Source organism: Phyllostomus hastatus, unplaced genomic scaffold, assembly GCF_019186645.2.
Source record: "Phyllostomus hastatus isolate PE091 unplaced genomic scaffold, TTU_PhHast_1.1 phas_scaffold_1066, whole genome shotgun sequence".
In the NCBI taxonomy this organism is placed as follows: Eukaryota; Metazoa; Chordata; class Mammalia; order Chiroptera; family Phyllostomidae; genus Phyllostomus; species Phyllostomus hastatus.
The window spans coordinates 12,880,087-12,951,861 of record NW_025334004.1 but is presented as its reverse complement, the minus strand read 5'-3'; the positions used below and the strand labels follow the sequence as shown (position 1 = coordinate 12,951,861).

At 44.2% G+C, this 71,775-nt stretch overlaps 1 protein-coding gene, 1 non-coding gene and 1 pseudogene across 2 annotated transcripts; all 3 read right to left on the bottom strand.

Moving 5' to 3' along the window:
• Positions 1-28,734: 28,734 nt before the first annotated feature.
• Positions 28,735-28,877, bottom strand: LOC123829158 (annotated as a pseudogene).
• A 12,998-nt stretch (positions 28,878-41,875) lies between these two features.
• SCD (stearoyl-CoA desaturase) lies at positions 41,876-57,006 on the bottom strand. The gene is made up of 6 exons (XM_045853999.1): positions 56,606-57,006; positions 55,795-56,077; positions 51,955-52,085; positions 50,075-50,280; positions 48,923-49,155; positions 41,876-46,174 (listed from the first exon to the last, which is right to left on the bottom strand). The coding sequence occupies exons 1-6, from the start codon at positions 56,630-56,632 to the stop codon at positions 45,975-45,977; spliced, it is 1,080 nt and encodes a 359-aa protein (XP_045709955.1). The 5' UTR covers positions 56,633-57,006; the 3' UTR covers positions 41,876-45,974.
• Positions 57,007-68,958: 11,952 nt separating this feature from the next.
• LOC123829189 lies at positions 68,959-69,088 on the bottom strand. Its single transcript, XR_006787575.1, has one exon. It is a non-coding gene; the product is annotated as a small nucleolar RNA SNORA33 (small nucleolar RNA).
• Between the last annotated feature and the right edge of the window lie 2,687 nt (positions 69,089-71,775).

Genomic DNA, 71,775 nt, shown 5'->3' with positions numbered 1-71,775 from the left:
TTTCTTGGGGTAGACTCTAGGAATGTGTGTCTTTAAAGCAGTTCCCCTGGTGATTCTGTGGGTCAATCAGGTTTGGAAACTTTTGGATTAAATGACCCCAAAAGGAACTTCCTAGGCTAAAGGATAACTCTCCTAATTACAATGGGTCTGATGTAAGTTGCTAGGGAAGCCCAATTTGCCCGAAAGAGGCTGCTTTCTTCTGACCTCTCCTTCCTCCTAATTCTTTTGTGCCCCTCTCCTATACACCTCTCCTTGCTACCCTGGGGTCTTACCTGCCGCCCCGCCCCCGCTAGTGAATGACGTTTAGAACAGCAGCGCCACATTGTGGACGGAAACAACAGAGCACGGCAGAAAGCACAGGACCTGTCCTACAGATCGCGGGGGCTGCAATTTCCACATTGTCCTGAAGAGGGCACCATTTCCTCACATTTTTTTAAATGAGGGTTTTTTTTTTTTGTTGTTTTGTTTTTTTTTCCTGCCCTAGTGGATGATCTCAGTCAACATCCCGTGGGAGAAAGCATGGGGTGGAACATCCCTGCCAGATCAGAAATCAAAAACCTTCACGTTGTAAAGCTAGAATAAACTAGGGAAGAAGCCAAGTGCATAGCAGGCACAAGCCTTCTAAAGTTAAAAATCAATCCTGAGCAGGGAGGGGAAATGGGGGACATCTGAAATAGTGTCAACAATTTTTCTTAAAAAAGCCAATCCTGAGACAGTCTTGGTGAAGGTAAGAATATACAGGTGGTCCCCAGGTCAATGTGTGACTTTATAAAGACATGTCTATTCAGGGTAGTACCTGCTTCAGATATGTCTTGAAGAGTTATTTTTTTATATGGTATACAAGAGTCAGGCCTCTTGTCTGTGATATAGCTACCCAGTGACACATTGGCTTATGTTGGTGGAGCAGGTTGGGTCACTATAGTGTTGTGAGTCCCTCCTGGCTGATGCCTCTGTGTGTGTGTGTGTGTGTGTGTCTCTCTCTCTCTCTCTCTCACACACACACACACACACACACATTCACATTTTCTGTTATTTGCACCTGGACACTTTTTCAATGGCCTAACCATGTTTAGGGATCCAGCTAAATTAATACAGTTAGAAAGAGGATCTATTAAAACTTACATGCATCTACCAGTCTACGTAGTTGCATGCTCTTCTTGCTTTCCAATAGCTACTCGTAAGCCTCAAAGTTGAGAGGAAGCAAGGAGAATGCATATCTCTGCAGATTTGCATAAAACTCCCTGAAGATGGCATGGCTTTTGTTTCTCTGTAATCCACTTGGTTTTCTGAAATAGAGTTACACTGGTTGCCAAGATCACATGGTTTAACGCACTGGTTTCCTTGTGGTTTGCTAATATGTGTGCTGTCCCCATCGCTGGGCTGTAAGCCTTCCAACTGCAGGCTCTGTGCCTGGATCTCTTACCTGCCTACACTCACCTCTCACACTTTGGACATGCGCTAGCTGCTCAATCCAAATGTTTGGGTTGGCAGGTCCAGTAATGAGGAAAAGGGTTTTAAAAGAGTGAGGCATAAAGGAGAACCAGGAGAGATAAAACCAGACAGGGATAAAAAATAATGTTTTTGAAAAAGAACCTATGTACCCCAATGTTCATAGCAGTACAATTTACAATAGCCAAGTGTTGGAAGCAACCTAGATGCCCATCAGTAAATGAGTGGATCAGAAAACTATGGTACATGTACACAATGGCATTCTACACAGCAGAAAGGAAGAAGGAGCTCCTACCCTTTGCAACAGCGTGGATGCAACTGGAAAGCATTATACTAAGCGAAATAAGCCAGGCAGTGAAAGACAAATATCATATGATCTAACCTTTAACAGGAACCTAAACAACAAAACAAAGAAATAAGCAAAATATAACCAAAGACACTGAAATAGAGGACAGGCTGACAGTGTTCAGAGGGGAGGGAATTTCAGGGGAGAATGGGAAGGGTTTACAGGAACAAGTATAAAGGACACATGGATAAAAACTAGGGGCAGGTGGAAATAGAAGGGAGGAGGGGAGGCCTGGGTGGGTGGGTTGGGGTGGGAGTGAAAGATAGAAAATTGTACTGCAACAACAATTTTAAAAAATAAAAAATAATAATGCTTTTGAAAGACTGACTTCACTGACAAATGAAAGGAAGTAGTTGAAAAAAGGAAAACGAAAGAGAAGGCCTAATCAAATAGAATACATCTGGAGTATTTTAAAGCAAAACTCAGAATTCCATCACTTCACTTATGTTTATTTATTTTTTATTTTATTAAATTTTTTTTGTAATGAGGGATAACAGGAGGGCATGTTCTTCCTTTGAGGATGATCCTTCCAGTGTCTTCCTAACCAGGCCATTGAGAAGTGCTTCTTCTATCCCTGCCTCTTTGATAAACATGTTCTCGAGCTTCAGTCCATGACTCTAAATGTTTTCTAAGTTTAGTTCTAGTCTCCTTAAAAAGTGCTGCTCCTCTGGGCACCCACCACTTGAAAAGGTTTCAGTCTGCTGAAATCCTCTCCTGAAGTGTCTGCTCAGTCAGTCCTGGGCGTCTGTGCCACTAAATCTTTTCTCTTTGGGGTGACTGTCCCTTTAAACGTCTACCTTATCCTGGGTCTTGGCCCCTTCATTTTAATTTTTTAAAACAAAACTCAGAATTGTATCACTTTACTCATATCTATTTCTTATTTAAATAATTGCTTTTCTGTCTCTGAAGGGACTGTCTTGATGGAAGCATTTCGTATTGTTTGAGGGAGAAATAATCCATTGATTTTAGGAGTGTGAACGTGAAACGGTGGGGGTGTGGATCAGTGATCTGGTCGTGGTTGTAAAGAAGAATACACAAGACTAAAAACCGCAAACTGGTTAATTGAGTTTCTGATTAACTATGGGATAATGAGACAACGCTTTTTGTTTGAAATCTCTCTAAATTGCCTCCATGCATTTTCTTGCTTTAATAAGTAGTCTAATGAACATAATTAAATCTTCTCTTACTGATTCAGCATTCCGCATTGCCTCAGGATTGTTACCCGAAACATAATGTATAATTTTATATTGTACCGTAGCTACAAAATGTATTAGGGGGGACCCCCCAAAAACAGACTTATCTTCTGGACGGTGGGCCCCTTGAAGTCCAGGCTTCCCCCGCTAGGTGAGAATTCGAGGAACCCGTCTGTGTCAGTGTCCCAGCTGGCGTGTTGTGAGAGGCTGCTTTCAGCTCCAGTGAATGTTTTTTGAAGATTCTTTCAAAATGTTTGCCCATTTCATGATGGGTGATTTACGAGTGCACCTGCCCACACCCCACTGAGTGTTCAGCAGTTTTTGACCAAAAAAAGGCATGACCCCTGTGCCCCACCCTCCCTATTCACCTGATCTTGCCCCAAGTGACTTTTTTTGTTTCCCTGGGTAAAAAAAAATCCTCAAAGGGAAAGGTTTTGCCCATGTGGAAGAGGTGAAACAAAAAAAGCAGCAGAAGCACTAAAAGCATCAAAATCAACAAGCTAAAAAACTGTTTTGAGCAGTGGGGAAAAAATCTCAATAGAGGTATTGCATCAAATGGAGAGTACTTTGAAGGTGACTGAAGTTTAAACATGTAAGAATAAATACAGTTTTTAATAAATAAGTTCTTGGGTTTTGGAGGGTCCTCCCTAGTACAGGAGTTTAAGATGACTCCCAAAAACTTCTATACTTTTGGCTGGGGATTGGGGAAGAAGGAGAGAAAAAGAGAGGAACATCGATTTATGGTTCCACTTATTTATGCATTGTTGGTTGATTTTTGTATGTGCCCTAATGGGGGATCAAACCCACAACCTTGGCATTTTGGGTAGACACTCTAACCAACTGAGCTATGTGGCCAGGGTGAACATTTCTATACTTTTAAAAAATAAGTCTCCGTGATCTGTGCATTTCACTCTATGTAAATTTATCTGAATTAAGTAAGTGAGTAAATGCCTATTACACATCATAGAACAATAGACTATTCAATTCAGAAAAGACTTTCGAGATTATAAAATTCAATGCCATGGTTTAACAGACAAGAAAACCAAGACCCAGAAAATAACAAGAAGGACCAGTACAGCGCCAGCACCATCAATGTCTCCTGACCGTGAACCCAGCAGTCCTTTGACCCCTCCAGGCTGCAACTCTCAAACGATTTAATATTCTTGTCATTTGTCTCCCTTCCTCCATGAAAGTGGGGTCCACTCTTAAAAGTGACTGTCTGGAATTTTTGGTTAAATGAATGTAAGCTCCACTAAAATGTAAGCTCCTCGGGGGCAAGAAATGTTGTTTTGTTCACTGATGTATTGTCAATACTGTGCCTGCCTCTTAGAAGACCCTCAGTAAATGTTTGTTGAGTTTAAGAATTGATGAAGTTGAAATATTTATTATATATAATATAACTGGATTTTGAGCTCATGACTCCACATTAATCTACTCAGCAGTCATTAAGCATACAGATTACAGGTTAGAATTATTATGGTAGCCCCAGCTGGTGTGGCTCAGTGGACAGAGTGCCAAGGCTGCAACCACAAGGTCACTGGTTCCATTCCTAGTCAGGGCACACGCCGGGGTTGTGGGCCAGGTCCCCAGTGGGGGGTGTGGTGGGGGCTCAAGAGGCAACCACACACTGATGTTTCACTCCTTCTCTTTCTCTTCCCCTCCCTAAAAATAAATAAACAAAGTCTTAAAAAAAGAAAAGAAATACCTCAGAAACAAACCCAAGAACAAATGAATTGTGGAAACCCTCTAAGGAAAGATCAATTTAAAATCTAACAGTGGAAACATCTGAGGTCACACGTACACACCAGTGTATTCAGACTTGGAGTCCTGGTTTCTGGGAGACAAAAGGAGGAGATGGTACTTATCTGCTAAACGAGAACCAATGTTTTCTTTCTTTTGTACTCCAGAAAATGCTGCAAGTCACCAGAATTCTTGGAGTGCCTTTTTTCTTGAATCACCACTAAACCATTAAGTCCCTTTAAGTTGAGGGTTAGGTCTAATGCACAACTGTATCTGCAGTGCTTGGCACAATGGTGGAAAATAAAGGGAACTTCAGAAGTCCTTGTGGAATGAATGAAATCCAGGGTCAGACTTATGGGCCCTCTTCTAAGTCTAAGGTGGAAGACTTAACTAGAGTTGAAGGGACAGGTAAAAATGAAAGGAAATAGAGACAGCTTCCCGGAGTTCCAACCCTGAGGACTTTGGAGCTTACCTTAAATCTCATTCTCTTGAATGTCCACTGGGAACAGCTTTGTAATAAACACAAACACACGAAAACATTCATTGCTGCCAAAGTACATCGAAAGGACAGCATTCCTGTAACTCCTCTGTTCCTAATTTTTCCCACTTTCTGAACTAATGCTCCCATTAATAGTTTTATGTGCCTTGAGATATTTGACTTCCTGTCATCAGATTTCTATTCAAATCACCTTTAACCTCCTCTGAGCAAGAAATTCCGTGGTAGGAATGATCACAAGGTTGTGAAAATGAGTGGACATGGGGAGCGCAGAGGAGAGGAGACCCTTTCCCATCCCCTTAAATGGGGACCCTACGGCCTCCAGGAAGCAAAGGTGCTGGAACTGAGGGGCTGGCTGCGCAGGGAGGCGGAGTGCACAGCCCCATCACTGAAGTGTCCTTGGAACCCAAGGTCCCTGGGAGGTCAGCGTGAGACCTCAGACGTAGGGCTGTCGTGAGGGTGTTTTTCTGTACTTAGGGCTTGCAGTGGCATTTCTCCAGACATTATAATTCTAGAAATCTCAAGGTTGGGGCGGAATCTATATTTTATCTTTCTGTTTTTCTGGTTAGCAAGGGATATGTATAAGGGAATGTGTAAACCGCCAGTAGTAAATGGCACTTTAGGTTAATGTTTAATTATTAACCCTTAAGAAAGGAAGTGCCACCTTGTATTTTTATCATTGATTTTTAAGGTTTTAAGTGTTTCACACAACGGTTTTATTTGTTCTCCCAACATCCCTATAATGAGATAAGGGGCAAGAATGACCATACACAACAAATCAAATTCCCAAACCAAAAAAAAAAAAAAAAAAAGTTAGCAACTAGTAATCCCAATGTCTCAGCTATGAGAGTTTTTATTGTTCTTTTTAAATATTGTTTGCTCTCTTCATTGGCTAGCTTCTTTGTAGAACAGAGGTTGAGAAACATAAAGTTTCTCAACAAAGCTTTATCTTCTTGTTGTTTGAGTGAGGACCTTAACCAAATTGATGAAAGATGTTCCACTGGTTAACTAAGTCCCTTAGTAAATCCTCTGATCTTTAAAGCTGAGGACTAGGGTCCAGGGGCGAAATGATAAAATACAGTTATCTATGCTAATCTCTTCTCGCTTCTAGGTATTCACCCTGGGACCTCCTCCTTAGCCCTGAACCTTCCGTGATCACCCTTCAACAAGAGCTGGACTGGACTCCCACTCTGTGCTTTCTCTCTCTCTTTTTTTTAAATTCAAATTCTTTGTTTTATCTTCTTTGGATCATCAATTGTTTGTAAGGATGACAGTTACCACACCTGATAAATTAATTAAAGAGCTGCTTACATCTGCTAACTCCATTTTCTTTCCACTTTCACCTCAGTTAACTGGCTCTTGTCCACCACTATGTTAAAACTGACTATTAATTGCCTCTATTATTTCAGTTCCCAGAAGCATGAGACACTGTTGATTTCTTCTTTATTTTTTTTAAAGATTATATTTATTTATTTATAGAGAGAGAAGAAAGGAGGGAGAAAGAGGAGAGAAACATCAATGTGTGGTTGCTTCTCGTGCAGCCCCTACTTGGGACCTAGCCTGCAACCCAGGCACGTGCCCTGACTGGGAATCGAACCAGCGACCCTTTGGTTTGCAGGCCAGCACTCAATCCACTGAGCCACACCAGCCAGGACTGATTTCTTCTTTCTTAAACATTCTTCCCTCAAACTTCCATTTCCCTGAAAATATCCCCCTACTCATAACACTCTGGCCTGTGCCCGTTTCCTTTGTTGGCCGCTATTCCTCTGCACAACCCTTACGTATTACCTCCTTGAAGTGCTCTCCTAGGGTCTTTTTCTCATTCTAAACCTTCCAATTAGGCTGTCTCATATACTCTAGCTTTGCTTTCCCTGTGCTCGTGACTCCCACATCTGTCCAGCCCACTTCTCTCCCTCCTGAGGTTCAGACTTGTACTTCCAGTCGCTTCCAGGACATTTCCCCTTGGATGCTTCACAGGTACCTGCAACTCAGCATTGTCAAAACTCATCCCACAAACTTCTTTCTCCTCCACGTTTCCAACTCCATGAACGATATCACCACAAACCCATTTGCTTACAACCCAAAATATAATTTAACCCACAAATAGTTTTTAGGCACCATTATGTGCCATACATCATACTAGAGCATGTACACAACGGAGGTGTTGAGTAATACTGGCCCTGCCCTTGGGTTGCATATAATCTAGTGGGGAAAGCAGATGTTAAATAAATAAATTGCACAGATAATTAATTGGTCATAGTTGTCATAAGCGCCACCAAGGAAAAGACAAGGAATTATATTTGACTCTTCCTCTTTCCTACATTGTATCATCTATCAATTCTAACTCCTAAATATCTTTCAGCAAAAGAAGAGTTTTTCGATGTTGAATTAACATTAATTCAGATTATTCCCTTAATCTCCATAATGAAAATAAGTCAGAATTGTTTCTCTTTCCCTTCCTCTACCTTTTTTCTTCCTCTCCCCTCCCCTCCCCTCCCTTTCCCTCCCCTCCCTTCCCTTTTATGAACAATTCCAATTCAAAAGCTATTAGGTAAGCTAAGCTGCTCTCTTTTTGGTGAGCGTGTGTGCGTGGGGTGGCAGTGACTCCTAGAGCAGGGTGTTGGAGTCCAAGGAGGTGAGGCGGCTGTCCACGCAAGGTGCTGCCTGAAAACTGGATGTCAGACCTCAAAGGCGGTGAAGAAGGGGTTTGTTTGCTGAGGAACGGGATATCTCAACAGTCTGGCAGTATTTCCCCACAGAAAAATTGTTAAGTACTCCCCTTCCTTCACCACCTCAATCAAGTGAACAAAATCAGTCTCCCTAACAATGGGAGATACCACCTGCAGGCGTGCAGCGAGGACAGGGCATCAGCACCTTTGCATCACTCCTGCCGAAGGCACATCACCTGAATTTAATCATGCAGAAACATTAGACAAGCCCAAATTGAGGGACATTCCAAAACATCTGTGACCTTTCACTTTCAAATGTCTCGAGATCACAGAAGTCAAGAAAAGCCTGTTCTAGACTGAGAGACACTGAAGAGACACGGCAGCCCTGCGCTGTGTGGCCCAGCGGCTTGGGCGCTGTCCCGCAAACCGAAGGTGGCTGGTTTGATTCTCGGCGGGGCTCACGACTGGGTTGCCGGCCAGGTTCCCGGCACACGGGGGCGTGTGAGAGGCAATCGATCCATGCACACGGATGTTTCTCTCCCGCACCGTCTCCTTCCCTTCCCCTGTAATGGGGACACACGACCCCTCAGAAATGAGGGAGAGGTTTGAGCTGCAAGAGTGTGACTGGAGACTTTGGCCCCTCTCTAAACACGGCGACCGGAAGAGAGGCAAAGGCAAACGCGGCCGGCACTGGCTCTCATTGGTTGGAAGGCTGGACACACCCACTGGCTTTCAGCGTGCATGGGATTCTGGGAGAGAACTTTTGAAACTGAGCAGGCTGAAAACAAGAAATCAGTTGGTTCTTTCCCCTCCCCTGGTGTGAGGAGCGTGTCAGTGGTGGCCAGCAGGCCTGCCAACAGTGGCCAGCGTGGGCCTGGGAGTGGAGGCCTGGGGGCACAGGCTCCGAAGATGCCTGGAGCTGGACAGTGACTGGAGAACAGCCACCTTGGGGTGGGGGTTCACCCCGTGGAGGCCTCGGGCCTCATGTTCTTTACCTATCTCTTCAGCAGCTAAGTCTGAGGTACCAACCTTGGCTGTTCGTTGTGTCAAAACCTTGTCTTCATCATATGTGTCATTGTGGTGTGGCTTCCGTTCCACATTTCTTGTGTGCACAGCATTGAGAGGCCAGTACACATCCCAACACCAAAGCGGCTACCTTTCCAGAATCCACCCTCCTCCAGGTCATGTTCCTACAACACTGGATGCTGAGCATCACCTGAATCTAGAGGCAAGACTGTCCAGTCATGACTTACAGAAAAACTTGGAGGCCTAGCTAGACCCTTCTGCTAGACTGGAGGTTCTAGACCAGCAAGAGGAACCTGCAGCAGAGCTGAGCTTTTCTGCTGGATTGAAGAGGAAACATTTTCAGAGGAGGTTGAATGCTGATCTAAAATTCCACAATAAACAAGCAGAGATTTAAAAAATTCAGGAGACAGTGCAGACTGAGCTGAGATTCTTCTACCTCAGGGTCTTCTGGTTGAAGAGCTGGGGCCTCCTAAGGGGTTGGGAAAGGTTCCATTTCCTCGGGCTTCTGTAGGCAGAGCTGAGGCTTCCTATTCGAATGATGAAAATACAAAGTCCTTAGAAATATATGAAGGCTTGAGTGGAGGGGTTTGCTGATCAAAAGCCCAGGGCTCAGTGGGCCCCAGGGGAGCAGAGTTCAGAGGACAGAGTCCAAGGCTGGAGGCTGAGCTGAAGCTGCCTGGAGCAGCAGCCACGACAGCTGCCCAGTGAAAAGGAGCCCTGGGCCCAGAGGTGCAGCTGGGACATGGCAGGGACAGGTCCGAGATACAACAAGGGACAAAGGCAAGCAGGCACAGCGAGTGACCCAGATAAGTGGGGTACCAGCACCGCATACTGAGCAAGAACCAACAATTAGCAGCCGGGTGGCAATTGGCAGCTGTGTCATGTCCCCTTAACAATGAATCACCCCTACTGTGCCTCAGGTTCCAACCTTTATTTAGGCAACCTTTATTAGTCTGGGGTTGAGAGTGACTGCAGAAGAGCAAGGCTTTTCCTCAGAATCACCAGGGACCAAGCTATCCCTTCTCCCTACTTCTCTCTGGACTTCCCTTCCCCACTCATGGGGAGGCAGGATTTGGGCTGCACACCTGGGTGGCCCAAGATCCAACAGCCCAGGGATATGGAGAAGGGGGTGGGGTGTCAAAGGAGGTGGGGAGTTAGGGGGTGCTGCAGAGCTTCCCAAGGAAGATCCAGGGCCTGGCACCCCAGGAAATTCAGAAGTGCTAGTCCAGTTCTGGCAATGTGAACTCCTCGAAGCTGAAATCCAAGAGACATTCTTCCTCTTCTTGGCCATACTGCTTCCATGAAAAGTAGCTGACCTTTCTTAAGAATCTTCTTTCCTTTTACATAGTTCTCTTGACATACACGTGAAGCTGAGCTTCCAAAGAGTCACCTTATAATAGAGTAGAAATTTTATACTACTCTGACTTACCACGAATTGGAATTAGAATAAAATGTACTAACAAATTCATAGAAGATTCATGTATTAAAAGTTTCCTTACAGGTATTTTCAGACATCAGCAGTTATAGCTCCTGCTTAACCAAGGAATGACCCTGACCATAAGAAATTGGACAAGTGTCAGCAACTCATATTGTAACAGGGGACACCACCCCCAGAAATGGGGAGGGTTGAGCTGTGGCAGGGAGACACATGCTAGGTCATGCAAGGGATTCTGGGGGAGATCATTTACAAAGGAGCTCATGGAAATGCCACTTCCTTTTTTAATTCTCCCCTTTTTCCTGGCCACCCAGGGCTGGAAGTCCTGGGCCCTGGACATTAGGGATGTCAGAGGGGAGGGGAGGAGGGGAGGGCCTGTCAGCCGCAGGCCCCAAATGCCCCCCCCCCACAATGGCCACTGCCTGCCCCCTTGCACGGGTCTGTCAGACTAAAATATTAGTTTCCTGGGTTCAGTGGGAGAAAATAGGGGGAAAAAAATAAACAAACCAAAGTTTAAGTGCCTTCTTCAGTAGTACAGATTTTTGTTCGTTATTTTCAGTTCTTGAATCTATGCAGTTGTTGTAGTGACAAATAGTTAAATAGCTATTTTGCAAATTATATAATTGCTAAGTGAAAGATTCCTTTCTTTTCCCCCTAACTCCATCTTTGAAAACTTGCCTGGTAGGTGGCCAATGGTAGGACCCCCCACCCCACTGGTTGGGTTCGGTAACACCCCTCTCTCTAAAAATAACATCTTTAAAAAAAATAAATGAAGAGACCGGATGACACTATGCAATGCATGGGTCTGGGTTGGATTCTTGTGCTAAGAAGGATGTGATGGGGGCAACTGGATGGGGTCTGGGGGTGACGGTTGCCATGCAGTGTCATGTGCATGTTGGGAATACACACGGAAAATACAGGGGTGACGGGGCATCGCACTGTCAACTTGGTTTCAAATGTTTCAGAGAAAAGTTCCCTTGTGCTACACTTGCAACTTATGTCGAGTTTATGATAGTGTGTATAAAGAAGATAATGTCTAAAGTGGATACACTGCTGAGCTGAGGTGAAAACCTGATCTAGGGTCTTGAGGGAACTGCTGGAAAGCGTGTGCCTCTGAAGATGGCTGCACAGAGGGGAGGGGGAGTTGGCTTCCCATTAGACACTAGTCTTTACTGTTTGATCTGCTTTATGTACATGTATTAATTCTTTTTTTAATATATATTTTAAAAGGAAAGGGAGGGAGAAAGAGAGGGAGGGAGACATCACTGTGAGAGAGAAAACTGACTGGCTTGATCTCATACACGCCCCAACCAGGGACCAAATCCTCAACCTGGGCCTTGACTGGAATTGAACTGGTGACGGAAAGAGGATCAGTTGGTGGGAGGATGCCCAACCAACACAGCCACACTGGCTGGGGCTGTGCATGTATTACCCTAATAAAAATAAGTGAAAAAAATATTGAGAGTTAGTATACACTTGGACACAGGCCAGAGGACCACCTGCACTGAGCCCCAGGATTTAGGGCCCCTTTGACCCTTTCGACATGTGGAGGCATCTCTGGGACCAAGGAGATATGTCCACCCTAATCTATGTTCACCCCCACCTAGGCAAGGCTCTGGGGACCTGGAACCCAAGCATTTTTTGCCCAATGGCCCCTGAGCCCACATCCAGAACCCATTTGGGCCTCTTCCCTGGGTCTGTTCTCCGAGGACAGGACAGAGCCACCTGTGCACAGGCAGCCAGACCCCAGGAGTGCCTGTGGGAAGGGTGTGTGACTGGAGCTGAAACATGTGAGTTAGAAAATTCAAATGGATGAGCCTGAAGACCCTCCCAGCGTGGAACTGAGCTGGGGAGGGGAGAGGCAGGTGCTAGAGGCTAGGGGCTGGGAGCCAGCTTCCCCCCCGCTCCCTGCCCCCACTCTCTGGTGTGGGTCTGAGCCATTTGGATTCTAAATCCAAATCTAACCTTCTGCAATATGAAGGCATATGTGTCAAGGCAAAAGGAAAGGCTACATCTTCATCTTATTTTATTTAACAGTCTGTGAGCTTGGTTTTGTAAATTTTAGGTATTTAAACACTGCGTGGGCCTCCGTTTGTGCTCTGGTCACAGCTTGGCAAAGGCGAGGGGTGAGCCTGTGGAAAGCCTCCCGGTGACCTTTGTTTCTACCTTAGTTTTTAAAAAAATGCATGAGGAAGATATGGTTTCAAAGGCCTCTGACCCTGCCTGTACCTTTCATCACAGTGTTCTAAGCTGCTTGTAAACACTCTGTAAGCCATTAGCACAGGGATGATGCAGCTATGTAAAGTAAAAAGCACGTGCTGAGCAGCTGCTTCTCAGACAGCCCAGAGGTCTGTGACCGGAGATGGACTGACCCGGTTAGATGAGCAGCAGACTCCCTCTAACGTTTCAGGATGAGCGTGTGGCTCTCTGAACTATACTCAGATTGAACCTAACTGCTCTTGTAAGTGGCCTCCCGGATGATTTACCTCCTCGTGCTACAAAAACAAAGCTGAGTTCACTCCACTGATGGCTTGTATTCTCAAACCGGCCCACGGCTGTATTTTTCTAAAATGTCCGAAACTATCTCTCTCTCTCTCTCTCCTGTCCTTCTCTCCTGTCCCTGCACCCCCCCCCGCCCCGCACCTGGAGACAGGGTATGTAGACATTTATTCCCAGAAAAAGAAAGGTTATTGGGAATTTCTTTCATCCCGAAAAGAAAACAAGCTTTTTATAGGAAGAAAACAGGCTCAGTTATGGACCCAGAGTCCAGGACTTTCGCTTCGCTGTCATCCAGTTTCTGAGAGGGCCCCATCGTGCACTCTTAAGGCAAATTCTGTAGCTCTTTCTTGATCTCTCACTGCACAGAGCTGACCCTTCTCTCCTGCTGCCCGAAGGAAGTGGCTATCTGCATAAACTGAATAAGGATAGAAAAGTACAGAATGTCATGTGAATATGTTTTATTCATGAGAAACAGTATGAAAGCAGAGTACAGTGAAGAAAGAACTATTAGTCACAGAGGGTACTTTTTTCCAGCCACACCCACACACTGACCACAATCTCAGCCAGTTGTGTTTTCTCCAATTACAAAGTGGTAAAAAGACAAAAAATTCTGGCTGCACCCGAGTCCCACTTCACATAAAAGGGACATTTTTTTGGAGGCAAGACTCATGGGGAGCAAGACTGAGAGTCACAAAGACAAGGTCCCTTCCTGTTCTAAAATTCTAGAATTTACATTTTTGGAGCATTTGGGAGCAGGGATGCTCAGCTGAACAGAACTTTTCTATGTTGGTGTCAAAATTCTGGCAGAGCCCAGTTGATCTGAGGTCGAATTTGACACTTTATCTTAATCTGGGTTTACGTCAGTTGTGGCTTTACAGTATTACAAAAATAGATAGGATTTTAAAAAATTTATTACCTTTGTTGGTTGAATACAAGAGCTAGGAAGAGATATCTTTTACTGGCATTGAAAAACTTGACCAATACTTTTTCTTTCTATTCGAATTACTCATTTAATTACCAGGGTTAGGAGAAAGAAGTGTAGATTTCCAAAACTAAAGATAATTGAAGGTAAGTCTTTCAGTGTTACATGAAGAACACAGGCTATGTGGGGTCTGGCTGGTGTCTGTTTCTTCCCAGACAGAAAGCGGAATGGGGTAAGCATGCTGAGCACTGACAGAGAAGGTCGTGTCCCACAAAATGGAAAGGAAGACCGGCCGACAGAAGGAGCAGAGGCTGTTCCGTTCGCTCCTGCCCTAAGTAATCACTCCGCCCTCCAGCTGGCACCAGCCTCTCACCAATCTGAGAACCTGTACCTGGCTAGAGAGACTTACCTGTACCCTCTTTACCCCACACTACATCCTCATAAATCCCTTTATTGAATAAAATATTGTAAAGAAGCTCACTTTCTTCATACCAGTCCAGCAGCTGATGGAAGTGTTACACTCATCTTGAAGTCTGGAATAATATTCATAGATGGTGTATACGGACCCTTCATCACCAGAAATGAAATGAAATGAAATAAATGAAATGAAATGAAATGAAATTAATTCCTGTGTATTTCCTGCTGATTCTTGTGGTAACTAAATCAATGCAGAAGTAATTTTCTCTGTGAAATGCTTTTAAAAATAAGAAATATGCCCTGGCCAGATAGCTCAGTTGGTTAGAGTATCATCCCAATATGCCAAGGTTGCAGGTTCAATCCCTGGTCAGGGCACATACAAGAATGAACCAATGAATGCATAAATAAGTGGGAAAACAAATCAATCTCTCTCTCTCTCTCTCTTCCAATAAACAAACAAACAAACAAATAGAATTGCGGTTGTTATTGCAAATGTCTCCATGAAAAGAATCTTTTTTCTTAGAAGCTCCAATTTTGGTCCTATGACTAGCTGCAAATGGATTTCTCTCATAAAGAAAACCTAGAGTTTTACTATGATATGCAAAATATATTGTGCTTCTTCATAAGGGCTCCTGAGGGTAGACCTGTTAGCACATTTTGATTCCAAACCCAGCTCCCACGGATATATCCACATGACCAGTGTGGCTCAGGTGACACCAAAGAATTTAAGGGGTATCTTTGCTCTCTGCTCTCTCTGTCAACCTAAAATCTGGGAAGGTTGCAGGTTAATTTTTAATAAGCCAACATGAAAATATTTTCACCTAAGTTTACATACCTTCCTGATTTCATCTATATAGATAGTATCACTAAGTGGATATATAAAAAATGCTATGAATAAAAAAATATTTCATACAGATCTGTACATTAATAGCTAGTATGTATTTCTCACAAAAATCCTGGAGCAGAATCAAACTTCCTATTTCAATATGGAGTGGGAGCTCAGTTTGAAAAATAAAGAGGAAGGCTCATTATAGAAAGTATAAATGCCACTAGCTTCCAAGCCCTGAATTGCTTCTGACCTCATTTCCCCATCACTATACCAAAAAGATATGCAAATATTTTTTCACTGTGCTGATGGGTACAGTGATAATGTAAAAGATCTTGGCAAGATCTTTTGAAATGACAATGGAGAGTTTATTAAAGAAGCAAGAAACAGCCCTCTTGATTGGCCAGATTTTATAAATTACATAACATGTTTTTTTTACATCGAAAAAATAGGGCAGACAACTTTAAAGATTTTTTAAAAGTCTTCCTGCTACTTTGACAATAGCAAAAAGCAGTCTGTGTTAGCAATTTCTTAAAATATTTGAAGGGTCAGGCATCTGGGAGAATGGAAGTCAAATGATGTAGCCCCCACCTCTTTGTTTTAATCTTTCATTCAGCAAGCATTTACTGAAGACAGAGTGTGGCAGTGACATTCTGCACTGTGTGGGGGATATAAGGATGCCTAACAGGGCAACACCCTTCACTAGTGAGTTTGTAAGTCCTAGAGGAGGTAAGATCATATATATATAATCTATAACATAAGACAATGTAATACAGGTTATAAGAAAAGTGCACAGCACAGTACTTTCCTGGGGTGAACGGGAGATTTTGTAGGGAGTTGGCTTTGGAGCTGACCATGAATAGAATGAGACCTTCCAGACAGAGGTCGCTGCTTGAGTGACGTGATCAAACTCCACCCTCTGTGAAGCTTTCCCTGACCCTCTCCTCACTCTCTTTTTCTTCCTGCCCCAAACGGACATAATGTGTGTGTTCCTTGTGCCTTACTGCACACTGTAATTTGTACAGATTTTCATTCTGGCAAATATATTCTGTTGTTTGTCTCTCCAGGAAACTACGAAGTCCCTTAGGGTAGCAGCCATATTTTTTCGTGTTTGTTTTCCTAACACTTTAGCAGTGTTTCTGACATGTATTCCTACTCAGTAAACGCATGAGAGACAAGGGAAATTAATCACAGGATACATTCAGGGATCAGTGAGTACTACAGTTTAATTGCAATCAAAGATTTGTGGACAGCAGTGGGAATTAAAGTTGGAAAGTAGGCCCAATACTATCAAGTGTTGGTGAGTAAGGGGAGAGGTAAAAGTTCTTCTATGTTGCTGGGGAGACTGTAAGTTGGTGCAAGTGTTTTGGAGGACAGTTTATCAATGTCTAATAAAGTTAAACATGCTTGTATCTTGTGACCCAGATATTCTAATTCTAGAGAAACTCTCTCATGTATATAAGGAGACAGATATAGAATATTTAAAGCAAAAAGTTGGACACAAACTCGATATCTGTCAGCAGGAGAATGGATGGATAGCTATAGATATATTAATAATGAATAATGAACAACCATATATTAGGTATATATGTTATATATATTAATATTATATATAATGAATAATAAATGACTATTAGTATCTCAATAGGGTAAATATTATAAATGTAATATTGAGTAGAAAAGAAAAACCAAGTCTGCAGGAGAATGCCTATATTATCTTTTATATAAAGACTAAAATGCTGTACAATAGTATTATGCATTATTTAGGGATATATATGCATATATTATTGCTTGCACAGAATGAATACAAATTCAGAAGTGTAGGGAATGAGATGTGGTCAAGGAAGTTTATATAAGGGCCTTGGCTCAGCTGCTCATGTTCTGTTTCTTAAATTTAATGCAGGGTAAATGGGTATTTTGTTGTGGTATTTTTAATATAGTCTGCATATCTTAAATATTGTATAAAACATTTTTTAAAGTTAGTTGGACCCATTTTATAGTAGGGCTGGAATACCATGCTTAAGAGTTTAAATATTGTTTGGTAGTTAACAGAGAACTCTTTTTTTTTCAGATTTAACCATTTTTATTTTTCAATTACAGTTAACATATAGTATTGTATTAGTACCAGGTGTGTCCCCAGTGATTAGACATTTCATAACTTACTAAGTGATCATCCCAATAAATCTCACATTCATCTGACACTATACATAGCTATTAGAATATTAGTGACTACATTCCCTAGGCTGTACTTTACATCTCTGTGACTATTCTATAACAACCAATGTGTGCTTCTTAATCTCTTAACCTCTCTCACTCCTCCCCCAACCCCCCTCCCATCTGGCAACCATCAGAGGACTCTGGCAGGCTCAAGCAAGTATGACTCCAGTCAGCTTGGACCAGCTCTATGTAAGATACTGGGCGAAATCACAGAGGTGTTCACGCTGTGTCACTAAATATGAGGTGGATTCCTTTCCTCCCCTCTACTTCTCTGACTGTACATTGTTCCTTTAAATCTTCAATAGCCAACTTTCCTTTCTTGAAAGTCTAAGTTTTTTTAATTAGCTGATTCCAGGTTCTTCTGTCAACTCTTGATATTCTTTTCTATTTCATCTGTTTTTATAAAATCCCCTGAATACTCACTGTGTCCAGTTTTCTTATTCTTACCTCCTGGCCATTTATTCATTATGTTAGCCCTTATTTTGGGATATCTCATTTCCGGTCTATAAAGTTCTCCTAAATTTACCTTTGCTACAAAGATTTCTTCGATTAAATCAAAAGCTTCCATAAAAAAATTTCCAGATAAATATGTTTGCAACACAGTCTAAAGCAAAGAACAACATTTGTACTACAATACAGTAACAGCTAGCTAATTACTAATATGTGCCAGACATTTGTCTAAACACTTTAGACGTAAAGTATTTACATGTAAACACTCATTTAATCCTCACAATGAACCTAGGATATGTGTGTTGTTATCATCATCCTCATTTAACAGATAACTTGAACCAAAGAGAATTTAAATAACTTGCTCAAGAGTACTGTGCCAGAAGTAAATGCTAGAACGTGGAGTCAAACCCAGGCGTCTAGCTCTGAAGACCAGGCAGTTAACCCCACCTTATCAAGCTGCTTCTCTAGGTCAGCATGGACACCCCCAAAGGGGGAATAAATGTAGGCCGTCCTGTGGGATCTTGATGAGAAGGTCTACTCTCATAAAAAGCGTCAATAACTAACAAAATAAAAAAGGAGGGGGAGGTGTTAATAACTATAAGAAAGGAGTAATTATTCCTCTCACTTCCTCAGATTTCTGACTTTATTTTTTTTAATATTTTATTTATTATTTTTAGAGAGGGAAGAGAAGGAGAAAGAGAGAGAGAAACATCAATGTGCAGTTGCTGGGGGTCATAGCCTACACCCCAGGCATGTACCCTGACTGGGAATCGAACCTGTGACACTTTGGTTTGCAGCCTGCGCTCAATCCACTGAGCTATGCCAACCAGGGCAGATTTCTGACTTTCTAACAAGACTTTTGTTCATTGAGGACAAGACCCACGTCTAAAGCCCTGGCTGGCATAGCTCAGTGGATTGAGCGCGGGCTGAGAACCAAAGTGTCCCAGGTTCGATTCCCAGCCAGGGTACATTCCTGGGTTGCAGGCCATAACCCCCAGCAACCACACATTGATGTTTCTCTCTCTCTCTCTCTCTCTCTCTCTCTCTCTCTCTATCTCCCTCCCTTCCCTCTCTAAAATAAATGAATAAAATCTTAAAAAAAAAAAAGACCCACGTCTAATTTATCTTTGCATTTCCCATGCATGGCACAATGTCACACAGATTGGAGGTATTTTGTCAATGCGAATCAAATACATCAATTCCATGTGATTAAGTAAACATAAGTAATAGCTATAATTCGATTCTTCAGAAAGTTCTCTTTAGCTGAAAACACATCAACCCTATAATTGTCATGACCAAGTAACTACTACAAACATGGAATATATACTTCCCTTTCAGAAATAAATGTGTTTGGAAATATTGTATGTATTAAGTTATATTTTCCTTATGTCTTACATGATTATATTTGAGATTCTAGATCAAAATTTCCAATAGGATTATTAAACTACTAACTACTAAACTAATAAAACTACCTTTATTAGCTGTCTTTGTTTCTATCTGCCCATGTACCTCTTAGGCACTGGCTAATAATTTATCTATATGAAACTTCACATTATTTTAAGAAGAAAATAGAATATATTATAAATAATGTTTAAAAATAAAATATGTTTCCCAGTCAGGGTACATGTGTGGGTTGCAGGCCATGACCCCCAGCAACCGCACATTGATGTTTCTCTCTCTCTCTCTTTCTCCCTCCCTTCCCTCTCTAAAAAAATAAAATAAATAAAATCTTTAAAAATAAAATAAAATAAAATAAAATAAAATATGTGTGTGTGTATACACACACATAAAAGCATGGATGTCCCAGAGATGCTTCCATTTAAAGGACTAATTTTTTTATATTAGGTATGTTATAGACAAAAAATAAGATTATTAACATGGAAGAGTTCTAGGCACTTTCCGCAACCTTCTCACCCGAATTTGAGTGATGATGATGAGGCAAAGAGGGGCTCATTGTATCCATCCTGCTGTCCACAGCAATTGTACAAAGGGCTCATTGGTCTGGCCCTTTTAACCTATGAAGTTAAAGGCAGATTCTATATATTCATAATTTCATGATACATGTTATACCACTGGGAAAGATAAATTTAATTGAAATCTAGTAATAAAAAGTAAATGTAAGGAACCTGGACTTGGCAGTTTTAAGTTAGAATTATATTACCTATTTTAGTGTGTCAATAATTTAATGTAGCAGTAGGTAAAATAAAAATTATTGTAGTTAAAAATACTATTTGTTGCCCTGGCTGGTGTGGCTCAGTGAATTGAGTGGTGACCTGCAAACCTAAGGGTCACTGGTTCGGTTCCCGGTCAGGGCACATGCCTGGTCCAGGCATGGATTGCAGGCCAGGTCCCCAACTGGGGGTGTGTGAGAGGCAACCACACTTTGATGTTTCTCTTCCTCTCTTTCTCCTTCCCTTCCCCTCTCTCTAAAAATAAAGTCTTTTTTTTACATATATATATATATATATATATTTAGAATAAACTTTTTAAAAAGATTTTATTTATTTATTTTTAGAGAGGGAAGGGAGGGAGAGAGAGAGAGAGAGAAATATCAAGGTGCGGTTGCTGGGGGCCATGGCCTGCAACCCAGGCATGTGCCCTGATGGGAATCGAACCTGTGACACTTTGGTTCGCAGCCTACGCTCATTCCACTGAGCTACACCAGCCAGGTAAAGTCTTTAAAAAATTTTAAAAAATACTAGTTTTTTAAATATTTTTATTGTATTTTTCCATTACTTTTTAACCCCCTTATAACCCCTTCCCCCTGCAATCACCACACTGTTGTCCATGTCCATGAGTCCTTGCTCCCTTTTGCTCAATGCCTCACCCCTTAACCCCCCCACCCCCACCCCATAGCTGTCACCCTGCTCCCCATCTATAGTCTGTCTCTATTTTGTTTGTTAGTTCAGTTTGTTCATTAGATTCTAGATATGAGTGGAATCATATGGTATTTGTCTTTCTCTGACTGGCTCATTTTACTTAACATCAAGTTCTCCAGGATGATCCATGCTGTTGCAAAGGGTAAATTTTTCTTTCTTTCTTTTCTTTTTCTTCCTTCCTTCCTTCCTTCCTTCCTTCCTTCCTTCCTTCCTTCCTTCCTTCCTTCCTTCCTTCTCTCTCTTTCTCTTTCTTTCTTTTCTTTCTTCCTTTCTTTCTTTCTTTCTTTCTTTCTTTCTTTCTTTCTTTCTTTCTTTCTTTCTTTCCAGCCGAGTAGTATTCCATTGTGTAAATGTCCCATAGTTGTTTTATCCACTCATCTAATGATGGATACTTGGGCTGCTTCCATATCTTTGCAATTGTAAATAATGCTGCAATGAACACTGGGGTGCTTATGTTTTTTTGAATTAGTGTTTTGGGTTTCTTCACATATATTCCCATAAGTGGGACTGCCGGGTCAAAAGGTAGTTCCATTTTGAATTTTTCAAAGTATATCCATCCTGCTGTCCACAGCAATTGTACCAGTCTGCAATTCACACCAACAGTGCAAAAGAGTTCCCCTTTCTCCACATCCTCACACTTGTTGGTTTTTTATTTATTGATGGTGGCCATTCTGACAGGTGTGAGGTGATAACTCATTGTGGTTTTAATTTGCATTTCTCTGATGATTAGTAACATTGAGCATTTTTTTTTTGAAATTTTACTTATTTATTTTTAGAGAGGGAAGGGAAGGAGATAGAGAGAGAAACATCCAAGTGCAGTTGCTGGGGGTCATGGCCTGCAACCCAGGCATGTACCCTGACTGGGAATCGAACCTGCGACACTTTGGTTTGCAGCCCGCACTCAATCCACTGAGCTATGTCAGCCAGGACATTGAACATTTTTTATGTCTATTGGCCATCTGTATGTCCTCTTTGGAGAAGTGTCTATTCAGGTCCCTTGCCCATTTTTTTTTTAACTAAATAGAGATCTCTCTTTTTTTTTTAAGATTTTATTTATTTATTTTTTTATTTTTAGGGAGGGAAGGGAGGGAGGGAGAGAGAGAGAAATATCAATGTGCGGTTGCTGGGGGTTATGGCCTGCAACCCAGGAATGTACCCTAGCTGGGAATCGAACCTGGGACACTTTGGCTCCCAGCCTGCACTCAACCTTGCCCATTTTTTAATTGGATTGTTTGGGAGTGTTTTTGGCCTTGAGTTTTGTAAGTTCTTTATAAATTTTGGATATTAACCTCTGATGTATTGGAGAATATGTTCTCCCATTCTATGGGGTTTTTTTAAAGTTATTATTTATTTACTTTTAGAGAGAAGGGAAAGGAGGAAGAAAGAGAGGGAGGGAAACATCGATTGGTTGCCTCTCACACATCCCCAACTGGGGACCTGGCCTGCAACCCAGGTATGGGCCCTGACTGGGAGTCAAACCCATGACTTTTTGGTTTGCAGGTGGGCACTCAATCCACTGAGCCACACCAGCTAGGGCTTTTTTGTTGTTGTTGTTGTTGTTGTTGATGATGGTTCTTTGTTGTGCAAAAAATTTTTAGTTTGACATAATCCCATTTGTTCATTTTTTTCTTTTGTTTTCCTTGCCTGGTAAGATACATCAGATAAATATTGCTATGAGCAATGTCTGAGATTTTACTGCCTATGTTTTTTTTCTAGGATTTTTATGGTATCAGGTCTAATATTTAAGTCTTTTAATCCATCTTGAATTTATTCTTGTGTGTGGTGTAAAAAGATGGTCTATTTTAATTTTTCTGTACATATCTGTCCAGTTTTCCTAACACCATTTATTGTATAAACTATCTTTAGCCCATTGTATGTGCTTGTTTCCTCTGTCTAATATTAATTGACTATAAAGGTATGGGTTTATTTCTGGGGTCTCTATTCTGTTCCATTAATCTATGCATCTGTTTTTATGCCACTATCATGTTGTTTCAATTACTATAGCCTCATAGGATATAGTTTGATATTAGGTAGCATGATTCCTCCAACTTTGTTCTTCTTTCTCAGGATCGTTGCCATTCAGGGCCTTTTGTGGTTCCATATAAATTTTTGAAATATTTGTTCTAGTTCTGTGAAATATACCATTGGAATCTTGATAGGAATTGCACAGAATCTATAGATTGCTTTGGGTAGCATGGACATTTTAATGATGTTAATTCTTCTTTTCCATGAACATGGTATGTGCTTCCACTTATTTGTATCTTCTTCAATTTCTTTCCTCAGTGCCATAATTTTCCAAGTACAGGTCTTTTATATCCTTGGTAGATTTATTCCTAGGTATTTTATTCTTTTTTAAGCAATTGTGAAAGAAATCGTTTTCTTAATTTTCTTTTTTGTTAGTTCATTATTGGCATATACTTTTTTTGGATTTTATTTATTTATTTTTAGAGAGAGGGGAAGGGAAGGAGAAAGAGAGGGAGAGAAACATCAGTGCGTGAGAGAAAGGTTGCCTCTTGCACACCCCCAGGTATTATCAGCCCCTGAGTATTGTCCCAAGGGTTTCTTCGGCACCTCATTCTTTTTAATTCTTTTTTCTTTTTGCTGCTCTACTTGGGTGTTTTTTCTACCTTGTCTTCCAAATCACTGACTCAATCCTCTGCTTCATCTAACCTACTGTTTATTCCTTCTGGTATATTATTTATTTCAAATATTGCATTTTTAAAATTTATGACTGGTTCTTTTTTTATTGCTTCTATGTCTTTTTTTAAATGCTGTTGAGTATGTCCTTATAATCATTACTCTAAAGTCTGTATCTGATAAATTACTTGCCTCCCTTTCATTTAGTTCTCCTTCTGGAGGATTCTCTTATTGTTTCACTTGGGGCCTGTTTCTTTGTCTTCCCATTTTGACTGCCTCCTCATGTTTGTCTCTATGTAGGTAGATCTGCTATAGACTCTGGTGCAGACCTATCTCCAATGGACAACTTCAAACAATTGTTAACAAATTATTAACAAACAATTTATATTTCTTTACCAATAGTTTATCTTACAGAAATAAATTTCCTAAATGTATTACTCACTGTAATGGTTTATTTTATGTACCTACCTGATTGGGCCACAGGGTGCCCACATATATGGTTAATTATTATTCTGGGTATGTCTGTGAGGGTGTTTTGAATTAGGAGACTGAGTAAAGCAGGTGGACCTCTCCAATATGGGTGGGCCTCATCCAATCAGTTGAAAGCATGAATAGAATAAAAAGCTTAATAAGAAAGAATTTTTCTCTGCCTGGCTGTCTTTGCGTTGGGACATGGGTCCACTTGCCTTTGGACTCAGACTCAGGTGGGAACTAAGCCATCTGCTCTCTTGGGTCTCTAGTCACTGACTGCAGCTCTTGACTCCTGCAGATCTTGGTAAATGAGACCATTCCTTATAATAATTCTGTCTCTCTATTGGTAGATCAGTAGATCAGGCAAGGAAGAGAGAGATGATAGATAACAGACAGATAGAGAAGATAGATATCCTTTTGTATGACTGTGTCACTCATTCTTTCTCACAAGAACCCATACTAATATACCTACTAAATAAGAGTTTGTTTTCTTAAGCTCAATTTGTTCACATTTCAAAAACTTCAATTTAGTATCTCCTTTTTTGATGAATCATAAAATGTTCTGAAATGCCACTCTAGGAGACTGTCCTAGGAAGTCAGTGTAGTGCAGATAGAGCTTGTGGTTGGGAGTCAGACTGATGTCAGCTGAATTCTGGTTGTGTCACTTACCAGCAGTGTGACTTTAGACAAGTCATTAAATCCCTCAAGATTCAGGTTCCTTATTTGAAAATAGGGCTAATAACTTATGTCTCATCAGGTTATTGTATTGCTGTGGGAGGCTCGGTTCTTCTTGCTGACACAGTAAAGAATTGCAGATCAGCAAACCTATTAGTGTGTAAGCAAAGTCTATTAGTGATATGTTTGGAAGAGAAGGGGCCTAGCAGGGGTGAGTGAGAAAGGCATAGGCACTTGGTCTCTTTGTCCTCAGGACTTATATAATTTGTGGGGTGGAGTGAGGGAATTACATATCAGTTTGGTGGGAGAAAGTGGTGCATACTCTTCCAAGGGAGGGTCTGACCTCCTAAGCATAAGTATGGGTAGAGGTCTGTTAACTCAGATTTTTATCTTGCTCCAGACCACCTCTTGTTATCCTGTTAAAAACAGATACTTGGGCCTCACCTGGTGTGACTCAGTGGACTGAGTGCTGGCCTGCAAACCAAAGGGTCGTTGGTTTGATTCCAGGTCAGGGCACATTCTTGGGTTGTGGGTTAGGTTCCCAGTAGGTGAAGTGCAAGAGGCAACCACACATTGATGTTTCTCTCCTTTTCTTTCTCCCTCCCTTCCCCCCTCTCAAAAATCTTTAAAAAAACCCCAAAACCCCAGATACTTGGCTGGAGGCAGTTAATCAAATGTGAGCCCTTTCTGTAAGTACTATGGACATCCTCCCATCCCTCCTCCCCCTCCCAGCTCTCCTTCTCCTAAACTTCTACCTACCAGTATCTACAGGTAGTGCTGGGCATGTAAGTACTCTCTTAAAGTTAGCTCCTTTGACTGTGATTCTGAACAGAAGAACATTATCACTTGGCCATCTGATCATGAAGTCAGCCTGTAAGAATGTGAGTTAGGGCTTGAGGGGTATGTGAGTGGAAATGGTAGAAGCAAACCAGTTTACTTCAGTATACCCCAAAGTAAATCTAAAGCCCATGATAAGTTGAATATTTTCTCCCTGCCAAGAAAATGTGGGTTGTGTCTCTCAGTTTGCATTAAAAATGTCATGATAATACTATGATTTTCACTCTACTTTTCTTTACTAACAGAAGCTCATGGGTACTTAGTTTTCAGGAAGAGAAAGAGGCCCAGCGGTTTACCTTTATTCCCATGTATAAATGGAGAACCTGAGATTCAGCAATGGTATCTTTCCTGAAAGAACACGACATGTCAGCCCTTAAGTTCAAATCTCTCTCCAGGCACACAGGCAACCAGTATGTGGGGTCCTTTGTAGACCTGTATGCCAGGTGCAGTGAGAATACAAAATAAAGAGAAGGCATTGCCCTTCTTTCAATATAAGGTAAAGAGAGAATAAATCTTGTGTGTGGGGGGAACATAGAAACATGTCCTATTACGAATATATGTATTTGTATTGCGATTCCTTCAAGTCTCTGCTCAAATTTTACTTTCTCAATGTCACCTACCTTGATCGCTCTATTAAGTACTGGAGTCCACCCCCTGCCAATTACTTCTAATTATCCATTTCCTGCTGCACTTTTTACCTGACCTATATAATGCCTATTACATAATCAACATTTTTAGATTTAATTTTTATTATCTCTCCCTGTACACACATACTAGAATGTAAACTCCGAAAGTATGAGATAATCTCTATTAGTCACTGTCGTATCCCAGGTGTTCAAACAATACTTAACATACATGAGGTACTCTAAGTATGTGTGGAGTAAAGAGGTTCTGAGAAACTACAGGCGAGTTTCAGGATAACGAAGACATTTTGAACACGTACATTTGCTCCCAAACCTTAGTAAAACAACAATAAAGGATTTTTTTGTAAAGAGGCATATTCCAATGAGGACAAAAAGAATGGGAGAAGATACCACAATAAGACTTTGGAAGCTAGAAAACAGATGGATGAATAATAACTGCTTTAGTTATCTGTGGAAATAGATCTGTCAATACAAAAAAAAAAAACTTAAAAGACAGGAGGATCAAAATATTCCCTCAAATTAGAATTGATATTCTTAAAAGAATAAGAGAAAATACTGCATTCATGGAATAAGATACAATAAAAAAGAAAATTCTAAAGGAACTTCTGGAAATTAAAGTATGATAACAGATCTTTAAAACTCAATAGAAGGTTTGTAAAATGAAGTTAAGAAAGCCACCTAGAAAACCAAGTAAAAGAAGAGGACATGGAAAATAAAAGAAAAACATTTAAAAGCGTAGAGGATCAATTCCAGAGATTAGAAAGTAAGAGAGGAGGAGGAGAAGGAGGAGAAGAAGAAGTGAAGGCAGTATTAATTAATCCTCCCACACACACAAATTCTCAGAAAGATAAGCATTTCTAGATTGAAAAAAAATCCATCAGAAGCCCTTGATATTGAATGAAAATAGATCCACACCAAGGCACACCATCATGAAATTTTGGAAAATGGAGCACAAAGAGAATACCTTTGAGCAAAAGAGAATAGTCTTTTCCCCCTGGCTGCTGTGGCTCAGCAGATTGAGTGCCAGCCTGTGAACTGAAGGGTCACTGGTCAATTCCCAATCAGGGGACATGCCTGGGTTGCACCAGGTCCCCATTGGGGCACGTGTGAGAGGCAATTACTGTCTCTCTCGCACATCAGTGTTTCTCTCCCTGTGTCTCTCGCTCCCTTCCCATCTCTCTAAAAATAAATAAATAAATAATATCTTAAAAAAAAGAATAGTCTTTTCAGTGAGACTCACAGAGAATGCATTTGTTTAAAACAAGGAGAAACCAAGAACAAGGAACACAAAGGATCTGGGAACAGCGAATCCAACCTAGGAGAGAAGAAATGGGCACCTCTAGAATGAAGTTGAAGAGAATTCCCAGGACAAGAGCTGTGCCGCAGGCTTAGCAACTCTTCCAGGTTCGACCAGGTGAGAAGGCTCCGGGAGACGTTTTTTCTAGAAGATGAAATTGATAGAATACCCAGTGTGACCGAAAGTATTGAGAAGAGATAATGACGATTGTTTGAGGTTGGGTTGAATTAATGATAGATACACAGAAAACAAAACAAAACAAAACATATTAGATCCAGAGAAAACAAAAAGCTGTGTAAGCGAGAAATCACAGATCTATTACTTCTCCATGTGTGAATAATATTTACATAGTGATAGCAATATAAACATGGAATATAAACATGACCAAAAATCACAACACAGCGCTGTTGGCAGGCCAGGGAAAGTGGCGTGCACACGCCCACGGGGATGAGTGAGTGACTGTGGTGGTGGGGATGGTGAAGAAGGTGAAATGCTCATCTTTCATGGTGAGAAGTCAATAAATAATGCATAAACATTTTTTAAATCAGCAAGTAGTGATGGAAGCATGTCATTTAGAGATAGAGATAAATGCCAAAATAGTCAGTTAAAAAAAGAGTTAAAAATGGTTACCTCTGAGAAGCAGAAAGTGGTGACAAGGGATGGAGAGAGTATTGCTGTTTTCAAAACAAGCCTTATATAACTACTTGACTCTTTAAACTATGTGCAAGTATAACTTAGGTGTAAAATGGAAACAGAATGTAAAGAAACTACAAGAGACTTTTCAAGAGAACAGACTCTGTTAAGACACAGCCCCCACCCACCCAAACCTTGTCTTATCTCCTGTGTCACCATCCTCCCAGCACACCACCACCACCTCCACCCCCAAACCAGGTTACCAAGAGAGGAGAGAGAGAGACTGCTTAAATCTGGCCTCTGTCAGAATTCTGTTGGAGCCCTGGGTCATTTTTAGTCCATTATTAGTAGATTAATTCTTCCTAGGCAATTTAAAGCATCTCTACTGAAGGTACAAATATCAGAACCAGATTGTCTTTCCTAATGTGTTTCCTTTTCCTTACATTCCATTTAATATCTTGATTCCAAAACCCTTGATTCTAAATGCACCTTCTACTCCTTTCTCTAGGTTCTCCTTAGAAGCAGGGATGGCCTCATGGTCCATCTGCGTTTGGTAGGTGCTTATATTTGTCAAGACTTCAACATTTGGGTAATAGACTATTTTGTTACCTTTTCAACTCACTGGATTGCTGTTACCAAGGATAAAAGGTAGAGGTGCTATTAGCTATGGTTATTTTTTGTACGGGATAGTACCTGTGTTTTTTCTTTCTCTTTCACTAGGAATTCTATCGGTTCTGATTTTAAAAACTGGTCCACAACATAAACAAGAGAACCATCTGGAGGACAAAGGTAGAGTGACCTGGGTAGTTCAGGTGTGCGCATCCATTCATTGCTCAGTACTCACAGGAGAAGAACGTCTCATTTTAGACTAGCTGAACATGAAACAAGACACTTCGCACCGTCCTTGGCTCTGACTAAACAACCCTCTCACTTGTGATAGATAAGGTGTGCTTATCCTTGTTTTTTTGTTTTTTTTTTGGTTCCACTATGACAAATTATGCAATCGAGTTTCCCACATTGGGGGAAATCACAGGGGTCGGCACACCCAGAGTGCCGTGGGTAAGCCTCTCCCCAGGAAGCTACCTTCGGGACCTGGTGTTTCCCCTGCCAGGTGAGCAGGTCCTATTTTCAGTTACAGAGTTAGAAGAGATATTTAATATCTTGGAAGAAAGAATTGTAATTCAAAAAGGTCTCAACAGTTTCCAAAGTTAAAAATGCCAAATAAATGAAATTTACCAGGGATACTTTTAAAGTCCCATACTGATGTTCAAAATATAACTTCACAAACATAGCATGGGGAAGATTTAGCTTAAAAGTTCAAGTAAAAAAAGGCTGTAAGTCTTGCTAAGTGTAAGCTTAGTGGCAGCGGGGAGTGTCTGGGGGATGGCTGCCAAATAAATAAATAAATACTTCTACCCCTGAAACTAACATAAAATAATATTGAATGTCAATTCTAATTAAGTTAAAAAGCATCAATAAAATGTGAAAAAGACAAAAACGAAAATGTCACCATTAAATAGAGTTGCAAAGAGTAAATAAACAGCAGTTAAATAACAGACATTAAATGTTGCTCATATGTCAAGTAACAAGAATGCTGTTTCTAGAGTTTGAAACATTGATGAATGAGGTTGTTAGGCATCAGAATTATTTTAGACTAAAAATGAACCTGGTGCAGATTAATAATTCTGTTTATTTAAAAAAAAGGAGAGAAAAAAATGCTTCTTTGTCTACCTCACTCAGCTCATCAGTAAATCTTTACCGGGGATCTGCAATGTCTCTGGTGTGAGGAAAGTGTTGTGACAGGAAAGAGCCACAGGAAGAAGTTAAGGATCTTTGAACAGGTCAGTAAGTAGGGAATGATGGCAGGAATGATAACATGTTTGATAGTGTTTGGATGAATCACTCCCATCATTTCTATCCTAATGCATATCCTCTTTCTTACATTTCACTTAACATCCTAATTCTAAAACCCTTGATTCTAAATGCACTTTCTACTCCTTCCTTCTCTAGCTTCTACTTCTTTAGAAGCAGGAATGGCCCAGAGTCCATCTGCTTTTGGCAGGTCCTTTTGAACTTAGCTGCCCTATAAGTCAATTACAATCACCAATTTAAAGATGAGGAAATGAGGCTCAGAGAAGTAAATCACCGATTCTCAAACATTTTGCTCTCAGGAACGCTTTACACTCTTTTAATAATTGAGGTACCTCCCACCATACACAAAGATTAAGTTGAAATGGATCAAAGACCTAAATGTAAGAGCTAAATGATTAAACTCTTAGAATACTGAAGGGTCTTTGTGGCTGACTTTGGATAAGGTGATTTCTCAGATATGATATCAAAAGCATAAGCAACAACATAAAAAATAGATAAGTTGTACTTCATTAAAATTTTTAAAATTTGTGCTTCAAAAGATACTATCAAGAAAGTGAAAAGACAACCCACAAAATGAGAAAAATATTTGCAAGTTATATGTCTGATATGAGACTAGTATCCAGAATATACAAAAAACTCTCATAATTCAACAATTTAAAAAATAATTTAATTTTTAAATGGGCAAAGGATTTGAATAGACATTTCTCCAGAGAAATACGCAAATGACCAATAGGCACATGAAAAGATGCTCAACATCGTCAGTCATTGGGGAAATGCCAATGTGTGGGAGGAAGACATTTTCTTCTACCCTTGTAGGTTATCCTGGCTGGTCTAATAATTAAGTTGACATGAGACAGATTAACAAGAAAAAATAACCATGTTTAACTATGTACACACATGTGGGAACCCCCACATACATAAGAGAGTCAAAGACCCCATACACATGAGAAGTTCAGAGACAAAAAGGTGAAATGAGGCATATACAACATCCTGAGCTAGGGAATGAGGTCAGGAGCTGGAGCTTCAGAGGGAAGGAAGGTCATCTGAAGGGCAATAAGAAGAACAGATGTTCAGTAATTAGATGTTTTCCATGTCTTGTGGAGTAGTCATAAAAAAGATTTCTGGTGATAACTCTTACTATAGGCAAGGCTCCAAATTTAAGTTCCTCCAGGGTAAGGTAAAAGTTTCTCTTGAGCCTGCAGGGCTTTGATTACCTTCAGCTCAAAATATTCCACATGCCAAGTAGCACATCTTGAAGAGGCCTGTTCTGAACCCCTTCATCAATCAGAATCATAATGAGATACCACTGGACACTCACATGAAAAAGACACTAATAAGTGTTGGTAAGGAAGCAGAGAAATTGAAATCCTCGGCTGGTAAAAATGTAGAATGTGGACTTCTGGAAAGATGGAGGAATAGGTGGACGCACCGTACCTCCTCGCACAACCAGAATAGAACAACAATAATTTACAGACATCATATCACGCAAAACTGTCAGAGTATTTATCTGAATGGAAGTCAGACAGCCAAGAAGTTGAAGTAGACCCGTACATGCAGACTGGTAGGGGACGACGAGCCGAGCGGGCGCGGGGCTGGCGCGGGTCGGCGGCGCATGGAGGTCGGGGGAAATTTGGCGCAAAATTGACGCGACAGCCATCTGGGGCGCAGGAACGCAGTGGTGATCCCTGAGTACGCAAGCAGAGGCTGGGGGAATCAGTGGGGCAGCGATTGTGGACCAGGGCAGAGCTCGCAGCTCAGGAGCCCAGGGAAGTGTCTGAGCCCAGGAGAATGGAACTGTCGCCATTGTTTCCTCCCGTCCCCGCTCCCACCCCTGCCCCCACATATAACGTCACAATCTAGCGACTGGGGTGCTCAGCCCTGGTGAACACCTAAGGCTCTGCCCCCCACCATAACAAGAATGACCAGACCGAAAAAAAAAATAATAAGAGAGACAGGGAAAGACATAAGACATGTTTCCAGCAGAACAGATCAGTCCCCCAGGACTCATCCTTTTGAGCAACCAAGAAATAGCCAATCTATCAGATGCACAGTTCAAAACACTGGTGATCAGAAAGCTCATGGAATTGGTTGACTTTGGGTGCAATTTAGATGAAAGGATGCAGGTTACCATAAAAGAGATGCAGGAAGATACGCGGAGGAGAGCCAATAGTGAAAGGAAAGAATCTGAGTCTCAAAAAATACAGTGGACCAGAAGGAAGATAGAATCAACCAAGCAGGAAAGCATGATGAAATAAGAATTTAAAAAATCGAAGAAAAGCTTAAAAGCATCAAGGACACCTTTAAACATTCCAATATCCAAATTATAGGGGTACAAGAAGGGGAGGAGGAACAAGTGGAAAAGTTATTTGAACAAATAATAAAGGAGAACTTCCCCAAACTGGCAAAGGGAACAGTCTTCCAAGAAATCCAAGAAGCTCAGAGAGCCCCAAAGACCCAAGAAGAAACACACCAAGGCACATCATAATTACATTAGCCAAGGTAAAAATGAAGGAGAGAATCCTAGAAGCAGCAACAGATAAGGGGACAGTAACCTACAAAGGAGTTCCCATCAGACTGTCAGCTGATTTCTCCAAAGAGACCTTACAGGCAAGAAGGGGCTGGAAAGAAATATTCCAAGTCATGAAAGACAAGGACCTACATCCCAGATTGCTCTATCCAGCAAAGCTCTCATTTAGAATGGAAGGGAAGATAAAGTGCCTCCCAGATAAGGTCAAATTAAAGGAGTTCATCATCACCAAGCCCTTATTTTATGAAATGCTAAAGGGACTTATCTAAGAAAAGAAGATAAAGAAAAGACATGTATAGTAAAAGGACAGCAAACTCACAATTATTAACAACCACACCTAAAGCAAAACCAAAAGAAACTAAGTAAACAACTAGAACAGGAACAGAACCACAGAAATGGAGGGCACATGGAGGGCTAGCAGTAGGGGGCTGGGAGGAGGAGAGAGGGGGAAAAGGTATAGAGAATATGTAGCATAGAATGTAGGTTGAAAATAGATAGGGGGAGGGCAAGAATAGTACGGGAAATGTAGAAGCTAAAGAACTCACAAGTATGACACATGGACATGAACTAAAGGGGGGGAATGTGGGTGGGAGAGGGGGTACAGGGTGGAGGGGAGTGAAGGGGGAAATGGGACAACTGTAATAGCATAATCAATAAAATATATTTTTAAAAATGTAGAATGTTGCTGCTGCATTTGAAAACTTTGGTAGTTTCTCAAAGATTAAACATAGAGTTATGATACTGGTTTCTCTAGCATTTTGAATGTACCTTTCATTCATGTGTGATTATATAACATTGTGCTTTGTTTATTTGGAAAATATTGGTTCACTGAGTTATGCAAATCTTCCAAAATGCTGATACATTTCGTTCTACAATATCAAAAACATCACATTCATTAACATCACCACTGATTTTATCAGATGTCATTAATTACTGGGAAGCTAGCAAACTCAGTGCCACATGTAGGATTTCCAAAATCTTAATTTTCTTGAAAGCTCAAATTTTATCTTTGGAACAAGTATTTTGGGGAGATCTTTAGAGAGTCCATAGATCACATGTTGAAAACCTCTTCATTAAATGCTTCTCTCAAAGTCATGCCTGCAGAAAGTAATAGAACCACCACTTGAAACTAGGTCCTATTGACTCCTAGTCTAACAGTTTCTCCACTAAAATACCAAAATCAGTGCTATAGATATGAAGAATAATGTGAATTTTTATTAAATAACTACAATTCTACCAGAGGGCTAATGAGAAATTCTGTTAGTGGTTATCAGCCAGATGTGATCATTTTTAGCTCACCTAGTCCTTGTTATAAAGAGAGCTTAAATGTGTCTGAAATCATGAAGAGATGGAATATAGCTAAATTGAAACCATTTAACCCACATGCTAAAATTAAAACTCTTATCACCTCTTATAAAGGGCTTTCATGTACTTTAAATCACAGTCTTAAAACTAGGTGGAACCTGGAGAATTCCAGCCAGGATGGAGGAGTAGGTAGACATACTGTGCCTCCTCACACAACCAAAAGAAGGACGAACAAATTTAAAAACAAACAAACAAAATAACCAGAACTGACAAAAAATCAAACTGTAGGGAAGTCCAACAATCAAGCTGTTAAACAAGAAACATTCATCCAGACTGGTAGGAGGGGTGGAGACCAGCAGCCAGGGCAGAGAGGACTTGCAGCAAGGCAGTGGCTGGAGGACTGGGCAGGGGAGGCCTCAGCTGGTGGACCAGGCAGCCCTACATCTGCGTGAAGATAAACCAGGAGGAACAACTGGGGAGCGAGACAGACCAAGCAACCCAGGATTCCAGTGAGAGGGAAAAAAGCCTCAAACCTCTGATTGTAAAAACCTGTGGGAGTTGCAGCAGCAAGAGAAACTCCCAGCCTCACAGGCGAGTTCATTGGAGAGACTCACAGGGTCCTAGGATATACACAAAACCACCCACCGGAATCAGCACCAAAAGGGCCCAGTTTGATTGTGGGTAGCAGCGGAAGTGACTGAAAGCTGGCAGAAAGCAGAGCAAGTAATATCATTCCCCTCTCAGACCCCTCCCCCATATACAGTGCCACAACTCAGCAACATGGGTTGCCCAGCCCTGGCAAATACCTGAGGCTCTGCTCCTTACTATATAACAGGTGTGCATAACAAAAAAAATATTGCCCACATGAAAGAACAGATCAAAGCTCCAAAAGTAGAATTAAGTGATGAAAAGATAGTCAACCTATCAGAGGCACAGATCAAAACACTGGTAATCAGGATGCTCACAGACATGGTTGAGTATGGTCACAACATAGAGGAAAAAGTGAAGGCTATGCAAAGTGAAATAAAGGAAAATGCATAGGGAACCAACAGTGATGGGAAAGAAACCAGGACTCAAATCAACAGTTTGGACTACGAGGAAGAAATAAACATTCAACCAGAACAGAATGAAGAAACAAGAATTCAAAAACATGAGGAGAGGCTTAGGAACTTCCAGGACGACTTTAAACATTCCAACATCCGAATCACAGGGTGCCAAAAGGAGAAAAAGAAGAGCAAGAATTGAAAATTTATTGGGGGGGGGGGGAGACATTCCCCGATCTGGTGAAGGAAATAGACTTCCAGGAAGTCCAGGAAGCTCAGAATCCCAAAGTAGTTGTGCCCAAGGAAGCACACACCATTACACATCATAATAACATTACCCAAGATGAAAGCTAAGGAGAGGATCTTAAAAGCAGTGAGAGAAAAGGAGACAGTTACCTACAAAGGAGTTCACATAAGACTAGCAGCTGATATCTCAAAAGAAACCTTGCAGGCAAGAAGGGGCTGGAAAGAAGCATTCAAAGTCATGAAAAGCAAGGACCTACATCCAAGATTGCTCTCTTCAGCAAAGCTATCATTTAGAATGGAAGGGCAGATAAAGTGCCTCCCAGATAAGGTCAAATTAAAGGAGTTCATCATCACCAAGCCCTTATTATATGAAATGTTAAAGGGACTTATCTAAAAAAAAAAGAAGAGATCAAAAATACGAACAGTAGAATGAAAACAAACTCACAACTATCAACAGCTGAACCTAAGAAAAATAAAAAACAAACTAAGCAAACAAATAGAACAGGAACAGTATCACAGAAATGGAGATCACATGGAGGATTATCAGCGGGGAGGGGGAGTGGGGAAGAATGGGGGGAAAGGTACAAGGAATAAGAAGCATAAATGGTAGGTACAGAATAGACAAGGGGAGGTTCAAAATAGTATGGGAAATGGAGAAGCCAAAGAATTTATATGTACAACCCATGGACATGAACTAAGGTGGGGGAATGCTGATGGGAAGGGGGGGTGCCAGGTGGAGGGGAATATATTCAAAAGAAGCACCCCATATCCTCTTACTTATATAGTGATGTGGCCTCTATTCTCAAACTACAAGGAGACAAAGACACCAGTCACATAGAAAAGGCAAGCTAGAGAGTTTAGGATGATATTCTTTTTTTTTTTAAGATTGTATTTGTTTATTCTTAGAGGGGAAGGGAGGGAGAAAGAAAGGGAGAGAAACATCAATGTGCAAGAGATACATCTATTGGTTGCCTTTCCCACGCCCCCTACTGGGAACCTGGCCTGCAACTCAGACTTGTGCCTTGACCGGGAATCTAACTGGCGACCTCTCAGTTCATGGGCTGGCACTCAATCCACTGAGCCACACCAGCCAGGGCTAGGATGACATTCTTGCTATACCAAATTCCTTGGAAAAAAAAAATACATATACCATGTTCTACATTAGCTAAAAAGGTTAAGGCCACTGCACAAACACAAATCTAACAACCTTTCAATGCAGAAGGTCCATGTTCTGAGTGCACCAGACCTGTGGATGCAATTAGAACATTTACTACAGCCAGGTATTGTACTGAGTGCTTGCCAGTCCATTATCACACTGTATTGGAAACAGGTGCTATTACCCCAATTTTGTCAATGAGATAACTGAATTTATGTGGAGAGAAAGTAAGCTGTGAGAGAGTGAGTACTGGTGCTGTGATCCAACTCCAGAACTGTGGTATTAACTATTCTCAGTGTTAGGTGTGGAGTAGATGACAAACTCAGAGGCAAAGCCTTGTAATGGCAGAAAGCTTAATTTATGCAAAGCAAACTGCAGAGGCATCCTCTGTTCCAGAAGAACCAATTCCACTCACTGACCCATTTTAACATTCAACCACACCTGAATTTTAGGCTCTCCTCTCAAACCATAGAAACATACCTGACATTTCCTCTGTACTTTTCCGAACAATACCCCACCCTCTTGTCAGGTTTTGAGATGCTTAAGGGCATCTTTTTCTTTAGAAATGTCTCCTGCACCTAGACAATCAGTGCTTGATAAAATTATTGAAAGATCTCTTGTTTTAAATTCTCTCTGCCACAAACTGCAAAATGTCACCAGGCGTGGTAGTGGTGACCTGTAGTTAACTTTCTTTGCCGCAGGCAAAGCGCTGATTCTTGTACACTGACTTTGGGGCAAATGCCACAGGCCTTAATTGCAGGCTCCACAGAGCTGAGATTCTATACTGGGGTTGCTAGAGGCAGAGTCTTCCCTTTTTCAGGACCCAGGCCTGTCCCTCCCCCACCGAGTCCTGCCCAGCCTGCTACACCCAGGCCACAGAGAGCTCAGCTCACAAAGGCCAAGTGTCTGCTGTGCTGACTCACCATGGTTCCCGGCCCAGGCCGGGATGGTCTCGAAGGGGCCAAATCAGTCCTCTCCTCCTGGCCGTTTCCCATAGGAGCAGTTCACAGCCAGGGTCCTGTCAGACTTGAAAAGAAGAGACTGAAAGTGAAAGGCAGTGGAGGGCACACGATTCCTCATTACTACAGTTCCAGTCCTTTCTGAGGGAATTCTGAACAGCAGGCAGTGAGAATTCACCCTTTAGTCTTTTTGTCATACATAAATTGAAGAAAATTTACATAACAAAATTAACCATTTTAAAGTGACATTTAGACCATTCACAATGTTCTGCAACCACCACCTCTATCGAGTTCCAAAACCTTTTTGTTACCCCCAAAGATGACTTTATACTTGTTAACCAGTCACTTTCCATTTTCTTCTCCCCCCCCCCCCCCAGGCCTTGGCAACCACCAGACTGCTTTCTGTCTCTATGGATTCACCTATTCGTGATCCTTTGTGTAAAAGAATCCTATACTATATGACCTTCTGTGTCTGGCTTAACGCTTTGGAGGTTCATCCACATTTTAGCATGTATCAGTACTTCATTCCTTTTTATTGCCAAATACTATTTTGTTGTATTTTGTTTCTCTATTCATCTGTGGATGAACACGAATTGTTTCCACCTTTTGGCTATTGTGACTAGTGTTGCTATAAACACTGTTGTGTATTTGAGTACCTGTTTTCAATTCATGGGGATATATACCTAGGAATGGAGTTGCTGGGTCAAATGGTAATTCTACTGTTTAGCTTCTTGCGCAGCCACCAAACTTTTCTACAATGGCTGCAGCATTTTACATCCCCACAAGCGGTGTGTGCAGGTCATCCTTTATTCTTGAACCCATTTGTTCCTTGCCTCTTCCCTACTTCCAGATCCCACAGATTTCCCTTTCTCTTGGCGTAGATAGGTGGTAGAAGGTGTACCTCTAATAGAAAGACTGTCATCAGAAGAAGCTACGCAGCAGAACCCTTCTGGCCGTACCCTCTGCCTCCAGTCTCGCCCTTTCCACAGATAGGATTCCTTGACCAGGAACAGGCAGGACAGGATCCCATCTCCCAGTGGCACACCCACAACAGCCATTAATGTTAAACCATAAAATTACCCTCCTAGCGCCCTCCAGCACCTCCTCCTCGCACAGAACATGCCATTAAACCCTCTTAAATAGTCAAAGCTAAGTACAGAAAAGAGGGAGCTCCATGCGGAAGCTGCCAGCCGGCTCAGACCTGCCGGTGGGCGTTTTAACTCTCAACTGAAGCTTAAGATCTGCGAAGATGCAACCTCTAGCCTGGTCCTGCCCAGCCCCCTCCGCTACAGGGCTTGCCTGTCTGGGCCTGGCTCGTAGCAAATATGAATGAAGAGGAAGAGCCTCCCTCTCCACCCCCTCTCAGCGGGGTTACTGCCGGTCACAGAGCTATTTACATTTACAACAGCTCAGTAGCGCCTGACCCTGCTGGAGCCAATCAGCAGCCCCCAAGCTTGTCTGACTCCGTCTGCTCCAATCAGGAGGTGCTATCCGTACAGCCTCTCTCTCTTTGAATCAACTCGGCTATAGCCCCTTCTGGGGAGGGGAGGCTGACTCAGAGCTCTCCACTCCTAGATCTATCTCATCGCGCTATTCTCTGGAATGGGGAAAATGCTGAACTATCTGCTGTCCAGTTACAGAGACATCTGCTCAACAGACCTCTAGGAGAGTTTTACATCGCAGTAGAGAACAGTGTTCCTTTCAAGCACACATCCAATGCTTGTCTGCTGTAAAGAAATATAAAGAGAGATTTTAGCCTCCCTCACTGCCGAGCCCCTCCCTAACTCTGGATTAGCCTTATGAGTTCTTAAAGCACAATTACCTTTGAGGTGAGACCTTGCTAACCAGGACAGGCCAGAAGGCAGAGTGGTTTTCTGTTCTGTCTACAAGAGTGCAAACACCTATCACATTAGAGGCCAGAGAGCAATGAACCGGCAAGACTGGGTGGCCACAGGATAGGGCCGAAGCAGGAACGTGTGTTGGAGGAACCGTTCACGGCTGGTGTAACCGGAGCAGGGAAGTGGAGTGGGAGAGCGGGAGGGGAAAGGAGAAAGGAAGCCTTGAAAGCCTGCCTGGAAGGTTTAGACTTGGTGTCTGTAAGCGATAGGGAGTCATCAGGTATTTTGCAAGCAAGAGAAGAAAAAAAAAATTTCTCTTTTGTGTTTTAGAAAGTTAACTCTGGTGGCAATATCAAAAGCAGATCAAAGGAGGACCAGAACAGGGCTAGAAGGTCAGTTAGAAGGTCCTGGGACCTAAAACCTAGGATGGTAATGGGGAAATAGAAAGGAACAGCACAAGCTGTGAGGCATTATGGACTAAAAGCAGTAACATTTAATTGATTGGATATGTGAGATGAGGGAGGAGTCACACATGACTAAGGTTTTTAGCTGGAGTGGCTGGAAAGGTATAAGTGGTAAAATTTAAAAAATAATAAGAAGCAGACTTTGGAAAGGGAATAACTTCAATTTTTAACACATGGAGTTTGAATTGCAAGAATATCCACATGGAAATAATACCCAGTAAACAGTGGGAAATAAGGATTGTGGTGTTCTGAAAAGAAATAGAGACCCAAAGAGTTTAGAGTGAAACTAGGCAGAAAAGCTATAACCTAGGAAGAGATTACAGAAGGACAGTATTGAGGAGAGGAAAAACTATTCTTTCCTCATTGAATCGTCTAGCCACCTGTGTCAAAGTCAACTGTCTGTAAATGTCTGAGTTTACTTTTACACTCTCAGTTCTGCCACATTCACATGCCTGTCCTTATACACACAGCCACTGTCTTGGTTACCGACCCCTTGAAGTAATTTTGAAAGCAGGAAATGTGAGTCCTCCAACTTTGCCTGTTTTTCAAGTTTGTTTTGGGTCCCTTGAATTTCTGTATGAATTCTAGGATCAGCTATTTCTGTTAAAAAAAAAACAATTGGAATTTGGACAAGGATTGCATGGAATCTGTAGATCATTTTGAGTTGTATTACCAACTTTGAAGTCTTCCCATCCATGAACATGAGATGTCTTTTCATTATTTAGGTCTTCTTTAATTTCTTTTAATGATGTTTTGTAGTTTACAATGTACTATTCTTATGCACTTCTTTTGTTAGAGTCATTTCTATTTATGTTATTCTTTTTGGTACTATAAATAGAATTCTTTTCATTCCATTTGCACAGTGTTGTTTATAGAAATACAATTGATTTTCATATGTTGATCTTGTACCCTGCAACATTACTGAACTTGTTTATTATTAAGAGTTTTTGTGTGGATTATGTACGGTTTCTTAATACACAAAATCATGTTATACAGAGATAGTTTTACTTCTTTCTTTTTATAGCCTGGCAGATTTTTTTTTAAGGACTATCTTTTACTTCTAGGGAAGAGGGAGAAAACTGGTGGCTATTGGGCCTCAGGAATTTTATTTCTATGCTCTTCCCCATTATTTTCTTAAATTACTTTTTATCCTTCGTCCTGTGGTTAAATCTTGATTATTAAGTAGAGGCTTAACCTTTTCCATACAAAACATGTCAAAAACAAGAGTTCATTACTTTCCACCTAAATGCTCTTACTTTACAACTTACCCTTAAAGGTAAACTCATACCTAGTTCCCTTTCCCTCTCAATCTTGAACTCAACTGAACATATTAATCAAGTTCTAAGAACTCTTCCTTTCCCTCTTCCTTCTCGGAAATTTGCAAATAGGAATAAAAACAGCCCCAGGACAAAATAGCAAAGGTATAAGATACGGATTATCTGGAGGAAGCATAGAGGTAGATCTAACCAGAGGGAAGACAGCTAGGTAAACATGCAGGAGAATATGAAAAGTAGCAGAGCTTAGTGAGGATAAATTATTTGGGTTGGATGCTGGTTAATGGGAAATAAAGCAGACTTGGAAGGAACAGTGTAGTTATATAATTGAAAAAAAAAATTAAAAGGTCCAGCCTGAACATTTTAAGCAAGACAGAGAAAGGAATGGAAAGCAAGACATTGATGAAGAAAATACCATCATCCTTAAATTATTAAGGCATCAATGAACATCAGTTTGATTTTGACCCTGGCTGGTGTGGCTCAGTGGATTTAGCGCCAGCCTGTAAACCAGAGGGGTCGCAGAGGTTCGATTCCCAGTCAGGACACATTCCTGGGTTGTGGCCAGGTCCCCAATAGGGGGTGCACAAGAAGCAACCACACATGGATGTTTCTCTCTCTCTCTTTCTCCCTCCCTTCCCCTTGCTGTAAAAATAAATTAAAAAAAAACAGAAAATAAAAAAACTTGAGTTAGGATGTGCCGAGTTACTCTGAGAGAATCTCGCTTCTTGTCCAAGGTGAGGGCAACCTCACAGGAGAAAGTGAGGAGAGCTGGTTCTAGGAAACTCTTAGAAGCCTAGGTATTGTCAAGTTGGCTGCTCTTAGAGGATGGAGCTTCTTCAAATTGTAAAAAAACCCTCCTCTTTCCCACATGAGGGTTCCTAGATACAACAGTAAAAGCTAAAGCCTTTCCACCTTGATTATGAAGCCCTCTTTATTCCAGGAATTTACAAATCTCCCCTTGGGTCATTCTTCCTTTCTTCCTGCTGTTACTAGTCAGCATTTCCAGGAAGCTACTTCATTTCAGAGTAGGACTACATTTCGGAGGAAGGACCTGGACTGCACAGCCTAGGATGCAAGATTAAAAAAACTGCTTTCCTGGAGTATTTTTCCTGCTGCTAACTTCCTCTTGAGTCCATGTGACCATGTGACACACAAGAGACCTGGCATTTCCCCAGGGCCAAAGTGTCAGCTGGTGTTAATGTGTTCTGCTTAATAGCACCAGACTCCTGGTTTCCTGCTGCCAAGACTGAGTTTAACCTAAAGTTACCCTTAGGAAGGACAGGGCAGGTTACTGGGGAATGAGTCAATCGTAGCTCTTACTTCTTTTTTTCACTCTTAAAGGTACAGGAATAGGACCCAGATACCGTGGCAGACCACAGAGATAAATCCCAGGAGACTGAATCACAGCCAAAAAAAACTCCCAGACAGTGTAATCAGATTCACTTCACTTTTATTATGAACAAACACATCTCAGATAAGTATAACTAGCTTCAGAGTCATTAATAGAAATTATTCCAAAGTTATTCTTAGGTCACAAATACCTACTATCCCACATAAAAAAGGAAAAATCCCACCCAATCAAAGAAAAGATATCTTGTCTATGTTTCCATGGCAATGAGTTTAATGCATCCTCAAATTTTGTCTGGCTGGTTTTCCACCACTTATCCAATGGATTTATTCAATCTCTCAGAGAACCAGATAGGTTGATAGCCTCTGGGATGTACGGTTCTGGGTGGACACAAATTCACGGTGGATACTGCTATAAAAATACTTAGGACTTAAGAGAATTCCTCTGCCGAAGGGTCCCAAAATGCTTTATAAAAAGCATTAGTCACACCTCAAAACTGCCCTTTGAGGTAGGTCAGTATTATTATCCCCATTTTAACAGAAGGAAAACTGAGGCACATTATAGTTAAGTGACTTGCCCAGGGTCACATAGCAAGTCAGTGGCACAGTGGTAGGAGAGGCCTTGGCCTTAACCACCCAGGTAACGTTGACATCTTGCTTTTTTTAACCTTTCATGCTGACCCATTTAAGCTACACTTACAGAGAATACGCTCAGGACACTAGCAAACCAACAAGAGAAAGTTTCCATTTTAAATGCTACAACCATCTTTTAACCTAAAAAGAAAAATTATAAATCAAATACATTCAAATTACTTCCATTCACCATCAAAAATGTGGGCACTTAATAAACACAACCCCAAGAAAAGTTTCCAAAATGAAGCCCAGAAGGGAATCTTGCAAACAGCTCTACTGCTAATTCTCCAGCCAGGCCCCCTTTCCTACCAGCCACTTCTGGGGGCTCTCAGGTGCAAAGGAGCTCCACGGAGGAGCAAGGAGGGAGTGAGAGCACGCTCATATGCAACACTGATTAGAAAAGATGTAAGGCACCCAAATAAGTTGTCAGTACGCCCACAAAGCAAGGACTGTTAGAAATTCAGACTCAATCAGGTCTGATTTCTGGATTATTAATGCATCATTTGAATTCAGCTTTAGAATCTTGAAACCCATGCATCCACACACACACACACTCAGGCCCTCAGCCCGAGGGCCCTGCCCAGCCTTGTGTAAGGTCATGGTGTGGATCAGATCTATGGAATGCCATTAGAATAGAAAGATAAAGTTGTCTTTGACCATAAATTATAAAGCAGGCATCTGATGACCCGTGGAATTAAAACTATCCAACAAGACATTTCCAAGGGGTAGGTAAGCACACAGGTCAGCAGACTGAAACTACAGTGATCTTCCATTAGATTCCTTTCTACTGAGAGGAATGGCTCAAAAGATAAAGACGCCTTTAGCTCATGCTGACTCCTGTAGCATCTATCCAGTTATTACAAGAAACGCCCCCCTCCCTTCCGCCACTGGGATTCACCAGCAGACACAGCATTTGCTCTTGTACATTTCCAATCTTGGCAGAGAAGAGCCAGGCTTCTGCACTGATGACTGAGGTACAGGGAGGAGCGGTCCAAGGTTCTCAAAACACCGATTTTTTTTTTTCAGACCTCTTCTACACTATCATCTACCCTCACCTCTATTGTGGAGAATGCTGGTTAGTTTGCTGAACAGAGATGCTGTTCAGCAAAGTTCATGGCACCTCAGACCCCAGGTTTCAGCTAAAGCTTTGCAGTGTACCCTGGCTCCAGGGACCGCACAGGGCCTCCTTCCGAGTGAGGCACTTTGGGACTTGCTTTTGTTTCTTGTGCTTCCCAGTGAAGACTAGGGTCCCTCCTACTTTTATCAGCATTGCAGTCAGCTGGGAGCACAAACTAAAGCTGGGCAGGGTAAGTGAGTAAGCAAGGGGCAACCAGCATGCTCCCTGGTTCTGACCCAGACAGAGGAGAGTGAAGACAAACTCTCTTTTGCTCCGTGGCTGGCTCACTGGCATGATGCAAGTGTTTGGCTTGGCTGTGCCTCATCAGAGAGAGTGCCTGAGCTGGGGATATTTCTAGTAGGGTTTGCCAGCCTTGTCTTGAGTCATCAGTGTGGCAGGGGATCACAGAAGCGTAGGTGGAGAGACTCTAGAGGCCAAGCGTAAGTGGCAGCTAGCTCAACTTTATAAAGAGAAACAGTGGTTCAGTGACCCTGAGTATTCTGTCTGCCTGGACAGCAATAACCATCACTGCCTCTGAATACACAAAGGAGGCTGCCTGTCCATGGGAAAAAGAAAACATCAGGGGATAGATAGAACCGGTAGGAGAAAATGGACAGACAGGGTAGAGCCAGGAACTCACAACCAGGGTAATTAAAGGACTTCTATCTACTTGCCCCTAGGCAGTCCTATACTCTAGGCTAGATCAGTGATTTTCAACTGGTGTGCCATAAGAATTTTTAAAACATGCAATACCTGCCTATTTAGTCAGGGTCACCGACCTCGTTTCCCTTAGATTGTCAAATAAAAAAAATGACAACAGCCAACACGACAATAGCTGTCTGGTGTAAATGAATCAAATTATGCCTATCTTTCCTTGTGAGATCAGCAAAAAATGTATTTTTTTGATGTGCCACAGAATTTTAGAAATTAGTTCGAGTGCGCCACGAGATGAAAAGGTTGAAAATCGCTGAGCTAGTTGTTAACAAAAAAGAAATGAATGCAATGGTCTGAAACTGTGGTGAGAAACCTTCTAGTTTTTACCAATGCCAAGCAGAAATCTGAGTCAATGAATGAACCTGATAACTAACTTGTTTGCATAACCAGCTTTCACAGTAGGACACCCAATAACTTAGTAGCCTTCTGACAGGAATCCAAACCCCCAGATGTGTTCTCAAAGCCCTTCTCCTGTGATGTTCTCTCTCGGAAGCTGCCAACACACCATTTCTCAACCTCTCCGTCTCCTGTCCCACAATGGGGGGCAATGGGGGATGCTCATTCCTCCTCTTCTTCAAGCACCCCTCTTTCAGAGGGAAATACTCTAAGGAATTATTTAATATTTTAAGCAAAGCATATCTGTATACATACTTTTTTATGTTTGACCTATCTCCTAAAAACCTATCCATCTTGGGGTGTCTGGAAATGTTATAGCTACCTTATTACCATGAGGGGCTGACCAATATCCCAACAGTCAGATGGCAGAGCAGAAAGTTGAAAGAATTTTGATGATTCCACGAGCTGCTGGATTCACCAATTCTGGAAACAACCAACCTCAAGACGTCCTGATATATAAAATAAGAAATCTTCCTGTTATTAAAGAAAAAAAAATCTTTCTCCATCAAAGACAGCTTTTACTACAAACTAAATGCTTCTTCTTTATCCCCAGCCTTTACTCTATCGATACACTGAGATGTGCTTGTGTTCTTGCATTGCCAGCTCCATGGCCGTTCCCTACTCGGAGTCAGGGGAGAAAGGAAGCATGTTGTGTGTTGGGGTTCAATGTCCTCTTTGGGCAGGCCGCTGTGTGTTTGATCCCATCAGGAACTTCTTGCTCTATTTCCTACCTCACCCCACCCTTACTTATCAATCATACCATGCACGCTAACTCTCTCCCCTGACAATTCACCTGCTTTAGAAACTTTGTGCCAAATAAAGCTGTTTTTTCCACTCCCTCTGGCAAAAGTCTGGAATGAAGATAATGAACAGGGCTCTTCCCAGAAGACTTTGTCAAACTTCTAGCTTGAGCCACTTTCCTTGAAGCTCAGGACAGCTTATGGAAAGAGTTAGCTGGGACAAAACTACTGGTTTGGGGTGATAGAAAGGTTGCCTAGTCTTCAGCAGCCGGACACTCACTAGTGCTTCACCAGCTACTTGTCTGGGAGGCAATGAGAGGGAAGAGAAAGGCAGGTGACAGGAGCAAAGCAGAGAACAATGGGTCTAGAAGACAGGGAAGAGAAGAAAGAAGAACATCAGCTCAGCATCATGAAGGCAGAGTTGTTGGCTTTCAATACTTTCAAATTTTAAAAGAATACTGTATTGGAATGGGTTAACTTCATCATCTTTAGCATCCTGGTAGCATTATTCAGTAGTTAATAAACAGAACATTAAATCTCTGCCTCTGGCTGGCTTTTGGAAAAGGAACCCAAGGGACCCAAAACTCAGCCACTCTTGTGGCTTCCATCTCCAGTTCTTTTAACCCTGGCCAAGACGGCCTCCTTGGAGACTTTCTTCCGGTCGTAAGCCAGACCAAGGGCAGCCATGCAATCGATGAAGAATGTGGTGAAGTTGATGTGCCAGCGGTACTCACTGGCGGAGTAGTCATAGGGAAAGGAGTGGTGGTAGTTGTGGAAGCCCTCACCTGGAACAAAGACAAAGAAAAAGTTATGGCACTCTACTAGGAATTGACGTCTTCTTGATCTTCAAACACCAGTTAGCTAGCAGAAGACCTCCAACCTAGTGCAAATTTGCTGTTGTTGAATGAATGAATGAAACCAGTCTCTTCTACTCTGAACCAAATAGATCCGCTCAGAGGCTTCTTAAGAAATGAATGGGGAGACCCCGGTCACCCATGGCTGTCTGGAAGCCCTTGGGCAGAAAGGACTGGCAGTTTCTCTTAGAGGATAAGATGACCAAAAAGAAACTGCTCCTGGTGGAAGTGGATTTTGGATTGGAAAATTCCAGAACTTCACTAAATATTGGTCTGAGATCCTCAAGGCTCTGTATGCGTGTGCGTGTGTTAGGGTAGGAAGAGGAGAGTCCAAAATGAAGAACTTTTGCTGTGTTTCCTATAAAGGTGAGCAAAGGAATACACCTGCACTGGTAGTACCTCCAAGGGTGGGAGAGACCAACAGAGTTGGGCAGCAACAGCCAAAAGTCAAAGAAAGGAGGCCCAGCCCAAGAGTTCAAGTGTCTTCAGCCACCACTGACTGGTTTGGCAAACTCTCTGCCTTGGAATTCTTTGAACTTTGACCCTGGTGTGGTGGTGATGCAGAGAAAACAGAAGGTCTTTGTGGGAGTCAGAACCAAGATGCTTATATGTTCCCTCCAACTTCTAAAGTTCTGTGACAAGCAGTTCACTTTGCTAAATGAAGGAAAAACAAAGAAATTCTGGACTCATGATCATTTCTGTAATGGGTAAAACTTTGGAAACTCCACAGAGAGTTCTCCAACCTTTGGCAGAACTCTTCTTTCTGAATCACATTCAACAATAACAATACTGACCCTTATGAGGTCCAGATAAAGCCAGGTAAAGAATAGCTAATACAAGAGCATATTGAGCCCTTTGAAGATAAAAGAACCTCAGTAGAGCAGTAATGATATTAATAACCAGCAAGTAAAGGAAGTCCTACAAAGTAAATGACACCATCCAGGTTATCTCAAGGTATGTTCTCTCTGTGTGACACTGGATGAGACACAGTGTGAACTAAGTAGGAGGGCCGAATAATCCCAAGGCTAAAGGTACTAACAGAGGATTGCTAATTTCCATAAATGGCTTTGCAGCTAGGCTGTGTATAAAGCACTAACCAGGCTTATGCTTATCAGATTTAAAACTGAATCAGACTCAAACCTGGTCAAGGCGGGTGGGGGAAGAGAAAGAGGGTTAATGGGTAGAAGAAGGTCAAGACTTTGCAACTGGGGCAGCGAGACACAGCCCAAGAAAGACTCAAGGGAGGTCAGCTTTGGCAGAGAGAAGACGAGCATGTGACTGTGGGGGAGGTAATTCAAGAAGAAAAGATTAGAGAGGCAGGAAGCAGAGCTAGAGGAAAACAACGGGTGTGGTGATAAGGGGGGAAAGGAGCAGGTATGGAGAAATCAGTCACTGAGACAAAGTGAGATGCTGGAGCCCCTTTACACCAAGGGTCAGAATGGGGCTGCGGTTGGGGAAGCCCACTATAGATCCATTTGCAACACAAGCCAAGTCTCCTTCCGGAAACTTCCATTTCTATTAAAATCTCAGACCTACATGGCCTAGGTGATGTATTTCAAACATGGTTCAGAGTAAGGACACACACAGTGGTTGAAGGGGTCTGAAAGGAGCAGGGAGAGGCAGGAAATTAAAAAAGAAATAGGAAAAAATAAAATGCATCTACTACGGATTGTGAAGACGATCAGGGTTGAGAATATACAGGAAGATTTTAAGAAGAAAAAAGCAAAAGTCAGGCCATGCCGCACACAAACATGTGCAGTGGTGAGGTGGCCTGGGAATGCTGGGTGACCGATGGTGCTGATCACTGGTGAGGGACAAGAGGCCCCTGGGTTCGCTCAAGGAAAGCTAATTCCAGACCTTAGTCAAGTCTATATTTAGTCAAAAAAGAGTGACAGAAAAAAAAAAAAAGGAGACAGATGACAGAATCCTGCTGTCCTAGACTTTGGCTTTTAGGACTCAAATTATACAGAGAAATAAATTCATGAATAGTGAGCATTAGATGAGCAAGCAGGCCCCTTCGATCAAACTAACTGCTGTGTTGGGGATTCCCTAAGCTGTATGGGGTGGGGGCGGGGGAGGTGTTCTTAGCACAGAGTAAAGCAGAAGAGAGAAAAAACCAAGGACAGGGGATAAGAAGGGTCGGTGGTGGGAAAGGGCCACCAACAGCTGCTTTGATACGCTTCCCGTTGGCAGCACCGAGCGGTGAAGCCTGACACAGACCTCAGGAATGGCCTGTCTGGATACAGCCAGGGGATAAAAGTGTACTGAATTAAACTACAAGTATTAATTCTGTATTTTATATGACATATTTAAATATAAGCCACTAGGCGTACCAGCCACCCAGAAAACCGTTTCGTCTGTTGATACACGCCCTGCCCCAAACAAGACTGCAGTCCAGCCCACAGATGACCGGAAAGAGGAAAACCCAAAGGGACTCATTGCACACAGCGTTTGGGGATGGTCTTAGAACCTGGAATCGAAGACATTGTTATTTTTTTACCCTTTCCTTTTTATATAAGGCTTGTTGCCTGACTCTCAAGAGTTTTCTAATATATTGCCCCTTAGTTTTAGAGTGAAAAAGAGGCCATAAAACAAGTTAATCTAGTTTTCCTGGTTCCCAGCCTAATACCCTAAATAGCAGACCACTAGATGCGGTCTTGCTGTGGATGGTGGACTTACCCACAGCTCCCAGTGAAACCAGAAGATTCTCGCGGGGGTTAATGTTCTTGTCATAAGGGCGGTATCCATACAGGTGGGCAGCACTGTTCACCAGCCAGGTGGCATTGAGCACAATGGCGTAACGCAAGAGAGTGGCAACGCACAAGCTGTGTTGGAAAGTTTCACCCCAGAAATACCAGGGCACTAGCGTGGGCATGATGAAGCACATCACCAGGACAGCGGGCTTGTAATACCTGTGTGGAAAGACCATACGCAGTCAGCGGGGGGAGAACTCAGACCTACCTGACGTCCATCATCACTGGGTTGGGCTGCCTTGATTTCACACGTCTCTTCAGCAGTCAAGCCTTATGTTCTTCCGTCATTGGTTTTCCTGCATCCAGTTCCCTCCCATTCTTACCACTGCTGCCCTTGCATGGATCCTCACTGCGTCCTAACTTGTGGCCCTGCTTCTCATCTCTTTGGCTCACTGGTTTTTCGGCTGTCATGAGAGTGACCCTTCTGAAGCACACCTCCAACCATGACACATCCCCATTGCCTGTTGAATTAAATCCTAAACCTGCTTTTAAGACTCTCCAAGAATAGCACCAGTCTCCCTCTCTAGTCTTAATTATACCACACCCTGTACTTCAAGCAGAAGGACTCTGTTGCTGGACCATGCCCAGGCTTCAGTTCCTTCTGTTCTGTTTGCATTGTCTCTCCCTCTGCCCGCAGCACCTGTGAAACTCTCTACCCAGCAGTGGACTGCAAAGCTACTTTCTTCATAAACCCTTCCCCACGCACTCTCCTTCTCCTCCGTGCCTCCTATTGGTACAGAAAATACTTTGCCATGTGTCATAGTCATTCAGACACCTGGCTTATCCTTCCACTCCCCAACAGGCTACAAACTCTTTGAAGGTAAGGACTATGCCAGAGTTGTCTTTTTAGCATGACTTCCTAAGTCAATAAACTTGAATTTAATTAGTTAACTAGGATAGGTCAGATGGAACAATAGTGTATGACTGTGGACTTGGGTGTTGTTAAAAACTAGAGTTTTAAATTATGATTTTGAACATACAAACCCAGTAAATCTCTCAGCTTATGTCTACAAGCCCTAGGAGAAAACAGAGGGGACCCCAAACACCAGGCACCCAGCTCCAGCACCACCCCACTCACCTTCTCTGGAACATCAGCAACTTCTCGGCTTTTAGGTCAGACAAGTCTAGCGAACCACCCTTCTCTTTGACAGCTGGGTGTTTGCGCACAAGCAGCCAACCCACGTGAGAGAAGAAAAAGCCACGTCGGGCATTGTGGGGATCAGCATCTGTTTCTGAGAACTTGTGGTGAGCGCGGTGATCTCGGGCCCATTCATAAGCATCATTCTGGGGGAAGAGAGAAGAATGCAGGCCTGAGGAGAGACACCCTCTTAGGGAATGCCAATGAATAGACATCTTCAAGAGCCTGTGGCTCTCAGCCCAGCGTCACAAAATACCCAAAAGTTGGGGCTCCACAGAGGGTCATGCAGTTGCCTCCTCTGTGCCCCAACTTGCCACTGAAGCTTAAGTGGAAAAGCACCTTCAAGTCCCAGGACTACAGGAGGAGGACAGGTTGCTTCATGAAGGTTTTGCAGTGGGCAGAATGGAGGTGGACCACACAGAGCTCAGACAGTTTCATTAGGAGAGAACACTGCAATTCTTCAATGTGGGGAAGGGCCTTCACGTGGTGCCTGATCCCGGGGCAGGGAGAAGGAGGCAGGTGGCTTTGTGTCCCCCGGTCCTGGTCAGTGGGCGAAGCTGCTGGGAGCTCCATTCTGACGCCTTGGCAAGAGCTGGCTCACAACTCAGCAAGGCTCGGCATATAAATCATGAGCTTGGCCACCTTCCCAAATGACCTCTGGGTTCCTCTGGGACTGTTTCCATCCCTTCTTTTATTTTTTTAAGATTTTACTTATTTATTTTCAGAGGGCAGGAAGGGAGGGAGAAAGAGAAGGAGAGAAACACTGATGTGTGAGAGAGGCATCAATCGGTTGCCTCTGGCATGCCCCGATGGGGACTGGCCCGCAACCCAGGCATGTGCCCTGACTGGGGATTGAACTGGTGACCTGGCAGTTGCAGGCTGACACTCAATCCACTGAGCCAAACCAGCCAAGGCTCTTTCTATCCCTTAAAGGTTGTACCAATATCTTTTCCTCATCTTTGCCCCAGTCTCAGGAATGCTCAGGATACAAAGTACTGTGGCACAGGTGATGATGCAACTGTGGTCAGTACCTGGAATACTGCCCTGGAGAAGGGGACACATTTGAATGCATCTCTTTTCCCTCTGCTCCAAACTAAGCCCCACATCACATGCTATCCTTTGCCCATTGCTACCATGTAATAGCTATGAGCTCCCTTCCCCAATGTCCTTCACTCTGTCTCTGCTATCAACTTTCTGCCTCAATAAACCTCCATACTTAACTTAGCCAGCCTGGCAGCCCAAGGAAGGACCATAGTGTTGGTCTCTCTAACCTCTCAGTGATATGATTTTGTCATCTGTAAAATGGGAATCATTATAGCACCTACCTCCTAAGAGAATGTAATCAGGTAACCTATGTCATGTGCCTAGAATAGTACCAGGCCTGCACTCGGTGCTACAGAAGTGCTTCTCCCACTACCTGAGTCCGTGAAGCATGCACTTCAATCCCATCCTGGTGGAGTCCTAAGATATTCACCTAAAATGGTGAATCTGTTGTCCAAGGTCTGCCCAGCAAACCAGCACGTACACTAAGGCTTATGCATTACAGGCCTTTAGGAGGAAGCATTCCAGTAGTCAGGTTATGTGATAACAGAGGAACCTTAGGATAAATAGAGTATTTCCTATTCATCCCCTATTTCCCTTTCCTAGTGACTCAGAAGTGTGCTCAGGCTTTACAGACTTATGGACTGGGCCTGCACCACAAGGAGGAGGAAGTGACATGATTGTCCAGGTGTTGCTTCTCTGCAGGTGCAGACCTCCCCCATTCTGCCCCTGGCCATTAACAGAGTGGAGGAAAGAGTTAAGTGGCGCCAGCTTCTTACCTGGAACGCCATCGTGTTGGCGATGATCAGGAAGAGCCGCAGGGGCAGCCGAGCCTTGTAACTCCGGTGACTCCACAGGCGATGGGCTCCTGCTGTTATGCCCAGGGCACTAATCATATAGTAGAAAACCCCTACCAGGCAGAAACAGTGAGAGGTCAATAATCTGGGGAACCATTCACATGTGGTTCTCTGTATGTCGTCTGTGTCTTCAGAGTCTTCGGGTGAGCATTTGCTTTACCCTAAAGTGCAGGGACACCTTAGTCTCTTAGGTCTCTCCGGGTTTATTACTTGAGAAATACCATCACCTCTCATCCTCTCCACCTAGGAACTGGAATAAGCTAAGGAGTCCCAGGAAGTTTAGAAAGGCAGGATGGAGAAGAGAGAGCTTACTACCTAGCCACTTGGTCACTCTCAGTCACGGGGAACCTTATCCCAGGTCCTTCATCTCCTTTGACCTTCAGCTAAGCTCCCTCCAAATTTTAAGGACAACAGACTGCTCCCGCAGCGCATAGGACACACAAGCAAGTCTGGTCTGGGCGCTCACCAGTTGGAGGGGCTCTGAGTTGTAGAGGACACTTGGGGGCTCAGAACTCTGGCTGTTTACCAACTGGTACAAAAGCCTTCCAATAGTTTCACAGGCAGTGTGGCAGCATCGGGGGAAGTGCGCCCTGCCCCTACGTCACATCTGCACCGTGCCTTAAGCGTAACCACGAATTTTATATTCTATGATTCTCTGGATTCCTTGAATGGCTTTAATATCCTCACTTCATGGATGAAGAAAAAGACTGTCAGAACGGTTGTGTTATCTCTGGTCATGAGTCTAGTAAGAAATGGAGCCATGGTTTAAAACTACGATTTCTGTCAACAAGCGTTCATGGTCCCGCCATCCCATCCAGCTCCCCAGGGTGTGCACACAGGTCCTGTGTCTCTCCTTTCCGATGGCCCCTGTCAGCCCCTACTCTCTCCGGCAAGGCTAATTTAGACAATGATGGGATACATTCAAAACTGTCAGCAGAGCACCCCAATACTGTCCACCCTCACCTTCCCGGAGGCCTGCCAGCTATAATCTCTAGCTGGGAAGCGGGTTGCTGGGAGTGCCCACCTTCCTCTGTTCGGCAGCTCTAGCAGGCAGGGGCTGAACAAGGCCTTGGTAGAGCAGTGGGCTGTTGACAGACAGTGTTTCACTCCCAGGGAAACAGCTAGAAACAATGGGTCTTCAGTGACTGCAGAATTTAGTTGCAGTTGGAGACACCACACATTGTAACAAATTGTCCTGTGTTCTTCAGCCATAGATAGCAGTTTCCTAAACAGTCCAGGATCCCAAGGACAGACATGGAGCCAGTGTCAACTCCAGTGAAAGTTCTGTCTCTAAGCCCTCTGCGTGGAAGTCAGGGCCCCAGGTGATCTGCTGGCCTCCAGCCACATGGCAGTTATCTTCCCAGATGCAGTATCTGCCTGCATCTGCGCTTGGAAAAATGACAGTTGAGCCACAGCCCCACGAATCAATGAGGAGGAAGGAAAATGGCTTTGGGCACAAAAGCAGAAGCACTTGGCTGAGAACCAAGGAAGCTTACTGGGGTGGCTTCACACCACAGAGGTGACCCTGGCAAGTTAACATAGAAGGCGCGGAAACCCTGGTGCTAACAGGGGAACTGAGAAAAGAACCCAGGCACTCTGGTGCTTTTCTATCAGCCCTTCTCAGCCTATCAGCCAGGCCTTACAGCAGTTAGAGGCTCATTCTCTACTAATGTCCAAACTGGTTGTTAAACAAAATCTCACAGCTTTGGCCCTAAGAGACCAGAAGTTTTGCCCCTTGGCCCTCCGAGTTGCCAGAAATATCCCTTCAGACTGCCCCTAAGGGACCTTCTGAGGTTCCCCAAATTGCTCAGTCATAAGAAATGCCGTAATCACAACCAGTTGTTAATTTAACACTGTCCTTGGGAATAAAAGGAAAGGTGTGGCCAAGCTCCTAAACTCTGAGAGTGGGACCTCTGGCTGTCCCTTTCCCTTCCTTGTTCCTTAAGACAGAGGAGTTCTGATGTCCCCTTATCAGATCGTCCCTCAGTCAGCTAAGCCATCCGCCACAGGTCCCAGGGGAAGGAGTACAAAAGGTCACCACCCAGTCTCTGCGTGATACATAGCTCTGTCCAGAAGCACAATGCACACTCCTGAGCAGGGCACAAAAAGGCAGAGGGCACAGCCTTGGTTTGGGGACAGCACTCTGCCCCTTGCACCAGTAGCCCAGGGTGGGGAGCAAACAAAAGCAGCCTGGCCAAAATCTGGACTTAACCTGACCTGCAGGGGGTGCTGAGGCTGGAAGGGGCTTACAGGCAACAGAACACCTTGTGAAGACCCCTCTGTTGGGGAGGAGGGGTAGAGGGAGGAGTCCACAGTTTCCCTGGGGAGTCCTCACACTGCAGCTGAGGTTCGGCTCTCAGAGGGGCTAGAGAACAGATGTCCCTGTCCCCTCACAAACAAGAGAGTCCATCCCAATCTGCAGATGAACTGTTTTCCTGTGCCTGGCCAGCTCCAGCAGCGACACACCTGTAACCTTCCTGATCCTAAAAAGATTGGGACTCAGAAAGATTGAGATCCTGAGAGAGGGGACCACCCAGTCGCATTTCACCATTGGAGGCACTCAGAGGATTCCCTGACATGAAGCTCTAGGGACCAGATCCCACCGCCTTTCGATGTAAAAGGGCCTAGGAGGATCAGTTAAAACTTGGCCTACCGGCCCTTCTACATAACTACCCTCCAAGAGTGCAGCTGTCAGCAAGCACCCCACATCTAAGACTACTCGGGAAACCCAAACGTTGTTTCCTGGAAAGGGCTCTTGCTCAGCACCCTCAGAGGGTGGCAATGTGGGGCCCCTGGGTCTTCAGAGGCTGCACTCAGGCTGATGGCAGCAGAGGCGAAAATGCCTGCAAAGCGCACGTGTGGATCCAGGGGTCAGGGCCCTGCTATCAGCTCATACCCATGTATCCCTGAACAATCTGAGCTAAGGACAGGTCAGGGACAGAACTGGGAACTGTCTCCCTCACTGTGGCAGCCTCAAGGCTAGGGCTGCTTGGGGCTCTGTTCTGGCCTGGTCTGCCTGTCCTGGCAAGGAGAGACTGTAGGGCACCAGGAGACAGGGGCTGGAGTAGGTTAGATGGGGAGTGGGGCATGAAACATTTTCTCAGCCTATTTCACCCAGAGGACATTTTGCTGAGTAGTGCACACAGTTCCCTGGAGATCTACAGAGAGTCACAGAGCACCACATCTGGGTAACTTGGGTCCCACAGGAGCCTCCATCTTCCCTCTAACAAAGGAGGCTGGTGGGCCAAGGGTCAGAGCAAATAATTTTGTGGGTAACACCTCTCTGTTCCTCCCTCCCCTACTCTCATCCTGAGCAGGTTCTGTTGCTGTCCCACACTGTGCTCAGCATCTACCCCCCCACCGCCCTGTGGCCCCCAAGACCACTGGTCCCATCCCTTGTTCCCGTGCCTCCCAGGTAGGCGCCTTGATTCTTTTGTGGCTGGCAGGGCTGGGACAAGCAGCCAAACAAATGACTTGAAACAGAAAAGCTCTTTCAGGGAAAGCTGACTCTCTGGCGCAGGCCTACTCCCTTCAAAGCCTGCAGCGAAAGGTCTCAGTGCTCCCTCCCAGCACCCAGATGAAAGGCCACTCCGGCCTCCCCGTGCCCCCGCGCTCTGTCCCCAGCCCACGCAGCCTCTCAGAAACTTTTGGGAAAACCTGGACCCAGAGGGCCTGGTGCCTGTGTTCCCTGTACGCTCCCACCTCCTTAAAGAGTGGAGAGAATCTGGGGTCCTGGGTCAACGGGACAAGAAAAACTCTTACCCCAGAGCCAGGTGTAGACCTTGCACGTGGGGATCAGTGCGATCCCATACAGGGCTCCCAAGTGTAGCAGAGACATAAGGATGATGTTCCTCCAAACATACACAAGCTTGGGCTTCGGCCCCTCGGGATCCTTGTAGCTTGGGTCGTGGATGTCATCTTTCATTTCGGGACGGATGTCTTCTTCCGCGTATAGGAGGTTCTTCTCCAACTTGCCGTCCCCATTCTGCAGCTTCCTGGAGGGGGGTTCTGTGATGGTGGTGGTGGTGGTGTAGGAGCTAGCCATCTGGAAGGGAGAGAGCGGAGCGTCGGGAGAGAGCAGACTGCACGTGGAGGCAGCAGGGGCCACTTCACTGTCTAATCCAGCTGGGGGAAGGGTGCAGGACTGGCCCAGACCCTGTCCCCAGGACCCAGGTTAACTGAGGGCGGTCTACCCTAGATGGAAGAAAAGGAAGTCCCCAGGAACTGTGCAGATAGGTGGGGAGGGGGGTGAAACCTCAAGGTGAAGGGGCAAATAGGAAGGAGTGAAACAATTTTGCCCCTTCCGACACACGATGGAACACTCTCAGGGGATACATACCCACACAAGGGTACCCGAACCACTAGGCTTTCCTTTTAAGGTTGAGAAACAAAAGTTCGGGAACCGAGTCCGCAAATAACAATCAACATTCCCAACAAATGAAGGCAGAACAACTCGCAAAAGATGGCTATGTCCTCCGCGGAGATCTCAACTCCTCCATCACCAACGAGTTCCCTAGTAGCCCAGCCAGGGCCGGCGACCCCGCGGCCTGGGAGCCAGTGCTGGGAAACTCACCTCGTCCTGCAGCAAGTGGGCTGGCATCTGGACTCTCTGATGCTGGGCTCACCTTCCCAGGGCTGAGGCTGAGGAGCGGATTTCGGGACAGCAGACTTAGGCGGCCGAGCCCGCCTTTGCGTGGCGATAGGCGGCGTTGCGCTCCGAATCCTTCTAGCTCCGTGAGCGCTGGATAGGTGTTCGGACTGGATCCACTGTGCGTAGATCTCCCAAGGCTGGGGATTTAAAGGCTAGAGCTGGCAGGGGGCTGACCGTGCCCCGTATTTCCTCACACCCCTTTTACTCGCAGCCAACAGGGGCAAAGTGCGCAGAGTGGGTCAGCCGTGGGAGCCCTGTAAGAGCGGAGAGGGGGAGGAGACAGAGACGAGCGTGCGAGGGGCTGGAGGAGCAAAAACTGGATGCTGCAGCTACACCGCGGCTCCTGCCCCTGGGGAAATGCTAATGGGCTTCTGTAAACTCTGGAGCGTCATTGGCCGAAGGGAATTTGGTGCCACCTCGTCCTGCCGTTGCCATTGGCTCGGCGCAATCTGCTGTTCCCCGCGCCGCGAGCTCCTTGCTCCCCCTCCCATCCCTTTCTCTTTGGCTTCTCTTCCACCGGCCGCTGGGCCTCTGTCCGGCACCCCGCGGCCTCAGAGGCACTCGGGAGCATTCTCTCCGGAAGACGGGAAGGACGCAGTCCGGGAATGGGGGGGGGGGGGTACCAGCCCAGGACTGACCCCCCAGCACTAAACCATTGGATGGGCACTGGGGAAGTTTCGTAGGAAACAGTAGGGAGGCCACGGGGCAGACCAGTAGGCACAACTCCATCACGCTTTCCTTCCCGTTCCCAGAGACACGTGAGGGGGAAGACTTGGCTTCAAACCCGGGGTCCGGGTCGCACAGGGCTGGCGCAGCCCGCCGCCCTCACCAGCAGGCGCGGGGGCCAGGCCAGTGGCGGAACAATGGCTCTGCCCCGCCCACCAGCTCCGCGGAGCTAACCCGGGACGGCTGAACTCGCCGGAGCTCCGGGCCGGCGGTGGAGCAGACGCACTCGGGTTCACCTATGTGTAGACCTGCACGCGCGCACGAGGTTCGGCCCGTAGACACGCCCAGCAGGGTCCGTCACCGCTGGACACCAGTGAGCCATCCCATTCCTCTGCCCACCTTCCAGAGCGTGGGAGGGGTGTTTTGGAGATTCTTCGGGTTGCAATTTTGAAATTGTTTTCATGGAAAAAAAGGCAGGAAGCACAGACATGCGCTTTCGCCCAGAAGCAGGAAAAACGGCTGTATGGAGCACGGATAGCCGACGGGTGTGGAGATACCACTGCAAGCCAGCTCACAGGAGTCATTTTATTATAATCCTCACTGTGACCCTGTGAGGAGGATAGTCCATTCTTCATCCCCCTTTAAGAGGGGAAAAGTGAGATATGGAGAGGTTAAATCACTTGCCTGTAGTCACAGCAGCCAGTAAGTGGCGGCGCCAGGAGTTGGGCTCAGAAGTGTGATGCTCGAGTCCAAACTCGTATTCCCTGCGGAGAACCCTGGGTTCTTTTTTTTTTTTTCTTTAAGTATATTTTATTGATTATGCTATTACAGTTGCCCCAATTTTTCCCTTTTGCCCCCTCACCCAGTACTCCCCTTCCCTCCAGCAATCCCCTGCCCTGCACTTAGTTCAAAAATCATGACTATCAACTGAACCTAAACGAACAAACAACAAAATTGAGCAAACAACCAGAATAGGAATGCAATGACAGATACGGAGATCATTTGGAGAGTTATCAGCTGAGAGGGGGAAGGGAGAGAATAGGGGGAAAGGTGCAGGGATTAGGAAGCACAAATGGTAGGAACAAAATAGACAGGGGGAGGTTAAGAACAGTATAGGAAATGGAGAAGAACCCTGGGTTCCTGAGAAGCTCTGACCTCACTGACCTGTCCCTCATGTCCCCCTTCCCCCTCTTTTCCAGGCCTGTGGGAGTCATACTGTAGGAGTAAGCTGAGAACCAAGCAGGCTATGCATTCTCCCAGCCTCCGCACCCTATGCCTGTGCCTTCCCAAACAATATCCAGAATACTTCCTCTGGAAAGAGAAGAAAATAAGGACTCGTGTGCCAGCGACTGGTCTCTCAGGAAAACAGGCACCTGGGATTGCTTGGGAGGAGGACTGAGGGGTTCCTTGCAGGCCAACTCTCTGGTCAGTCACCAGGTACCTCCATTCCAATCTTGGCTCCCTGTCCAGTGCAGAACTTTCGATTGACACTAGATGTTTTCTTTTTTTAAAATCCTTGCCTGAGGATAGGTTTATTGATTTGAGAGAGAGAGAGGAAGGGAGAGAGTGAGACAGAGAAACATGGATGTGAGAAACATCAGAAGCATCAATCCGTCGCCTCCCTCAGGCACACGGACCAGGGATTGAAGCCGCAACCTAGGCATGTGCCCTGACCAAGAATCAAACCCTCAGTCTTTTGGTGTGCCAGATGACACTGCAACCAACTAAGCCACCAGGCCAGGGCGAGCCTAGATGCTTTCAGATATAGACAGCTTATCTTCTTATGGCTCAGAAATGGTTGGCATGTGCAAGGGAAGTCTACTTCTCTTCAGGCTTTCTCTGCATGTTGGGTTTGCCCAATTCCTTTGCTTTACAAGGGAGAAGGTTCAGGGTTTTTCTGTGGGTGCACTTTTCATTGTGGCTGCAGGTGGCTTTACCATTGAGGCCAGCTTTCTTTCTCTTTAACTGCCTCAGCATATTTGACCTTGTTTCCTCCAGACCCTGGACTTCATCAGGGAACAATCTGAAAAGTCAAGGTTCTCTGGAAATGGCTCTCCTCATTACTTAAACTCTGATAGATATCACTGCTGGCATACTTAGTGCTGGCATGCATGCACACTTAAGCCAGGTGCTAGTAATAATTCATTTTCTCCCAGAGAAAGGGAAGTCTGGCCAAGACACAAATGTAGAAGTGGGGTATTTTGCTCCTCTCTAAAAAGAAGATGCTACCTTGTGGGGCACACTTTCTGGGAGTCCAGGAAAGGTCTGGACTGGGGAGAAAGTTTCAGGGAGAAATGGTCAGAGCCCATCTCATTGTTGAAAAATGTGATAGAACCTGACCGGTTCCCCAGCTTGGGCTTCCTCCCTGAAGTTCATCCAGGGCATATCACATGGCTCTGAATGTGTCACCTATTACTTTAAAACTCTCCGTACCTTGCTACTGCCCAGGAAATAGGGCTGCATGGTAGAAGGAATATTATGAGAAAAGCATGAACTTGGGTGTGAAGAAGTTATTAAGTCAATGGCAAATTAGAAGTTATAAATAAGTACAGAATCAATAGTTGAATACCATGGAGTTTACATATAAGATGATAAATAGTTTAGCATATAAGAGGAAAGTACGAAGTATGCTTGGGAGATGGAGGTTGGAGCTACAAACCTTCTCCTATGAAAAGAGGCACACCCTACCATGGCAGTTTTTAAACTTTATTTTGACTCTTAAACTTAAAAGAGCAGGAAGAAACAGACCCCCTTTAGCCATCTTAACGTAAATGAGGTGTCAGTAGCAACAAGCCACAGAAAACCATCTCCCTGTTCATTTAGCCCATCTCAAGTGTTTCTGGGCCTGGTTATGATAGGCAAGGAACTGTTCATATTCAGGACAGAGTCAGGAAGGCAAATCTCTGCTTGGAAAAGTTCTCTGGTTCACCCCATTCCTCTGGGTGTCCTGGTTTTCCCGAGCCTGGAAGCCCTGAGGCTGTCGTCCCCTGAGCAGCCAGGTAGCACCTAGACCCAGAAGGGTATTTCACTGCAACAGTTTGCCAAAGTGGCCACCATTTCTCAGCTCTACCCTTGGGAAAGTGGCACGGCTTTTTTTTTAGGCCTCACCCAAGGATGTTTATTGATTTTAGAGAGAGTGGAAGGGAGAGAGTGAAGCACTGAAGTGAGAGAGAAACATCTGTCAGTTGCCTCTTGTATGCACCCCACAACCTAGGTGTGGGCCCTGAAAGGGGATCAAACCTGCAACCTTTCAGCGTGCGGGATGACACTCCAACCAACTGAGCCACCAACCAGGGCAGTTGTCACTACTTTTGACATCAACCTGATGAACACATAATTTAGAATGGAATGATACAGCGTTTGCATGAATTTCAGCCACCACTCTTTTCTCCTTGATTAGCATAGAAAATTTAGAAATGTTTATGCTGGGGGGGAGGTGAAACTACCTCAAATAAATCATATGAGAGTATATTTATTTGGTTTCCTGAACTGGGAATTTGTTTCCCCTTGGAGCAGAGATCACCTCCACTCCCGAGGCCCTGGTCATACAGCGGCTCTTGTGTGACAATAGTCCAACCAACACGCTGACTTGGATTCTAAGTTTGTTTCTTGGTCAAGGGGCAGAAAAAGAAACAAAACATCCCAACCATCATCATGGCAAAACGTTAACCATTGTTATATATAACAGGCTCATACAGACTGATAAACTTAGCTGACCCTCAAAATGATAGCGGAGCCAAGGAACCAAGCGGGCACTTGTAGGACATAGATGGCAAACAGACACTTAAAACATGTTAAGCTTTACTAATTATTCAATACAAAATAATAATGATATGTAATTTGTCACTATCAAGGACTTGAGCATATTCAGGTTTTGATAGGAGGATAAATTGATTCACAGACACATTCACCATAGCATTATTTACAATGTTAAAAATGTTGCCATACATAATATTATAAAAACTATGAACTATGATACAGTTTTATGCAGCCAACACCAACACAAATATTGTGTAAGAAGCATTTCTAATGATTTAAGAATGGGGTCATGCTATAATGGTATCAATGTAGGACAAAAACTTATCAATTTGCCCTCTTCTGTGAGTTTCCATTTCCTCACTTGTAATATCAGGATAGTAATATTTGTTTTGCAAAATTGTGACAGTCACGGGCATGGGAAGTACAACACAGGGAATACAGCCAGTAACATTGTAATTCTGTAAGGTGTCAGATGGGTGACCGCTTTCTAAGTTATGTAGATGTCTAATCACTATGTGGTACACCTGAAACTAATATAATATCGCATGTTAACTGTAATTAAAATTTTTTTAAATTTTGCAGATCGCCTCTAAAAAACCCCCAAATTGTTGTGAATGTTAAATAATGTATTAAGATGAGTAATACACTGTCAGGCATACAGTAGGTTGCAGATGTGGTATTCAAAGTGCTCCGTGATTTGTCCCTGAACTTCCTGTTTTGGCTTTAATTCACACTACCTGCTTGGTGTAACTTACATCTTCGTCAAACTGCTCTTTTACTGATTTCTAAACATGTTCCTTTTTCCCAACATTTTCCCCCTCTGGGTCTGTCAAAATATTACTCATTCTTCAAGGCCAAATTCAAGCTCTGTTCCTCTCTTAAAGCCTCCCCTGATTTTCACCATTGCTAAAACATGCTCTCTCTTTATCTCGGGCCTCCGGAGAGCTCACTCCATTGTTTACAGTAATTCTTACGCAGACTTAAAAAATAATCACCTGCATGTGCCTTACTTCTTCTATCAAAGTTTAAGCTCTTTGAGACAGGACCCTGCTGCCAAAATTGGTAAGTAAATTTAGAAAGCTCAAGGATACAAAGCCAATATAAAAAATTATTCTATTTTATATACTACTACAGAGCAATTAGAGAGTGAAACTTAAAATACACTGTTTGCAATGCATAAAAATATCAAATACAAAGGAATAAATCTAACAACATATAGAGGATATCTACTCTGAAAACTATAAAACATTGCTGAGAGAAATTTTTAAATTCTTAAAAAAAGGAAGACATGTTATGTTTATGGATACGAGAACTCAATGCTAACTTGCAGAATTACTCCCTATAAAAATCCAACAGGTTTCTTTGGGGAAATAAACAAGCTGCTTCTAAAATTTAAGTGGAAATGCAAAGGGTTTAGAATAGCCAAAATAATCTTGGAAAACAAAAACAAAGTTGGAGGGATTAAACTATTTTATTTTAGGACTTGGAATAGCCAAGAGAATGTGGCATTAGTAAAAGTGAACAGAAATAAATTAGTGAAACAAATTAGAAATTTCAGAAATACACCAAGACGTACATGGTTAACTGATTTTTAAATAAAGATTCCACATCAATACATGTGAAGGGCAAAGTCTCTTTAACAAATATTTTTGGAAAAAACTGATATCCACATGCAATAAATAAATCTTCACCGGTAGCTTACTCGCTCATAAAAATTAATTTGACAAGGGCCACAGAGCTAAAGGTAAAACTCACAATCATAAAGCTCCTATAGTAAACCAGAGGAAAATATCTTTGTGACCTTGGGCAGGCAAAGATTTTTTGGAGAGAACACAGAAGCAATAAACATGGGGAAAATGGATAAATGAGACTTCATGAAAGTTCAAATGTCCTGCGATCAGAAGGAACTATTCAGGAAATAAGTACACAAGCCGGAGAATGGGGACATACATCACAGCACAGAAAAACACAAATGACTGAATAAAAACTGGCAGAAGACTTGAACAGACATTTCACAAAAAAGATACAGAAATGGCCAATAAGCACATAAAAAGTTGCTCCTTGTCGGTCTTCGACGTGACGCCCAAAGCATAAGCAACAAGAGAAAAAGTGGATAGACTGGGTGGGCAGCATCACGAAAGAGAAAAGACAACTCGCAAAATAGGGGAAAACCTGTGCATGTCACACATCTGCTTAGAGACACACCTAGAACACAGAAAGAATTCTTACAGCTCAATAGAGAAAAGAAGAACTACCCAATGAAAAATTGAATAGGTATTTCTCCAAAGAATATTCAAAAATGGCCTAAAAGCACATGAAAAAATGTTCAACATGGCTAGTCATCAGGGAAATACAAGTCAAAACCAAACGAGATACCTTGTATGCACTAAGGTGGCTACATTAAAAAGGACAGGTGCTAACCAGTGGTGGTGGTGAGAATGTGGAGAAATTGGAGCCTTCCTTCCCTGCTGGCAGGAATATGATATGCTACAGCCACTTTTGAGAACGGTGTGACAGCACCTCAAACTGCTTATGATTTTGTCATAAAAGAGTTTGTAATAACAGAGGGGCACTATTTGTGCCGGGCCCCATACAAGTGTCAAGATTCATCAAACCAAACACTTATGACCTGCTCATTTTATTGTATGGTAATTATGCCTCCTCTTAACTAGGGAGGGTTGGAAGCCAAAGTATGAGCCCAGGAGAAGGACTCCTAAAATGTGCTTCCTTCATTGCTGTAAGTATTTATTAAGCTCCTGCTGTGGAGCAGGCACTGTTCTGGGAGCTGGGGACACTGGCTAGTGAGCCCCATGTTCTCACCTCCTTGGAGTTCACATTTTGGGGGGATGAACAATTAAAGTAAACAGATACATAATATAAGGTGAAGGGAAACAAGGATAAAGGGATTTAGAGTAAATTGTTTTACTAAATGCCGAAACTTGGGAGATTCTAGGCATCATCTTTGCTCAGGAGGAACCCAAAGTTCGTTTTCTTTCTTTCTTTCTTTCTTTCTTTCTTTCTTTCTTTCTTTCTTTCTTTCTTTCTTTCTTTCTTTCTTTCTTTCTTTCTTTCTTTCTTTCTTTCTTTCTTTCTTTCCTTCTTTCTTTCTTTCTTTCTTTCTTTCTTTCTTTCTTTCTTCCTTCCTTCCTTCCTTCCTTCCTTCCTTCCTTCCTTCCTTCCTTTCTTTTCTTTCTTTTTCTTTCTTTCCCTCCCTTCCTTCCTTCCTTCCTTCCTTCCTTCCTTCCTTCCTTCCTTCCTTCCTTTTTAAAAAAATTGCTACCCACTTGCCCTAGAAGTCTGATGCTTTGGTGTTTGTGACTAATAATTCTCCTCACTGAGTTATGACCTGGCCGGGACTTTTTGACTCCACTCTGGGCCCAAATATGGTAATCAGGGCTTGTCCTCGGGATGTTTCCAGGGCTGGGCCCACAGTCTCCCACAGGTGGGGTTAATTTCTGGAGTTTGCTTGCTGGGGACAGTGTTTAGACAGAGCTTGCCCAAGGGGTCACAAGGCCTCTTGTCCCATCCTGACCTCTGCAAGGGGTGAGGGTCTTTCTGAGGAATTCTGTGGCCTAGCTCTCATTTGCTTTTGCTTACCGTCACAATCCTAGCAGCTGAACTCTGTCCCTAGTACCTGCGCTGGTGCATCATCTGACCTCTGTCTCACAGGAACACCTGAGGAAGGGAAGACAGTTGGAGGTATTCTCCGCCTCTTCCCACTTCAAAGGAGGCAATGCGTTGATTGCTCTGTCAAAATTTCCTTCTATCCGCAAGGAAAGGATGTGACCCCAAGCAGGCCACTGCTGAGGGGGAGAGAGAGAAAGAGAGAAAGAAAGGGAGGAAGGGAGGGAGAGAGAGAGCGAGAGAGTGCTATCTATGCCTTTTGAATGTGGAGGCCTCTCTTTAATGATCTCTCAACTCCAAGCGTGATTTGGGGTTCCCACTCTAAGCAGCCCAGTGACAGTGCACTGGACTTCCCTAGGATGCCATGATCTCTCTGAAGGAGAGTTGGCCAAGCATGGGGGATGGGGAGGACGGCCCACTCCCAGAGCTTTCAGATGGAAGCAAACTGGTGGGGTGTTGTTGCTGCTCTCTTTCTCACCTCCTGTGGCTGTGAGTCACTGTCACCTGCAGAACCATCTACCATGTCCATCAAGATGTTCCTTTTCATTGCCCTGGCCCCATGGCTTGGTCGGTTGGAGTGTCGCCCTGTACACCAGAGGCTTGCAGGTTCGATTCCCAGTCAGGGTCCATGGCTGGGTTGTGAGTTTGATCCCCAGTCAATCCCTGGCCAGGGGTAAGGTGTGGGGAGGTGGAGGTGAGGGGAAAGGAAGGTGTTGCAGGTTCGATCCCTGTTCACCCCTGGTCAGGGTGTGTGGGGCGGTTAATAGATGTTTTTCTCTCTCTTCCTTTCTCTCTCTGGAGTCAGTGAATATGTCCTCAGGTGAGGATTTTTACAATTTTTTTCAAGGCGTTCCCTGTTATGGACTCTGACCTGGCCTAAGCAAGGGTTTTGAAATGCATGGGCACACTCTGTCCATTAGGTCTCTCTGCTTCCTGGGTTCGTGTTGAAGCCCCCAGAACCCTGGGCATTATGATACTGATGTTGCATTGTTTTGTGGCCAACAAAAGTCATACCCTTTGTGGGTTTCAGTTTCTTCCCCTATGTCACAGTAGCAAGGGGTGACATAGTAGCCGACCGCGCTCACGAAATAAGCTGACACTTGAGACGATGGAAAAGAACAAGATTCCGGAGCCTGTTTCTTTCTCTTCCAAATGCAGCCTCTGACTTGCTCTTTCAATGCTCTGTCCCTCAGCCTCTCTTCAGAGAAACAGGGTGAGCCTTCAGTCACCATGCATGCCCCCACAGCGGGGAGTCCATCCAGGTAGCTCTGGTCTTCGGGGGGCTCGGGGAAAGGAGGAGCAGCCCTGTGATGGGCTTTCCACATAAGTGACCTTCGTCCCAGGAACTCACGGGATTTTCATGAATGCCTACTTGTGACATACAGGCCCATGTAGGGGAAGAGTTCTGGCTTCTTTTTTCTCTTTGTTTGACACGTCTGGGAAGAGGGAACTTAAGCACACATGCCTGGGACTACGGCATGAAGGTCTTTGTGGAACATCTATCTTGAAGGTCTGTGATTGTCCCTAGCCAGCTGTCAAAAGAGAGGTAGAATGTTCCCAGGTCTTCATGCTACCTGGCCAGTCCCCTTAACATGCCCCTCCTTTTGCCCTCTGGGCGCCCTGCAAGGAGGGGCCGGCAACAACCCTAAGGCTCTGAGCCTGGGGAGGTAAGGCTTGCAGAAGGACATGCTGTGAGCCCCAAAGGTGCTCAGGGACCTCCGGACTGTCTGCTGCCCCAGCTGCGCTCCAAGCTCTGTCCTTCCTTACCTACTCTTCTCTCATTCTCTTCCACTTAGTCACACAGATCTAAGCCAAACTTTGCTTGTATGTTAAGTAAAGATAATACATGCCCTTGAACTAAGGCCTTACCCCATGAGTGACAGAAGTAGGCCCATCTCCTCCCCCATAACTGACAGGTACTGGATTAAATGTTCTCCAAGCCACTGTCACTTCAGTCCCTCCATGTCCTGAGATTAAAGTGCCACCTCGAGATAAATAAGCACACCAAGACAAGTTGTGATCCAAGCAGCCCCACGCAGCTGTCCCTCCACACTGTCGATGGCACCATGGTGTAAGGGCAACAGGATAGAGCTTCACGGGCTGTCAGAACCTACCTCGGGCTTTTCCGAGGGACAGAAGTGCAATGTGAACATTGGCAATTGTTCACGAGGGCAATGTGAACAAGGAGTGGAAACCAGCCCCTAGGTCTGGGCCAGTGTTTGCCCTGCTATTTCTCTGTGCCAAGAGAAAGGAGCAGATTCCCCCTGGCTGTGGCCACTTCTCTGTCTCGTGGTCCAAGCTAGAATCATTGACTTCCCCTCCTCTTGCCCGGAGGAGACAGAACTGGGCTAGTCTGCCCTTCTGGATTCTATCTGGGCATGACTGGCTTCTGGAGAAGTTTGAGTGAAACAGAGGATGGGGCCCCCACATCTCCACGAATATATTGGTTCACTCACTCAGCAAATGTTGAGGTAACACCACATAGACCCAGGCACAGTGTTAAGCGCTAAGGAGGTCCTGAACTTTGGTAGTTCAGCATAGTGGAGAATACTACCTTGGGCGAATCAGGAAAGACTTCCTGGAGGAGATGACAGTGCTAAATCTGAAGGTGCTGTTGGGATGTAGATGTGGAATAGGGCAGCTGACAAGTTAAGAGGCCCAGAAGAAGGAAAGAGACTCTAAATTGATACGTCCCTGACTAGAACCCTCAAATATGGCTCTTCCTGGGCCCCAGGCCAGAGAGATGGTGTGGCAGGTCTTCTGCTGAGTGACCCTGGTTGAGAAGGGGCCAGTGCATTTGTCCAGCCAGCTCCCTGTGTTACCACGCTGTGCAGAGAGCTATGACCTACCTGTCTCCCATGCCGCTCCCCCAGGTCGTCCCTGTCAAACGCAAAACAAGTGTGTGCGCGCACTTGCACACGCTGGTGCCTGTACCGGGGAGGGGCTTCTACCAGGTTATTACCACCTCTATCTCTGACCTGGGTGTATGCCTGCAAGTTGAGTAGTGCCCGTGACCAGGAGCAGTTCATCTCTTGGGGCAGGAACTGACTGGGCAGGCAGAGACAGAAGTCTTGGGGCCACGGCCAAGCTGGCGATTTCTGTGGTGGCTTGACCTCCCACAGGGAAGCTTTCCCCAGCCTGGGAAGCCAGCCACACCCCAGAGCATTCAACCCAGGATGGACATGCAGAGAGGACAAGCAGATACAGGCCCAGGGCCTCCAAGAGACAAATGAGCTGAAAGGAAAGTCTTCTTGCTCTGACTGAGCCAAAGTGGGGAGAGGAAAAGGATGCCCCAGCTGCCTTTATGGTCAGACAGGTACACCCCTTTGCTGTTTTCTGTAGTTGCTAAAAGTGTCCTGAGGGAGGTCACAACGATCTTTCAGAAGTTCACACCAGGGCACCCCTCTCTCCCATATGTGACCTTAGCCAATCCCTAGCCCTTCACCTCCTCACTCTGTCCCTTTCCTCCCCTCTTTCCCTCCCCACAAGCAGGTCCTGGCCAGAGTTCTCCCCCTCCACCCAAGGCACCCTTTCCCCAGCCATCTAGCCTCCTGCATTGGGTGCAGTACAGTCAGCCCACTCTCTCCTGGCTTTCCCTTTGCCCGACAGCAACCTCTTCCCCAGTCACCTAGCCTCCTGCATTGGGTGAGTATAGTCAGCCCACTCTCTCCTGGCCTTCCCTTTGCCCGACAGCAACCTCTTCCCCAGCTGATGTCACCCTGCTTTGCACTAGTACAGCAGCTGATCGGGGCTCAGCAGGGTTGCAAGGTCCAGAGGGCAGTTGGCTGTGTTCAGAGCCAAGCTTCCTTCTGTGTCCCAACCTTCCCCTTGCCCATTCCCCAACTCCTCTAGCCTTTCCTGGCCAAGTGTCTGCTGCTCTTCCATTCTACCCTCGGAGCCAGCGTGTCCTCCTGGGGATTGAGTGTTGACTGAGCCCTCCACATGCCCAGGGGAAAGTCAGTTCATTCCCTCCCAACCCTGTGGGAGGGAGAGCGGAGCCAGAGTTCTGGGCCCACCCCTGGGGAGCGCACAGATCTCTGAAAGAAACAGGACAAAGCACAATGGCCAAGCCAGCAGGATAGTATCTGATAACTGCAGAGGGTAAACATACCATATTAAGTGGGGTGCGGGGGTGCGGAAGAGTGAGGGGCCCTTGCTTATTGAGAGGCCCCTAGAGTTAGGGGAAGAGAAAATGGGCTTGAAATATGCTTGTTTAGCATTGTTTTTCTTTTAGCAATCTTCAGAGAGCTAAATCACTTCAGTGTCTTTAAGGCTGGAAACATGGCTTCACTATTGCCAGCTTTCTCCAAATTCCTGCAGAAACACATTCATGTAAGCAAACTCACTGGCTGGTTTTCACTTGGCTTTTTTTTTTTTAATTCTCACTGAAGATATGTTCTTATTGATTTTACAGAGAGAGAGAGGAAGAGAGAGAGAAAGAGAGAGAGAGAGAAACATCTATGTGAGAGAGAAACATTGATCCGTTGCCACCCATATGCATCCCACACCCCGACTGGAGATTGAACCCAAAACTTATGTATGTGCTCTAACTGGGGATAAAACTCACAACCTTTTAGTGTACAGGACAACATTCTGACCAACTGAGCCACCAGCCAGGGCTGGCATTTTTTAAATGTCTACTTACGTGCTTTGACAATATTAATATTTACCCACATATTCACCCCTTTTTACGAGGCTCAGAAAAGTTGTGCCAGCCTGGGGCTGGTGGGGAGGGAGACTCTATGTTGGGGCTCTATCGTCCACATCTGTCCAGTGTGTGGCAAGCACTTCAGAGATTTTGTCTAGCGAGTTGTTCTGTCCAAGCACAGAAACAAACACGCTAGCCAGACAGTGAGAAGGAGAGTTGCTGGGTCCTGATCCTCCTCGTCCTCTTGCCGTCCACCACTGCCCCCACGGCCCCATCCAGCTTCCATAATAAACCCTGGAACCTAGGGTCCTGGCCCACGGGCAATTCCAGTCTGGAAGGCCCTTTGGGTCACCTCAGGGTATCTTCCTTCTACTCCACTCCCCACCTACACCCACCTTTCTTCATTTCTCCGTGCCCAAGAGGAGAAACGGAAAATCCCTTATATGTTCTTAGCTTCAAACAAGATGTAAAATATATGTAAACTATAAAGTAATGTCATCATGGTGGATTTCCAGCCAATTCATCCTCTGTTCCCAAGCCAGAGGTTGGCTAGGTTCCCTTTTAAAGGAAATTTATTTGTATTTCCCCAGGGGGCTCCGGGTTTGCAATGTTAATTTGTCCCAGACGTGCTCTTGCAAAATCCTTGGTTTCCCCATGTTGGCCCTTCAAGCCACAGCCCAGAGAGCCAACTCTTCATGCTATCCCTCCCAAGCCTCTCTCTCAGCTGAGAACTGGCCATGTGGAAAGAGGAGAGGCAGCAGAGCCCTCAGCCCCTGGAACACCGGGGAGGCCCATGGGGGCTACTGATTGACCCAGTCAGTCCCTGACATGCGGGGCACCCAGCAGTCTTCTCCCCTAACACCCTCCTTACCAAACCTCTGTTTTCCCCAAATGCCAGCTTCTTCCTGGCTCTCAAGATCTACTCCTTTGGATCACCTGGCAAAGCTATGGCTGCCCTATCATGTACTTGGCTTTGGCTGAGGCCATCACTTGGCACCAAAGGAGGGTCATCTGAGATAGTGGGACTCCGGGAAAGGGATGGGGCCTGGTGCTGGCCAGCTTCCTGTCAAGGCAAGTTGGCACCTGGACCTGTGGGTCAGGGCTAAAGCCAACACCCCGCTAGTCCCATTATGTCCTTCACATTTCAGGGCCTATAAGCAAGAAGGAACCCAAGGCAAAGTTATGGAAAAGTAGGGCTTGTTTGGGAAGGTGTGTGTACCTTGGCTCATCCAGGGGAACAGGAACAGAGTCAGATACACGGGATGAGAGGAAGCCTGTTCTTTGGTCACTCGGGGAGGAGTGGGGAAAGGAGAGTGAAATCAGCACAGGAGGTGAGAGGTGGCATTTAAATTGTCCCCCTCGGTGGTGGGGAGTGCAGATGGCACTTGGTAGAGATTCCTGAGGGCTGAGGCTATCCCTTCTCCACTAGAAGGTATGGAGGCCACAGGACTGGGTCTCATAGATCTCCACTCACCAGTGGAATAGTCAGCCAACAGCATTTACCCACGCCACACTTCCAGGCGAGCAGCCTGGGAAATTTCACACCCTAGGAGCAGCCCAAGCAATAATGGAGCTTAGCAGGGATACTAAGGTAGGCCCTTTCTGGGAGACACAAAATTCCCCCGATGGTTTGTTTCGGTTCACTGAAGGTCATGGCAAAACTTTCTTAGGCTAACTACATTGCATAAATCCACCTGACCTTCCTACCTTCTCTCCTTTCACCAGACTGGCATCACGGTCTGACTGTTCTCTCTGTCCTAACTGGCTCCCTTCCTGTTTTCTGGTACAGGTGTGTCTCCCACTAAAACCCTTGCACCATTATTCGGTCTTGGTGTCTGCTTCTCAGAGGAAGTCCATATTAATTAACATAGAAAGGCAACTTAGGTAGGTCTCCAGAATGATAAATACCCACGGCTTAAGACCTGTTAGCAGGGCCAGACATGAACCTATAGAGTTATACAGAAGAAAAGAATAAGTAAGAGGAAGGAGCTGGGAATAGAAATGGTCCCTAAATTGAAGGCCCTATGAGTACACAGACCCCCAAACAGGTTCATCTGCTTTTTTACTGACAAACAGGATAAGAGTCCTGCTGCCACCTGGTGGGTATTGTCGGCAAAGCACCTTTGCGGCTCCCATTCCGTTTTGTAATTCTGCTCAGGAGGGCGAGAGTGGAGGATTTGTTCTGGTCTTTAAGGTACTCGATCTCCCTCATTTACAGCCTAAATTATAGGAATTTATTCCAGAATTTACATCCAAAGTGTTCCTCCTTTAAATTCAGCACCACGATTGCACACATCTGTGAATATACTAAAAACCATTGAATTGTACCAATTGTAAATGGGTGAATTGTATGGTATGTGAATTATATGGTAATAAAACTGTTCTTAAAAATCAG

What these genes read in the sequence shown, in the direction of transcription:
- SCD (XM_045853999.1), bottom strand. Translation starts at nt 56,632, where the DNA reads ATGCCAGCCCACTTGCTGCAGGACGAG. An exon ending in CCAACACGATGGCGTTCCAG is followed by an intron (nt 50,281 to 51,954) that starts GTAAGAAGCTGG and finishes CTCTTCCCCCAG; the next exon opens with AATGATGCTTATGAATGGGC. An exon ending in GGTTTCACTGGGAGCTGTGG is followed by an intron (nt 46,175 to 48,922) that starts GTAAGTCCACCA and finishes TCTTTGTTCCAG; the next exon opens with GTGAGGGCTTCCACAACTAC.